A 60,948-nucleotide genomic window follows, 5' to 3' on the forward strand; every position below is an offset into this window, starting at 1 on the left:
AGGGTCCTACTTTGAAGCGAAGTGTGGTTAATACACCTAGTGAGACTCCATTGGAGAAAACTAATTTTCCTTTTCCAAGTGAGTATCTGTTACAGATAGCTTCTTGGTTGGGGTGATGTATACTATACAGAGAACCCATTCTATTTATCAGTTGATGGACATTGGGTTATTTCTACTATCTGGCTGTTCAGAATGAAGCATAAATATTCCTATACTAGTTTTGTATAGCATAAGAATGCTGCATAGGCCTGGTTGTCTTGGAACTCACTATGCAGACCAGGCTGGCCTCAAACTCACAGAAATCCCCCCTGCCTCTGCAGACCTCCAAGTGCTAGGATTAAAGATGAGCACCACCATGCCTGGCTTGAACTAAATTTATTAAAGATCAAATTTTTAGCATGGTATAATGGCACACAAGTGGATCTCTGTGAGTTTGAGACCAGCCTAGTCTACTTAGAGCAGTGGTTTATAACTTGTGGGTCATGACCACTGGCGGTCAAATAACCCTTTCACGGGGGTTACATATCAGATATTTACATTACAGTTTATAACAGTTGAAAAATTACAGTTATGAAGTAGCAACAAAAATAATTTTATAGTTGAGGTCACCACAACATGAGGAACTGTAGTAAAGGGTCATAACATTAGAAAGTTTGAGAACCATTGACCTAGAGAGTTCCAGGATGGTCAGGGATACATAGAGATACCCTGTATCAAATTGTTTTAATGTTTACATTCATTTCACTTTTTACTTAAAAATTTAAAAACACAGTAAGCCAGGCAGTGATGGCGCACACCTTTGATCCCAGCACTTGGGAGGCAGAGCCAGGTGGATCTCTGTGAGTTTCGGGCTAGCCTGGTCTAAAAAGTGAGTTCCAGGACAGGCCCCAAAGCTACACAGAGAAACCCTGCCTCGAAAAAACAACAGAAAAACAAACAAAATAAATAGAATAAAATAAAACACAGTACATGGGCACACACTGTTCACAGTACCTAGGTATCAAATAGCTTGAAGGAGTCAGGAAACAAACATGATGGTGGGGCTGTAGCTCAGTTGGTAGAGTGCCCGTATAGCATGCATGGCACCCTGAGTTTGACCCTGTCACCTCATAAACTGAATGTGGTGGTGCATATTTGGAATCTCAGGCCTTGGGGGTAAAGGCAGGTGATCACCATACTCTGAGTTTAAGCTAGCCTGTTTCAAAACAAGAACAAATAACAGAAACCAGAATGAGCCTGTGTCTTTTAGGACATAGTTTCAGTTAGTGCTGTGTTGTTCATAGCATAACTTGTTTTGCCAAAACCAAGGTCACAGGCTTGCACCTATGGGACTGTACTTCATAAAGATCCGTTGGTGATTGCCTTCCCTTACAGGTCAATATATAGAATTTATTGTATGGAGTCATTCCTTGTTTCTCCTTTCTGTGTTCTTGTCTACTTTATTTTCCTAGGAACTCTAGCCAGGAACCACGGCCTACACTGTCTAACACAATCCAGAGGTCACAGCTAGGTCCTACAACCAATTTATCCCTAGAGATGGGTACAGGGCAGCTGGCATCCAGGTAAGAAGTGGTGAAGTAATTATGTGTTGAGCAATCACTAGCCAGAATGTGGTGATGGACAGTCACATTTTTATTGTTGCTACATGTGGTTTATGTTTTTAAAGGCTTTTTCCCCAAATTCTTTGTTAACATCTTTTTCCCTGTTGCTTTCCACACTGACTTTTGACATTCAGGCAGCAGCAGCAGCAGCAGCCTCAGCAGCCAACAGAATTGGATATGGTACCAGGAAGAGATGGGCTGGCCAGCTATAACCCTTCCCAGGTGGGCGTGTGTCTTCTGTAAGAGGACAGTGAACAGTTCCTTATGATGTATCTTGGAGCTGGCAAGCTGACTTAGTGGTTGAGGGAGTACTGCTTTTGCAGAAGACCCAGTTCAATTCCTAGCACCCACAGTGGTTGCCTCACAACCACCTGTAACTTTAGTTCCAGGGCTGACCTCTGACCTCTGGAGGCACTGTATTCATGTATATATACATACACATAAGTAAAAATAAAGCTGGCCAGTGGTAGCACACACCTGTAATCCCAGCACTCGGGAGGCAGAGGCAGGCGGATCTCTGTGAGTTCAAGGCCAGCCTGGGCTACAGAGCGAGATTCAGGAAAGGCACAAAGCTACACAGAGAAACCCTGTCTCAAACAAACCGACCAACAAACAAACAAATCTTAAAAACTCCCAGTGCCAGTGAGAATGTGTTCTATATGCAATTGAATGTTATCGAATTGCCACATTAACCACTTACTGGTTGTTTTCATCATTTTACTCCCTAGGTTTCTGTCCAGGCTGTGGCAACTCCAGGAGCAGAGCACAGCAAGCCCCTAGAGAAGTCTGACGGTCTCTTTGCCCAGGACAGAGACCCAAGGTTTTCAGAGATGTACCCCACCGTCAGTGCAGGTAGAGCTTTCCCCTGCAGACGCCTCACAGTCTGACTTGATTGTCACTCATGGACGGCTGCCGCCCAGCCAGTAGTCGTCCAGCATCCTTCCACACCCATTGCATACTTCCTGAGTAAATGGGAATACCAAGCTCTGTACTACAGCCCCTTGATGGCCCTCCCCCCGACTCCTTTTGGTCCACAGATCAGAGTAAAGGCATCTCCTCCAGCACTGTCCCTGCCACCCAACAGCTATTCTCCCAGGGCAGCTCATTCCCTCCTAACCCCCGGCCGGCAGAGAACTTCAGGTGAGCCCTATGTGTGTGCTGCTTGACAGGGCTCTGCGGATTCAGTTGCTGAATCCACCTGCCGATCTTCCCTTGCTTTCTCTGGTCGTGTCAGACAAAGCAGTAGAACTTACGGACCTAGGGGGAGACAGAGAAGCTGCTTTTTCCTCCTGGTTTTGCACCTGTTCTATTGCCGTGTTGTAGGTTCCATCTCTGTGTGGTCAGTGTGTGACTGTCGGTGTTCCTTATGTTTTCAAATTGATCAGGTTTTCCTTAACTCCAAGGAAATCAAAGGGATCGAGGGATAGGATTTGGTTGTCCTTCGATGCAGAGCTTCTTTGATAGTCACCTTTTAACCCTTTACCTCTCTATTCCTTCCTCCTAGGAATAGTGGTCTGGCCCCTCCTGTAACCATTGTCCAGCCGCCATCATCGTCTGCAGGGCAGATGTTGGCCCAGATTTCTCGTCACTCCAACCCTCCCCAGGGATCAGCTCCTACTTGGACCCCTGGTTCCCGTCCAGGCTTCTCTGCCCAGGTGAGGCCTCCATCTGACCTGTGTGTTGTGTTTTGTGTGTTGGGGTCTTTTGCCCTACAGGTAAGTTTATTATTGTCATCTTAGATACCTTCTCTCCAATTCCTCTTCTCAATCTTACTAACAATTTTCATGTTTGTTGAGAGCAGCCAGATAATTAAAATACCAGAGATACTTACAAAAAAAATTCATTAGTATCTATGGTTTTCATATACTCACCTTAAGTTAGAATTGCTCATTCAGAACAGTTTGAATAGCTTTGATCTTAGGCTTATTTAGAGTAAATTCAGTGATTTTTTTTCTGTATAATACAATACCAAAGTAGAAAATCAGTAATTATATTCATTGACTGTTTTATTTGTGAAAAATCTTGTTATAGTATCCATGCATATAATATATAATAAATGTTAGACTTATTTCTGTTGTGTAAATAATATTTTAAAAAAGTAAAAAATGAAAACTCAAACCAGACTCCACAATTGTTATATATATATTTAATTGTGTAAAAATACACAGGCCATCCATCCATTTCTCCATTGGCCAGGATGAGCATTAATGTTGAAGACAGACACTAGCATAGTTTTCAGGGACTTGATATGATAAAGGATGCATATATTGTCTCCCTAGGAGTTACTTTAAAAATTGTGGTATTTATACATGTTTGCAGAAATTATGATTCCGTGCGGGTGGTGGTGGCACACACCTTTAATCACAGGAGGCAGAGGCAGGCAGATTTCTGTGAGTTCAAGGCCAGCTTGGTTTACAGAAGGAGTTCCAGGACAGCCAGGGCTACACAGAGAAGCCCTGTCTCGAAAAACCAGAGGAAAAAAATGAAATTATGATTCCATAAAAAATGTTGAGGCTGTGACTAGTTTCTTAGTCAATAAACAGTACAACTATGTGTGACAGTACTGAGCTTTATCCCAACACAGAAGAGGCTAAGGCAGAAGGGTACGGTGCATTCAAGACCTGCCTGGGCCACATAGTGAGAGAACTGTCTCAGACAGGAAGAACAGAATGAGAACTGAAAAAACCTCAGTGGAGACTAAAAGCAGGAAGACGTCGTCCAAGTGTTAGCCGTGAGTCTCTCCTGTGAGGTTAATAATGAGGCTTCATGTCTAGTTTCTTTTTTCTACTTTTTTTCTTTTCTTTTTGAAGCAGATCTAGAGTTTTTATTAAAAGACACTTTAAATACAGATTTAAACTGAAACTCAGGAGCAAAAGAGAAGCACTCAGAAAGACAAGGCTGAGCACGGTGTGAACTTCCCTGAGAGTTGTCGCCATGTTCTTCTGTAATACACAAACTTCCCAGTGAAGAGAAAAGTGGTTACTCCTTTAGGAAAGGAGTCTTGGAAGAGATGGAATGCAGCTGAGTAGAATGATGTAGTGGTTTTTCTTTTATAAAACTCCCTTTGAGACTGGGGAGAAGAGTCTGTTGGTAAAGTGCTTGTCACTCAAGCCTGATGACCTACATTTAATCCCCAAGACCCACATAGTGGAAAAAGAGAACTCACTCCTATGTGTCATCTTCTGACACCTGTGTTCACATGTGTGTGCATACCCAAGCACACTAAGTAAATGTTAAAAACCAATAAATAAATGGGGTGTGATAGAACAGACCTATCTTCCCAGCACTGGGAAAGTGGAGACAGATGGATCCCTAGAGCTTGCTAGCCAATTAGTCTAGCCAGATGGGTGAGCTCCAGGGTCAGTGAGAGACCCAGTCTCATAAAATAAGGAGGAAGCCTGGCAGTGGTGACACACATCTTTAATCCCAGCACTCGAGAGGCAGAGGCTGGCAGATCTCTGAGTTCTAGGCCAGCCTGTCTTCACAGAGGAACCCTGCCTCAAAACCAAAGCGAAAGATAAGGTAGAAAGTAATAAAACGTTGGCATCTGGCTTCTCTACATGAGTGTACGTGGCACCCTATTACCCACCAACGTGCACAGGGTGGAGAACAAAGAAGAAGGAAGAAGACACATTGATCTTTGGCTGCTACATTTGTGCACATGTACTTGCACGTACACATGCAATTTATAACATGCTGTCTGTTAATGCTCATAATGTTATGAGTTCGTTATAGATAAGAATAGCTTTGTTACAATGTTTTCATGTGTGTTTATAATGTATTTTGGCCAAAGCCTCTTGTTGTACTCTAGGCCCACTGATACCTCTTATCAGCCAGTCCCTGTTCTCCTCCTCCTCCTCCTCCTCCTCCTCCTCCTCCTCCTCCTCCTCCTCCTCCTCCTCCTTCTTCTCCTTCTCCTTCTTCTCCTTCTCCTCCTCCTCCTCTTCCTCCTCCTCCTTCTTCTTCTTTTTTAAGATTTATTTATTTATTATGTATACAGTGTTCAGTCTGTATGCATACCTGCAGGCCAGAAGAGGGCACCAGATCTCATTGCAGATGGTTGTGAGCCACCATGTGGTTGACTAGGAATTGAACTCAGGACCTCTGGAAGAGCAGCCAGTGCTCTTAACCGCTGAGCCATCTCCCCAGCCCCCCTGTTCTTCTTTAATGTCTTTTTTCCCCTGTTTCATGACCTAGTGAGCTTAATTAACTAATTATTATGATTTTTTATTAAACTGTACAGTTCTTTGCTTTTTGCACTTTTAGTTGCCTGAAAAATAGCTTTGGGAGGTAATGGGAGTCAGTCAGAAGTATAGTTAGGGACAGGTGATGAGCTGTGTTGAGAAGAATACACTGGTTGATGAATACTGACTCCTGGAAATGAAGCACACAATTCATATCTCTCTTACTCTGTGTCCCATTTTCTTTACCAGGTGCCCGCCCAGGCCACAGCCAAGACTCGTTCTTCCCAATTTGGTGTGAGCAGCTTCCAGACTTCCTCCTCCTTCAGCGCCATGTCTCTCCCGGGTGCTCCCACTGGGTCACAGGGAGCTGCTGCCTACCCTGCTCTCACCAGCCGTGGCTCCAGCTTCCGTAAGTTCAGATGAGAAGGCTAACAGGAACATCAAACTACTAAAGAAAGCGGATTTGGTAGCTAGATTGTTTCCCTGTGTCCTTTCTGTGCTCACCTAGTCATAAGGAAATGCAAGGTCCCAGTCTGTTTGAAATTAAAAGCTTTGCACAGGGGATGTTGAACTGGCTAGATACCTGAGTTCAGTCCCCAGAACCCATACAGGAGCGAGCTGACTGCACCAAGCTGTCTTCTGACCATCATGAGCCACAGCACATATGCTCACATGCACCATACACAAAACAGTAATCAGTTTTTAAAATCTTGATAAAAACTTGCTACGGGAAAATGGTCTCAACACCTGTAATAAAAACCACATAAATTATTGTAATATTTACAACAATAGTACTAAAAAACCACATATACTTAGTGAAATGCATATTTAAATGAACAAAGAATTCGTTAGAAATGCTATTTAGGGAATGAAACTTAATTTGAGACTGGTCTTTGAAATTGAGGCATTAGTTAGCAGGTAGAGGAGCAGAAGGTGTCATATGTAAAATGACTGACTTATATAGTTGTGTGTTGGTTTCTCCCCTCCATTGAAATTAATAGATTCAAGCTGTTTATCTTTACTGTATTTCTAGCTCCTGAGACTGGACAGACTGCAGGACAATTCCAGACCCGGACAGCAGAGGGTGTGAGTGTCTGGCCACAGTGGCAGGGCCAGCAGCCCCATCATAGGTCCAGTTCCAGTGAGCAACATGTTCAGCAGACGTCAGCACAACCACCTAGCCAGCCTGAGGTCTTTCAGGTGGGTACAAAAAGACTTCAGAAGGAGAGACAGAGGGAAGCACACGTGGTATTGCTTGGTGTGGTGTGAGATGGGACAACAGGGAAGACGGGACATGTAGGGGTGAATGTCAGTAATTGACATTATTAATTAGAAACACACCCGTTAACCAGACCAAAGTTACTGATGTGAAGTACCATGTAAAGATGTTGAAGAAAGTTATTTTAATTCATGTACAGAGATCCACATCTCAAAGTAGCTTTGGATTTAAATGGGATAATTTAAAAGTATGTAAAATAGAACATACTGATTATAGCTATAAATATCTGTTTTCCCCTGAGGGGACTGCAGGATTGAATGGGATATTCTTACACTGAATAAGCTAGTCAAAAACAGACTGAAAAGAAGGCAAAACAGGGTTTGGTTGGAGACAAATGCGATTAGATACATTTCAGATACGACCGTAGGGGTTAAATGAAATGTTGGCATGTGTATTTTCTTCCTTTGAAAATGTCAAGCAGGGCTGGAGAGATGACTCAGCCGTTAAGGGCACTGGCTGATTTTTCCAGAGGACCCAGGTTCAATTCCCAGCACCCACATAGCAGCTCACAGCTGTTGGTAACTCCAGCTCCAGGAGTTCCAGCACCGTCACACAGATACACATGCAGGCAGAAGACCAGTGCAGAGACTGTTGAAAATACCCCGGACTAGACACAAGGGAATAAGGAACTCCAGGAGGGAGCCGGAGAGGAGACTAGGCAAAGGAGGCTGTGGGAATGGCGGGAGGGTGCTGGGGACAGCACCGTGAGGGATGTGACCCAAATCTAACCTTTTTCTCTCCTTAGGAAATGCTGTCCATGCTGGGGGAGCAGAGCAACAGCTACAATGAAGAATTTCCTGATCTAACCATGTTTCCCCCCTTTTCAGAATAGAACTGTTGGGGTGAGGATAAGGGTGGGGAAAATCACTGTTTGTTTTTAAAAGCAAATCTTTTGTAAACAGAATAAAAGTTCCTCTCCCTTCCCTTCCCTCACCCCTGATATGTACCCCTGCATCCCTTGACTCTGAAGTAAGATATCTAGAAAGAAGAAATGAAATGAATTCCAGGCTTTTAGGGTCCTCTGAAAATCGGAGGACAGGTGAGGTTAGTGGTCCTGTCCTTGTGTCTTCTTCCTAGAAGTGGCACAGAAATGATCTGTGCTGGAGTCGAGGGGCAGGGTGGAAGCACCTGGCAGCCACTAGTGGCCGTGGATGCTGTGGCTGGTCTTGAGGAGAGGAGAGCAGGAATGTCCTCATAACTGAGGATCCTGAAATAGGACAGATATATGTGGAGCTTTAGGAAGTGAGCAGTTCCCTGGAAAGAAGCATGGAAGAGCATGAACGTTTGTGTGTGAGTGTGTGTGTGTGTGTGTGTGTGTGTGTGTGTGTGTGTGTGTGTGTGTGTGTGTTCCTCTGTTCTGTTCTTTCTCCCTATTAGGGAGTGTATGCAGAGTTTGTCCCAGATTTTCTTGTCTTTCTCCTTGCTCTTCAAAGAGTCCCAAGAAATCAATTTTTTCAGGTATTTTTGTATTTAGTGTTGCAGCCAAAGAGTATTTAAATTAAGTCTTTGCTGCACTTAGACCCATGCCAGCCAAAATGGAACTATAGACCAACAGACAATCTTCTGTTGATAGGGTTGGTCTCTTACGAAACACATTTGGTGATCAAGCTGGATTACTCCTGCTCTTTGGTGCTCTCAACTTATATGGAAGATCTGCAGATATTACCAAAATAGGCTGGCCAGATAAACACTGTCCGAAACCCCAGACTTGCCCATAGGATAATGCTGCATTTCCTGTCAGAGTCACACGTGTGTTCTGGAGAGGTTATTTCTGCATGGAAACTCAACTTGTTGGACTAGCTGTCTGAGTGAAAGACCTCACCACGAGGGTATAAACCAAATAGGAAGCCCATCTGCACTAGCCTCTCCATCCTGTTGTCAAAACAACATTTAGGTCTTCCTGAAGTCTGTCCTTGGCTCCCTCTCCAAACTTGGATTTTGCTTTGGAGCATAAATGTGAGTCTACGTGTTAGTTGGGTCCTGGACTCAAATCCCCACAGGGTCACTTGATAATCACAGCCTTAGAAATGCAGATAACAAGCTACTGCTTTCACCCTTCACCGTCCTCAGGTGCGTCTCATATTTCAGTAGTCTTTTTTTTTTTAACTGTCTCCTGTCCGTATCTGAGTGAAAGATTATACTAATGTGGAAAAGATCTATTAAGTGTAGTCATAAGGGATAAGGAGCCCAGATGGAGAGGCTGAGGGTATGTTATGTACTAAATTTCCCTCCATCTGCCTCCAGCCTGGTGCCAGGCAGTAGAGTGGAAAAGGAGGCTATTTTTTATTGTGTGTGCACATGTGCAGTATACATATATATTTATATCACAATTACAGAACCAAAAGGTTGAGTTTCCAATGAAATATTTGTTTTTTAATAATCAACTTGTTTTTAAATGTGATCGGAACTATAATGTACAGTTGTTACAGGGCTTTTAAAGGGGTGGGAGGGAGAAGCTACTCTGAGGGGTTTGTTCTGCTTTTCCTTCAGGGTTTTATTTTTGATTGTTTTTTCCTTGTTGCCCATCTGTGCTAAGCCTTACAGTGGCAAAAATAATGACATGTAGCAAAGATTTTTAAACAAAGTATTTTTTCTTTTATAAAGTTTATCGTGCTGTGTGATCTTGATTTGCGGCTTCCTCATCCTATTCCAGCCTATAAGTAACAGACATTCGCAACTCAAAGACTCCATGGTTGGGCTCCAAACACACAAGGGTAAAGCGTAGTTGAGTCTTGATTTTGGGAATTAGAGATCATAGGGCCCTGATCACTCAGCACCCTGTTCCTCACTTACCCTCCTGACCCTGACACATCTGAGTACAGTCAGTAGACACACCCTGGGAGTGGGGGTTGTCTAAGCTCTTACAAGTGGCTGGGAAGAGCTTGTGGATATTGAAGCCACTAGGGGAAATCTGGATGTCTTCCCCCAGTATATTTTCCCTATTAAAAGGAGACAGGGGGATTGTGAACTTTAACCTGTTCAGATGTGGCTCTGGGCTCCGTCCCCATGCATGGCTCACTGGTACCTCTTGAAATCCAAAGGCAAGCCTGGGCTCTAGGATTGGGGGTCTGTGAGGAAAACAGCTAGAAACTCATCTAGATTTGTGGTAATATCCTTTCTATTCCAGGATCCTTCGTTTTCTCATTCCTCACATCTGTTTATGGGAAGAAATGGAGTTTTTGGTTTTTGGTTTTTGGTTGGTGTTTTTTTTTTTTTTTTTGTGATTGTCTGAGCTAGAATCTTGTGATCTGCCACGTGCATGGATTTTGGGGAAGCATTTGGGGATGATCTTGTGACTGGAGCTCGTTGGGGATTTTAATGATTGAGATGCAATACTCATGATATCCTATCACCTGAGAGTTTAGCAGTGGGTCACATGTATATCCTTCAGCCCGTTAGTGTTGATTCATTGTTGGCAATTGTTGGTGCTATATGGGGTCACTTGCTTTCTGTCCTTCATGCTGTGTTGGGCATTGAGCCTTGGGCCTCATCACGTTAGGCAAGCACACCACCACCGAGTTATGTTCTCAATCCTCTTTTTTAGCTTTTTAGTTTTAGACAGGATCTCACTAAGTTACGTAGGCTAGGCTTGAACTTGTGAATCTACTCTTATTTAGAGACAGCATATCACTGTATAACCCTGGCTGGCTTCAGAGTCACTCTGTAGACTGGTCTGGCCTAGACCTCATGGAGAACCACCTGCCCCTGCTGCCCTGCACCAGGGGTGAAGGTGTGCCCACAGCCAGCTGTGATTTTCCTTTAGCTTCCTGAGTGCCTGCACCACCAAACGCCCTCAACTTTGTGGCCGTTTTTAAACCATTTCACCCTTCCTGACAGCCATGATGGGTTAGGACAGCTGTTCCTGCCCAGAAGCAGCAATACTAGCCAGTAGTCACAAAATTTTTTTAAATGTTTACATTGGAGCCCTAGATGCCATATATCATCACTCTTTTCTAGCCTTTGGTGCCCCCCACCCCACCCCCCACTCCCCACCATGTGCACACAGACCACACTGTGTCCCGTATCTTCTCAGAAGAGGATCTGACACAAAGTTGAAAATGGTTCAGGGTAAGGGGGTGGGCCATGACTGAAAGGATAAAAAAGATGGAGTTCTCCAATTAGACATTTTGAGAAAGGGTGGAGATGGCTAGGCCTGTGTCCTTTCATATCCTCACCAAAGCCTCCATTTGAATAAGGCGCTGTCTTATTTTTCACTCCAAAGACGAATCTAAACAACACCCAGCAGCTCCCAGGAACGTGGTGCAAATGTGCGTCCATCCCTCCACCCCAACCCCCTTATCCTATCCCTGCCTCCCTTCCTCATGCAAATTTTCCAGCCCCGGCTGCAGTGGACTTCCGCAATCCTGATGGAATAAATCTAGCACCCTTAGTCTTCCGCTCACAGTAGCCACACTTTCTGTCTGGAAGGAGCCTAGACATCAGATTCTCAACAGCAGGTAACGTCTTTAACTTGTGGATCTTTTAGCATCTCATTCCTAATAGTTACCTTATTTTAAGAAGAGAAAGGACATAGTTAGGGATTAAATAACTCAAGTTCCCTGAATAAAAACAGAATCTTTAGTTCATTTTCTGCCTAAATAAAGTCTGTCTAGAAATCTTAAAGATTCTGTGTATGATTGTGTATGTGAATGAGTATGTGGTTGTTGGTAAAAGCAAATGAGGATTCTGTGAGCCTGCCTCAGAAGTGGATTCTTTCTGGATTCTGCTTAACTCCCCCAGGGTTAACTGACTCCTGAGGAAGAGGACTAGTTAACGGCCACCTCCACGCCTGCAGCACTCAAGTTATTAAATGTCTGCTGGATATTTGTTGCTTTGTAAAAAGTACATAAAAGTGTAGTCATTGTTGCACAGGTCATATGATGTGCTGGAGACAGGAAATGGTTTTTAAACTTAAGAATTTGCAATTCAGCTAATGCAAGAAATGAATGAAACCAGAGCAAATTCCTGCAAAGCTGTGAACTGTGGACTTGGTCAGTACAGAATAGTGTCCTTCCGTCCTGCATTTTCCTCTTATGCATCTGACGCTTCTGGCCCGGGAAACAGCCACGTCAATGTTTGGGGGAGGGGAGGGGAGACACACGGCATCTGGTTAAGATTAGAGCCGTTTCCTGCCTAAAGAGGGGGAGGGGTGAGAAAGAAATGGATAAGGTAAACGAAGACACTGTGAACGTACCATGGATAAATACTGTCAGATTCGTCCTGTTCTCTCCTGGCAAGATCTGGGTGTAGGCAAAGAATGAAGGATGCCAGGAAGAAAGCATGAAGCATACTGTGGCTAGAATTCTAACCACATTCCTACTGTGCTCAGTGTGTGCGCCCTTACTGGGGATACTGGAGACCAGCCTTTCCCAGTTACCACTCTGGTTGTCTGCAGTGTGTGCAATGGTGGAACAGCCTTGAGTTGCAGTAATTGAAATCAGATGTTCCAGCCCCGCCCCCAGCTTCTGCCCATTATTGCTTTATGAAAATCGCCTGCAATTCCTTGTCCGCTTTCCACTCACAGCCAAGTTTGCTAGCCTCATAGTTCAAAAGAAGGGATTCTTGGGCTGGGCATAGTAGCTCATGCCTCTAATCCCAGCATGGGGTGCAAGGGGGAGGGGAGGGCACAGATCTTTGAATTCAAAGCCATTCTGGTCAACATAGTGAGCTCAAGGCTAGCCAAGACTTAAAGACTTACAAAGCAAGACCATGTCTCTAAAATCAAAGAAAGTAAGTGTGTGTATGTGTGTGTGTAGTTCTTTGGGGTTTATGGATGTCTTAGGATTAGTGCATGTGTGTGTGACTTTCTGGTAGAAGGAATTGATTTTTATAGTTCCTAAAAGGTTAGAAGCCACCTTCCTGGTGATGTGTCCACATCCAAGGGCTAACTTAGCCTGGGGACTTCCTGCTGTAGAAGTCTCCCTAATTATCACTTTCACAGGATGTGGGTGTTCAGGTTTCTGCTGCTACCCGCCTTGAGCTTTGCTCTCTACCCCGAGGAAATGCTGGATACCCAGTGGGAGCTCTGGAAGAAGACCCACAGGAAGCAGTATAACAGCAAGGTGCAAGGGTGGGGGGGGGGCGCAAGGGGACACACAGGAGGGGGGCTGGGACCGGAGGCCTCTGCTTTCGAGTCTAGATTCCCTTCAATCAAAACACAGTGCTCTACCCCGAGCAAGCAGATGCTGTCTCCTAGCTCTTATGCTTCAGTCCCTCTGCTTTAGAGATGCATTAGCTGGAATGGTAGCACAGGAATAGCATTGAGCCCAGTACTCAGCCATGGCTGTGCAGTGGAAATGCGGGAAAGCCCTTCTGGGGTTACTTTAGTAATGAACCATAGTAATGTTGTTCTGTGCTCTCTCTACAACTTTGCATATGTTTTTGTGTGTGCACTCTTAAGATTCCATAGCTAGATTGTAAACTTTTTCTGGTTATGGTACATCTTTTCTCCTAAAACCTACCTGTGTAACTGCACACAGTCTACGAATTTATTGACTATTCTATTTAGGTGGATGAAGTCTCACGGCGTTTAATTTGGGAAAAAAACTTGAAGCATATTTCCATCCATAATCTTGAGGCCTCTCTCGGTGTCCATACATATGAACTGGCCATGAATCACTTGGGAGACATGGTGAGTTGCCTCTCAGATCCAGGCCCACCCACTCTATCCTGGTCCCTGCTCATGCTTGGCCTCCTCTTTTGTCTCAGACCAGTGAAGAAGTGGTTCAGAAGATGACCGGACTCAGGTTACCACCCTCTCACTCCCACAGTAACGACACACTCTACATCCCAGAGTGGGAAGGCAGAGCCCCAGACTCCATCGACTATCGAAAGAAAGGATATGTTACTCCGGTCAAAAATCAGGTGCTTCCTTGTGTGTGTAGGTAGTCTGGCCTGAATGTGGTGTATCTCATACTGCAGGAATATAGCAGATTCTGTTCTTTAACTCCTCACTTATTTTGTACATTTAAGGTTTTTCTATTTTTAAAAACTTAACAGTGTTACAACAAACACCTTACTCATACATTTTTGTGCTCATGTAGAAACATTTGTGCAAAATAAATTATGAAATTGTGCCGGGCGGTGGTGGCGCATGCCTGTAATCCCAGCACTCGGGAGGCAGAGGCAGGTGGATCTCTGTGAGTTCGAGGCCAGACTGGTCTACAAAGTGAGTTCCAGGACAGCCTCCAAAAAGCTACAGAGAAACCCTGTTTGGGGGAAAAAAAATCTGAAATTGTAATTACTAGGACAGAGAATCCCACCCCCTTGCAAAGGTTTTTACAATATTAGATTATTATCTGCAGGAGAATCTCATTTTTTTCTAGGAACTTAACAGCATAGGGCTGTGTTGTCAGTAAGATGAACAACTGATGTAACATTAATTCAACAAACACCACCCCTCTCCTAAACTAAGCAATACCAACGCTAGCTAGCTAGCTACCTGGTAAAGATTCAAGACTTCCTCCTCAAGAAATTCTCATTCTTAAAAAATAGGAAATGTGGGAAAAAGAAAATTCTACAATCCAGGAGAGCAAACATTAATAATAGCTGACAATTTCTGAGAGGTTACTGTGCACGAGAAGTGTCCGCAATTTATATGTAAATGAAGTCCCAGTGCTCACAAGAGGCAGTCCATTGGCTACAGTATCACTCCTCACTCCCCTTCTCTGTTCCTGTTTGTTTGTTTTTGTTTTTTTCAAGACAGGGTTTCTCTGTGTAGTTTTGGTGCCTGTCCTGGATCTCGCTCTGTAGCCCAGGCTGGCCTCGAACTCACAGAGATCTGCCTGCCTCCTGAGTGCTGGGATTAAAGGTGTGCGCCACCACTGCCCAGCGTCCTTTTTCTGTTCTGTTGAGATGAGACAAGATCTCATGTTGCCCCGGCTGGCCTCCAACTCAGTATGTGGCTGAGATTGACCTTGAACTCCTGTTCCTCTTGCCTCTGCCTCTCAAGTGATGAACTTACAGGTATGTCCCAGCAACCCCAACTTACTCTCATTTTAAAGGTAAGGAAACAGGCACAGAGAAGTTCAGTAACAAATTCAGAACTGTCTCCAAAGCCATAAGGGTCTGTACTTGACTTCAGTGAAAGGTGACAGCGATTGCGGTTGTTATCCATGGGAATGACAGCAAGGCTTCACAACAAAGGCAGCACTGAGCTCATAAACTGCATGGGATGGTTCTAAACTGGTAGAAAGATGCCCCACCCCCGCGTGAACAGTGATGACTGACAGTTTTCTGTGTCTCTAAGGGTGAGTGTGGTTCCTGTTGGGCCTTTAGCTCTGCGGGTGCCCTGGAGGGCCAGCTCAAGAAGAAGACGGGCAAACTCCTGACTCTGAGTCCTCAGAATCTGGTGGATTGTGTGTCTGAGAATTATGGCTGTGGAGGCGGCTATATGACCACTGCCTTCCGATATGTGCAGACAAATGGGGGCATTGACTCTGAGGATGCTTATCCCTACGTGGGGCAGGTGAGACCATGCCCACCGCAGTGTGGGGCCCTGTACCAGCTCTCCTCAGCATCACTTTGTCTTCTGTTACTGTATCCTGCTTTCTTTTCTTTCCTTCTTCTTCTTTTCTCTTCTCTTCCTTCCCTTCCCTTCCTTTCTCTTCCCCTTCCTCCCTTCCACCTTCTCTCCCTCCCTTCCTTCCTTTCCCTCTCTCTTTCTTTCCTTTTTTTTTTTTAAATTTTGAGACAACATCTTACTGTGTAACCCAAGCTAGTCACAACTAGGTATCCTAGGCTGGCCCCCCTTTTTGTTGAGACAAGATCTCATGTAGTCCATGTTGGCCTTGAACTTACTATTGTAGTGAGGATGACCCTGAACTCCTGGCCTCTAGCTTCCAAGTGCTAGGATCACAGGCCTGGGTTCCACACATGGCTGTCCTGCTTTCTTAATAGAATTGCCATAGAAAGGCAACATTTCCATAATGTAGGAACACCAGAATGACAGGACAGAGAACAAACAGGTCTTGAAAAATTCGGGCAGTAAGTCACTGTGACCATAGACTAGCACACCAAATGCTGACAGCACTTTTGGTCTAAGATGTGTGTTCTTATAGACACAGCCTTAGGTGTTAAAGGGTTAGGATGTGGAAGAAATGTTGCCATAAAGAGCTTATCACCTTAACAAGACCTTGTATCGCTAGTGAGGCTTGCAAAATATGCTCATGTGTTAAAGGGTTAGGATGTGGGAGAAACGTTGCCATAAAGAGCTTATCACCTTAACAAGACCTTGTATCGCTAGTGAGGCTTGCAAAATATGCTTGCTCTTGTAAGTTCACAGGCTAAATTACGTATTATTTTATTTTCATGTTATGTTATGTACTTATTTCTGTCTCTGATGAAAACATAAGGTCCAGCTAAAACTCTACCTCTTACTAGCTTCCTTGAGTTGTGTACAGAGGGTCAAGGCCATCTTTTGAGCAGGGCTTGGTGTTGGCAAACTCCCCACAGAGCAGTTGGTACCAACCTACTCCCTGAAGCTTACATAAACTACACAGGCAGAAGGTAATTTGAATTTAAAAAAAACCCTCTTATTTGAAAAATCTTTCCATATCTTGCATTAGTAAAAACAGTCTCTCAAGTTGGGAGAGGTAGGACATGCTTGTATTCCCAACACATGGAACTAGAGGCCAGAAGGTCATTACCATATAGCTATGCAGAGAGTTCAAGGCCAGCCTAGGCTACAAGGTACACAGTCTCAATAATAATAAGAAGATGATGATAAGGGGCTGGAGAAATGGCTCAGGGGTTAAGGGAAACAGTCTTTTTCTTTTCAGAGTTGATTTTTGTGAGTGCTAGAAAGCAGGAAATCACTTGACCTCCCCGCCACCCGGAGGCTGGCCTTGAACTCATGGCAATCCTCCTACCTCAGCCTCTTGATTGCAGGGTTTACAAATGTGCAAAACCTGGCCTCTTTTCATAGTTTTCTAACATGGTAAGACCCAAAGACCGCCGCTCCATTACCACTAGTTGCTTGACTTTGTTACCCACGTATGCCAGTTGGTTAACTGCAGGCCTCTTCCATCCTTGGCTTTCCCCAGGATCAAAGTTGTATGTATAACCCAACAGCAAAGGCAGCTAAATGCAGAGGGTACAGAGAGATCCCTGTGGGGGACGAGAAGGCCCTGAAGAGAGCGGTGGCTCGCGTGGGCCCCATCTCCGTGTCAATCGACGCAAGCTTGCCGTCTTTCCAGTTTTACAGCAGAGGTGAGAACTTCGTCCTGTAGAGCCTCATCTCCTAGGGTGCGGGTGTGGCCCCAAGATGCTGTCAGACTCTGCAAATCTGGTTGCTCCCGTATCGCGGGGTGCCTCAGCTGTGCCTCCCTGACTGAGACAAGGGACCACACAGGGCCCCTCAGGTTGCAGAGGAGCTCATCCATAGTTTTTTTGTAGGCGTGTACTACGATGAAAATTGTGACCCTGATAATGTGAACCACGCAGTGTTGGTGGTGGGCTATGGCGTCCAGAAGGGAAGCAAGCACTGGATAATTAAAAACAGGTAACAGTGAGAGCTGTGTCTGCCATTTAATCCCCTTTGTGATCACAAGCCTCACCTCCAGCTTCCCAGTCTTTCTTTCAGGCTCAGAATTACAAAACTAACGTGATGGACGGACAAGAGCGTCCAAAGTATGTGCTGCTCAGCTGCTCCTTGTGCAAGCTGCTCAGCTGCACACCACAAACGGGCAAATGCTGTGTCCGTGACCTTGCAGCCCAGTCGGGAAGACTTAGTAGCAGAGACCAGCTCGATCCTAGCAGTCTCATTGATCTCACCGATTACTCCAAACCTCTCCTGCCACAGGAGAAAGCCACACACCCTTAGATTTCCAGTAGAGAGCGTTCAGTCTGATGTGCCCGTTTGCTTGGTTGATTGCTTTTGATTTCTTGAGATGGGGTCTCCTGTAGCTCAGGTTAGCCTTGAGCTCTGGACTTTTCAACCCTAACCCACCTCTCCAGATCCATCTCCCCCTTCAGTTTGTCTTACACCCTGGTTTTTAGCCACATTGTCATAACGAATCTCACTTTCCCATCTGTCGTCAGTTCCACACCCTTCTACCTTCTTCCCATTCCCACAGATGCAAGGACTGCTCATCTTCAGCTCCAGCCTCCAAAACCCCTCTTCACCTCTCCTCCTCTTCTGGAGACAGTGTCTTATTGCGTAGCACCTGCTGTGTAGACCAAGCTAGGATGGAACTCACAGAGATCCTCCTGCCTCTGCCCCTGCATCCAGCAATCTCTAGTATCTTTAAGACCCCTCAGTTTCTTCTGTTGCTGTGATAAAATATTCTGACAAAGTGACCCAAGGATGAAAAGGTTTATTTCACAGTTCCAGGCACCGTCCATCAGGGCAGGGGGTCTCAACAGCAGGACCTGGAAGCTGATGTCACATCACAGCCAGAGTCGGGAACAGAGAGATGAATATGATGAACGCATGCTAGTATTTGGCTCCATCTCTCATTTTTATATAGACCAGGACCTGTCCAGGGATAGTTCTCGCACATCAATTAACATAATCAAGATAATTCCCAGAGGTCCATCTCCCGACTGATTCAAGATTCTGTTGAGTTGACAGTTAACACTAACCTGGGTAGCATGCCCAACTTACTCATTTTATGTGTGTGTGTGTGTGTGTGTGTGTGTGTGTGTGTGTGTGTGTGTGTATGTATGTATGTATATTATCAGTGCCTAGTAAAATACAGTAAGTGTTTTAAGAGCTGTATAAATTATGATGCTGAGCATTTTTCTCACTTGGTTCTTCAGCTGGGGAGAAAGCTGGGGAAACAAAGGATATGTTCTCTTGGCTCGGAATAAGAACAATGCCTGTGGCATCACCAGCCTGGCCAGCTTTCCCAAGATGTGACACCAGCCAGCAGCCCACTCTGCTCTCCCAGGCCTTCTTCGATGGTGCCCTGTGGCAGTGTCCTTTGGAAGGGAGTTGCCAAAGCACTCCTGAAGTGGACGTGTTGACGCGAAGATTGTTTAGTTTCTCCTTATTGCTGTCCCAGTGGCACCTCTAACTTCCCTTCTCTCCGCCCCCGGCCCTTTTCTTTGCGGACACAAAAGGAAGTTCTCTGGGAGTTGTAAACTCCTAGGCTAAGACATCTGGTCACAGACTCACCTGGTGTCGCTGTTTGGGGGCTGGTACTGTGCACATAAACACTGGAGGTCTCCAGCAGGCTGGAGTGACCTTCCCAAGTCCCTGTCTTCCATATTCTCCAGTGCAGATTTCTGTTTTCCACCGAGATTCACAACCTGTTCATAACTCTGACAAATTTACACTCTATAAGAAGTGTGTGTTCTTTTCCTTCTTTGCATTTTAAATAAAGCATCTCATTTACGATTTCATAAACAACATTGCATCCACACTCATGTTGGGTATGGTGCTAGCCAGCATCTATTAAGTAACTTATATCATTAGATTAAGTGGACCTAAGAAGACCTCTCAATATTTAAAACTGCTGTGAAGCTAGGCAGGGGGATCACAGCAGTAAGTGACGTGCACACCTAAGCCTCCAAAGTCAGGTTTGCTGGTGTTATTTTGTTTTTGTTTTTTGTTTATTTGTTTGTTTGTTTTTTGGAGCTGAGGATCGAACCCAGGGCCTTGCGCTTGCTAGGCAAGTGCTCTACCACTGACTGAGCTAAATCTCCAAACCCTTGTTTTATTTTTGAGGCAGAGTCTCAACTAGACAAGGCTATGCTCAAACTTACTGTGAACCTAAGATTGACTATGATCTGAACTCCTGGTCAAAGTTTTTTTTTTTTTCTTTAAAAAAAAAAAAAAACAAACCAGTCTCGTGTAGCATATGCTGGCCTCAAACTCAAGATCGTGTCTCTCCTCCCAGAGATGAGATGATAGTCTTGTGCACCACCATGCCAGGCTAAAGACGCCTTGTAATAGTCTGCAGGCTGTATTGCCTCGTACAGCAGTGGTTCTCAGCCTTCCTGATGCTGTGACCTTTGATATGGTTCCCCATGTTGTAGTGACCCCCAACTATAAAATTACTTGGTTGCTACTTCATAACTGTAATTTTGCTGCTGTTGTAAAACATAATTAAATATGTGTGTTTTCCAATGGTCTTAGGTGACCCCTGTGAAAGGGTCTTTCAACCCCAAAGGGGTCACGACCCACAGGTTGAGAACCACTGTGCTAACATGCTTCCAATCCCACAAAGTACTATTACCATGAGTTCACAGTTCCTGAGTATTTGCTGTCACGCACTCTTGTTTAAAATATTTTAAAATTTAGCTAGTCGGCGGTGGTGGCGCACTCCTTTAATCCCAGCACTCAGGAGGCAGAGGCAGGTAGATCTCTGTGAGTTCGAGGCCAGCCTGGTTTATGTAGTAAGTTCCAGGACAGCCAGGCCTATGTAGAGAGAGAGCGTTTCAAAAAACTTAGAAAAGAAAGTTTGGAAACAGGAATGTAGTGGGACATTAATAAATAGAGATGGTGTAGTACAGCCAGTGATAAGAATGAGATGTTGCTCATACCAGCAGCAGAAGTCATTAATATGCTGGAGTTTAGATGGGGGCTTTAGTGACAGCTCAGAGAGGGTGTGGCAGGGTGAAAGGTCACATGAAGCTGTGTTCTGGGGGACTGTTACGGCTGCCATGACTCACATACAGTGCAGAGTACATAGTGGGGCTATGATGAGTTTAAAGGAGGTGACCCCTGGGAGCCTCATGCTCAGTGTGCACCCAGAAGTTCACTGGCAGTTAGTACGTATCGAACAGTTTGAGCAAAATAATCATGATCAGACCTGTACTTTCGTATTATTCTCTGTGTAAACAACAGATGAACAAAATAAAGAAGCAAGAGACGAGAGGAAGGTCTCAGTGTGGGACGCTGTTCCTGGGACATAGAGACATGCTCACCTCACACTGGGGACCTGCAACAGACACAAGAGCTGACACCAAGTCAGCTCGATGGGCCAGTGAGCTTTATCGGGGCTTCCTAGAGGAATACAGGTAACAGGTTACTTACAGGAACATTAATGACTCAGAGACAGCTGTACCACCAGATCCCACCCCAGAATGGGTGACAGCTCATAAAAGGTGACAACCCAGAGCTCACTGCACAGCAGGTTGGAGAGTGCTTTCCAGGCGGCTCAGTTTGACTGAACACCTCCCGTCGGGCTTTACTGCATATATGTGCTTTAAAAGTAAGGACCTAGTGAGTCTAGTCAGCTTCAGGGACTTCCCGAAACTGTTAAGCTGTCTACCTTCTGAGCCTGCAGGATGGGACGTTTCACCTCCCTTAGAACATCCTGAGTCTTAATAAGCTTCCCTCCAAAGGAGGAAAAAAGATTTTAATCTCAGAGTAAACTGCTACAGGAGCCTACATTTCATCGGTCCTTACATTTGCTCTGCTGTTCCTCAAAGCAGGGGAAATCCTTCACAGAAGAACAGATCCAAAACCTTTCCTAAGTTTAAGTTTAGTAGACAGGGAAGATACAAAATTGCTTTCTGGGGTTGGGGATTTAGCTCAGTGGTAGAGTGCTTGCCTAGCAAGCACAAGGCCCTGAGTTCGATCCTCAGCTCTGAAAAAAAAAAAAATAGAAAATTGCATCCTAAATGAAGCAAGTAACATCCCCAAGTGTGTAGGTGTGAGAGCATGCATATTTAATAATGTGCAAGGTTTTTGCAGTGTTGGGGATCAAACCTAGGGCCTCACTATGCAAGGTAAGTGTTCTCCTGGTGAGTGAGCTGTGTCCTCAAACCAGCACACACACACACACACACACACACACACACACACACACTGATAAAAGGACCAAGGACAAGCTAATAGAATGTCTGATTCCCTATTGTACAAATTTGTACAGACTTCTCTTGCTTTGTTGTAGAATTTACTTCCCCACTTTTGCCTAAAGAATATCCTTTAGATTTACTGTTTTTTAAATTATGTGTATGTCTGTATGTGACTCTGTTTCAGGAATCAAACTCAGGTCTTTTGACTTGATAGCAGGTGGTACTGGGCCATCTTGCAGACTTCTTGCTAGTTTCTTGATAAGTGTTTTTCAGGGAATTTTGTTTTTTATTATGTTTTGGTGGGTTAAAATGGGATTGTTTCCAAAACATCTTATAATTAGGTATATTTGTATATTTGAAAAATACAGATTTCTGTCTCATATTTAGCTACTTTATCTTGAACTTTTTTCTTTGAGTTTTTCAATTGATTCTCTTTAATTTTTTTGTGTATATAATACACAGACATAAATCTTACCTTTTTCTTTCCAATTTGCCTCAAGTTTCTGTCTTGGGTATTTGTGTTCCTCCAAGACCCAGAAACATAATTATTTGTGTAGGTGCAATGAATTCTACTGTGGAGATGTGCAGGGGCTGGTAAGGTGGCTTGGGGTAAGAGCTCGTGCCACCACGCCTGATGATTCAAGCCCCACATGGTGGACTGAGAGAACTGACTTCGGCAAGGTGTCTGACTCACACACACAATGAACAAGTAAGTGTGAAGAAATGAAGGATGCACGTATTTAATTAGCTCCCATTAAACAAATGTTACTTTCAGTGTTCTAGGTTATAAATAACATTGCAATTACTAGTTGGTATTTTGACAGAGACAGTTTAAAATGATGATTTGTCGGTCTTTTTCATGTTTTGTGGGAGTGCACACACGTTTGGATGTGCAGTCACTTGTGTATATGGAGGTCAGAGGTCAACCTTGGGTGTTATTCCTCAGATGCTGTCCTTCCTTTTACAGTCACTCACGGCCAGACACTCTCCAAGTAGGCGAGCCTGGCTGGCCAGTGGGCACCAGGGAATCTTCCATTCTGCTTCCTTAGCCCTGGAATGACAACCACTCATCACTCATGGCCCTAGCTATCTTTTTTAAACATTGTTTTATCTGGTTGGGTTTTTTTTCCCCATGTATGTATGTATGTATGTGCTCTACTTGAATGTTTGGTACCCAAGGAGGCCAGAAGAAGGCATTGGATCCTTTGGAACTGGAGTCAGACAGTTGTGAGCTGCCATATGGGTGCTGGGAACTGAATCCAGGTTCTCCACAGAGCTGCCAGTGCTCAGCCACTGAGCCATCTCTCCAGCCCTGACCCTGGTTTAAAAACAAAAGCACCAGAACTTTATTTGTATGTATGTTTGTGTATGTGTGCATGTTTGCAGAGTTCAGAAGATGTCTGATTCTCAGAGCTGGGGCTACAGGCAGCCGTGAGCCTCCTGTTGTGGGAGCTGGGAACTGAACGTAGGTCCTCTACAAAACAGTAAGGCTCTCAACTACTGAGCCATCCCTCCAGGCTTCACAATTGTTTGTTAACATCATTTACTGTTTAGTCCATGTCTAAACTTTTCTCCAGCTGCCTAAAGTACCTTTTCACTGTTAGTTACTTGTCATTACCAAGGCAGCTTTGCACACTGAACGCTATCGAGTCTTCTGCAGGGTCGGCACGATGGTTCAGCAAGTAGAGGAGTTTGCCGTCAAGCCTGAGTCCTTGAGTTCGATCCTTGGGACTTCCATAGTGGAAGGAGGGCACTGGCTCCTCCAGGCTGTCCTCTGACGTCCGCACACACATTGTGCTCTACATGCACCTGTGTACATACACACAATAAAAGCACGTACTATTTGAGAAGTCTGCTGCGATCTTTAACAGGTGCTCCTCCTACCTCCATCCTCCTCATAAACATACTGGTTTTCCTCTTCATTTGTTGGGAGCACAGAGGTCCTTGTCCTCATAGAGAAGCACTAAGGAAACCAGGAATGTTAGACATGTATGTATGTATGTGCTCTACTTGAATGTTTGGTACCCAGGGAGGCCAGAAGAAGGCATTGGATCCTTTGGAACTGGAGTCAGACAGTTGTGAGCTGCCATATGGGTGCTCTTCAACAGGAGGCATATATAACCTTTCTGTCCACCCAGAAGGCTGGGAATGGGGGTGGTTAATAACCTGGTGATCTTTGCTTTCTGTCACACCAGGTCACACAAACCCCCCATGAGCAGGACTGGAGATACTTAATAATCTAGGTGACATTTGCATTATCTGTATCTCCAGATTCCCATAGCAGGACCAGAGGTGGCTTCTACTCTTTGTGTATGAGGACCACACCAGGTCCACCCAAGGCCCTTTACACATGTAGCCTATCTCTAGAAGCCTGTCTCTTCCATCTTCAAGAAGAAGCGGCATGTACTTTGAGAAGTATGCCTCCCGTGCACAGGGGACTGTTACACCAAGACACTTTCCTAATGGCGCTTAAATATGCTTACTATAAACTGCTCAGGTCAGACTCTAGAAGTGTGTACGAACACCAGCTAACTAATGTGGTACTGGACATCCTTCCTGCCCCATATGGGTCATTACTCTGCAGCCCTGGTATCTTCAGTGACCACCCCCACATTCATTGATTTTAGTGGCCTAACGATATTATTGATCTAGTAAAGTGGTTGGATTACTTGCTTCCTCTCTGTGTTCAAGGTCCTGTAATCTATACTGTTTCTCACAATCCTTCACAGACATGGGGAGAAGGAAGGAATGATAGCCTGTTCTACGTTTGTTGGTTTGTTGGTTTGTTTGTTTGTTTGTTTTTTCAAGACAGGGTTTCCCTGTGTAGCTTTGGAGCCTGTCCTAGAACACACTCTGTAGCCCAAGCTAGCTTGAACTCACAGAGATCTGCCTGCCTCTGCCTCCTGAGTGCTGGGGTTAAAGGCGCGCACCACCACCTCCCGGCTGCCTTTTCTTCTTTAGTTACACGGCATTATTGAAACCATGAGTTGTACTGTGATACTTTCATGTTGTTTATCCATTTGACTGCAGTTTCCAATTCCTCTGCCATTGGAGAGTTCTTGAGTCATTAGCAGGCTTCGTGCTTACAGTCCGCTTGTCAGGGACTACAGCAATCCAGTCCTTCCCTTTGGTAGTTACAATCTTAAAGTCTTTATTTCCTGAGACTCTTAAAAGATCTGTTTTTATTTATTTTAGTGGGAGGGTAGTGGGGAAGTGCAGTGCCGTCAGAGGCCAGAAGAGGGCACCAGATCCCCTGGAGCTAGCATTAAGGGCATTTGTGAGCCACTGGATACTAGAAGCTGGGATCCAAACTCTGATAAGCAATAAGCCCTCCTGCTAAACCATCTCTCCAACCCTCTGAAGCAATTTCTATGGATAGATTTTTTTATTTTAACATAGGCTCTCACTCTAGCTCAGACCCGCCTGAACTTGCTTTATAATCCAGGCCAGCATCAAACTTGCAGTGATCCTCCTGCCTCAGCCTCCCCAGTGCTGTGATTATAGGCCTGCACCACTGTGTCTGGTCTGTGGATTTATAGAATAAAGTTGCTGGTGTGTGTGTGTGTGTGTGTGTGTGTGTGTGTGTGTGTAAGACCTATGTATGGGAAATTCATTGGAAAACAAGCAAAACTAATGAAATCGGCTTGACATAATTGCAGAACACAAAATCAAGATATAAAGCCAGCCAGGCATAGTGGAACACATCTTTAATCCCAGCACTTGGGATGTGGAGGCAGGAGGATCTCTGTGAGTTCCAGGCCAGAGCCTGGTCTACAAAACAAGTTCCAGGACAGCTAAGGCTGTCACAGAATCTCAATCTCTCTCTCTCTCTCTCTCTCTCTCTCTCTCTCTCTCTCTCTCTCTCTCACACACACACACACACACACACACACACACACACACACACACACACAGTTATTTCTTTATTAATTAACAAGCTGAAAATGGAATTAAGAAAGCTGTATTTAAAATAACATCCAAAAAATAATGAAAAAAACAAAAAGCTCAAAACTACAAAGTTCTGTTTTAAAAAGTTAAGAAAGCCTGGGTAGGATGGCACACACTTGCAATCTCAGCTCTCAAGATGTAGAGGCAGGAGGACCATGTAAGATGGAGGCCTGGTCTTTTTTTTTTTTTTTTTTTTTTTTTTGAGACAGGGTTTCTCTGTGTAGTTTTGGTGCCTGTCCTAGATCTCACTCTGTAGACCAGGCTGTAGATCCTCCGGTTCTGCCTCCCGAGTGTTAGGATTAAAGGCGTGTGCTGCCATTACCTAGCCTGGAGGCCTGATCTATATAGTGAGTTCTGGACCGGCCAGTGTTACATAGCAAGACTGTAAAAGTAAAATAAGAAAATAAATACAAACAAAAAGAAAACCTATATAAAATCTAGGTGTGGTGGTTCAAGTGTGTAGTCCCAGCACTTGGGAAGTTGAGGCAGGAGGATTGCTGCAAGTTCAAAGCCATCCAAAACTTAGTGAGTTCTAGGTCCACCTGGGCTAATAATGAGAACCTAGCATTCTCCAAGAAAAAAGGAAAACAATCAAGTGAAAAGGTGTGAAAAATGGTGCAGCTAGTGTAAAAAAGAGTTTGATAAGTCTTCAAAAAGTTAAACATTGAATTATCTGTGATCTGGCAATTTCATTCCAAGATACAGATCCAAACGAAAGCAAGAATTCAGAGTTGAACACCTGTATTTTAGAGGCATTTTTTAGAAAAGTAATAATCAGAAGTTGTAACACAAAGAGCCATCAGACAGATGAATGATAATAAATAGATGAACTACTATTGCAAACACTTACATCAATATCCAGTCATGGAACACGCTGAGCTAGGAAATCCCAGCCCTGGGGCCTGAGGTACTTCTTCAATTTCAAAGCTGGCCGGGACTCAATAGTGAGTTCCAGGCTAGCCTGAGCTATGTAGCAAGATCCTATCTCAAACAGAGATTATGCTGTGTTCTATCACGTGTCTGAACCTTGAAAACACGTACGGGAAGTGAGCCAAGTAAATGTTCACATGCTTCCGCACACAGTCTAATGCTGCTATGTCAGAGACAAGAGCGCAGGGATAGAGAGGCAGTGGTGCTCAAGGCTACTGCTAATAGGAATGTAGGGTGGGAAAATCACAAAGAGGAAGGAATGTTGCAGCGTGTTAGAATCCCTATCGCCCCACCCCAGCTACATGACTGCTACATGGGCTGTCCAGTAGCCAGGCAAGAGATTTCCCAGCTATGGTAGGAGCTTTTATTTCATTTGCTCCCCCATTCACCTGACCCTCCTCCTTTCCTCCTCCTCCTAGCCACCCAGCACACTAGCTCTAACATTGCATTTCCCTGCCAGCCCCAAAGTCTGGGACACCCAGAACTCTTCTTGCTAAGCACCATCCCCCTATTATTATCCAGTTGCAGGACCCTACCAGGTATATTACCTAAGCTCAGTACCCTATCAATCCAGAGCCTTAGGGGACTTAAGCCTGGCATTTCTGACCTCAGCAGAAAAACATGTTCCAGGTTTCTCTCTCTCTCTCTCTCTCTCTCTCTCTCTCTCTCTCTCTCTCCCACCCTCCCTCCCTTCCTCTCTCTAACACTAACCAATAAAATTGTGATAGCAGAGTACTAAACATTATAATATCATGGCTACCAGCTCAAGATTTTAAATTCTCTGTGGCTGATTCTTAATATGTTTAAAAATTCTCCCAAGCTCCAGAGCCCCAGAGCCAGCTTGAATCCACGTGGACAGGTCAGATCCACTTCAAATAAGTATAATTCAAACTTTCCCAGTCCCAGGACCCCCCTCCCTCACCCAGGGACCCCTCAGAGAATCCCCCAAGGTAAAACTTTTTCTAAACTTCCTCTTTTGCCTCACTAGCACCTTGTCAGACCCAAATAGTCACAGACAGAGCCCGAAGCAGTGGAAGGCAATGGACGATTCTCAAAGCAGCAGAGGACAATCCACTACCTCAGGATATCCAGCTACCCCCAAAACCCCCTTCCTTACCCCCAAAAGTTAACTGATACCCACCAAGTCAGCTGGAAGCAGTTTCGAGAGACACAGCACCCCCATTCCTGTTCAACTGGCTTTTTTTTTTTTTTTTAATAAAAACTAAGACTCTGGAATGTTAGAATTCCTAGCCACTCCCCCAGCTATATGTGCTATCCAGTAGCTAGGCAAGATGCTTAGTCATCTTAGGGCCTTACATCCTATATAATCCCTGTGCTGCAAGATCACATAATCTATGCACATGTGTGGTGTAGCTGTGAAAGCCCATATGCACATGTGCAGGGGCGGGGTACCTATAAAATCGGGTTCCACCTTTTCCTTCTCTTCCTGCACAGTCATTCCATAGGCCTATGCACACTCTCTCTCTTAATTAAACTCTTGTACTGGGTGTTGTTGTATGTACCTCATGGCTTTTCTCAAATGGTGAACAGCGCCACTTAATAACAGTGTAGAGGCAAGATGTTTATTTTAGCTCTACTTTTTTTTTTTCTTTTTATCTTATGTGCATTGGTGTTTTATCTGTATGAAACTGTCAGATCCCCTGGAACTGGAGTTACTGGTGGTTGTGAGCTGCCAAGTGGATGCTGGGAATTGAACCCAGGTCCTCTGGGAGAGCAGCCAGTGCTCTTAACCACTGAGCATCTCTCCAGCCCCCCAGACCCTGCCTCTTGATCTACCACCTCTTCATAGCGCCAGGCTGAGGACCAGTTCTCCAGACTCGGGCTGTAGCAGTGAGCTCCCAGCCTGCTGGTTTCTTTGAGCAGGTTAGGCACTGCTTTGTGATCAGATTTTTGTACCCTGACAGGCCTCTCCGCCAATGCAGCAATACAAACCGGACCAAATTAGGTCTGTTTAATGGGTAAAGCGTTCCTGAGAGATTCCCGGGCCCGCAGAGAGGAGACTGGAAGACCAGAAGAACCACCTTAACTCTACTTCCTACTCTTTTTTTTTTTTGAGGACATAAAACTCTAAAAATTGTCTACTTTTTAAAATGATCTGGAAATGGTAGATTTTTAGTTTTTTGAGATAGCTTTGGCTGGCCTCAGACTCAGAATTGCTGTGCTCTCAGCTTGGAATTTGGAGCACTCCACCATACCATTGGTTACCACATAATTTAATGTAACATTTATCAAAGAGACTCTCCCTCAACTAACTACATATTAAAATTACCCTTTCTATTTATTGTATTTACTCTGTGTGTGTTGCCAAATATTTGTTTACACTGTGAAGATGTGCCTTTGCTCTGGTGCCTTCTGACTGGTTTAATAAAGAGCCTAAAGGTCAATAGCCAGGCAGGAGGAGGTTAGATGGGACTTCCAGGGAGAGAGAGGACTCTGGGAAGAAGAAAGGCAGAGCCACCAGCCATACCCAGATGAATGAGGATGAGCAGTATGATGAGGTAATGAGCCTTGTGGGAGAATGTAGATTAAAAAATGTAGGTTAATTTAAGTTATAAGAACTAGTTAGGAACAAGCCTAAGCTAAGGCCAAGTTTTTATAATTAATAATAAGTCTCTGTGTTATTATCTGTGAACTGGTGGCCCAAAGAAAATCCAACAATATGTGTGTTTCATGCCTCTGATTGTAACATGTAGGTCGTGTGTCCATGCACACGCAGAGGATGACACCAAGTGACTTCCTCTAGCTTTATCTTCCATATGACTTTAGCACAGGTTATCTCATCGAACCAGAAGCCAGGCCAGCTGGCCAGCAAACTCTTGGGATCCACCTGTCCCCACCCTGAAATGCCAGGGTTACAAAGACACACAGACACCCCTGGGTTGACACCTGGGTGCTGGGATTGAGACTCCGGACCTCATTGTCAGAGAACAAGTGCTCTTCCCGGCTGTGCAGCTCCTGATCCCCCCCACACCATCCCCCCTCAGTCTTCCAGCCTGGTACACTTCCACCTCACGTCTAAGTGTGCCTGGGAGGAAGAGCAGTGAGTGAGCTATTTCACTACGAAAAGGCTGTCTGCTGTTAAATTCCAGCACAATCATGCAGATTAAGAGACAATTCAGAGCCTTTAAAATGAAGAAAGTTTAAAGTTGAGAAAGTTCCTCAGAAACCCTTGAAGCAGCTGTTTCCTACTCACGAAGCAGAAGGTGATGATTTCAAAAGTCAGAGAGGACAGGCCAGGGCTGAGCAGCTCTTCCCCATTCTGCTTTCATTTCTCCCTCCCAGTCACTTGGGGAGTTTTCCCCATCTGCAAGGCGCCAGTGTCCTGGCGGCCTGCCTCACTCTTTGCTTCATTCTGGCTAAATCAACATGGAGTGGCTGGTGTGCACCGTTTCAGGGGAGATCAATACAAGATCCAATTGGCTGCCTTGGAATGTTTCAGAACGATCCTCTTCCCTGCCCTTACCCATCACACACACCTTTTGGCCTCCAATTCCTGAGTGCAGGGATCATAGCTTTGTGCCACTATAACCACTGCAGATCTTGGTTTTGTTTGTTGTTTGTTGGGGGGTATTCAAGACAGGGTTTCTCTGTGAAACAGTCCTGGCTGTCCTGGAACTCACTCTGTAGTCCAGGCTGGCCTTGAACTCCCAGAGATCTGCCTGACTCTGCCTCCTGAGCTGGGATTAAAGGCGTGCGCCACCACTGCCTCCACCCAGCCCATCTTGTATTTCTTAAGTTATGTGATTGTGTGTGACACTATATGGAATGAAGTCCTAACTTTGCGCTACAGTTTGCAGGCTCAGAACGTCACAGCTGAGGAAAGGTGAGTGGGGTCACCAGGGAAGAGGCTCTCTGCAAGCTCTTGACGTGGCTCTTCTGGATGGAGATGAGGGAATGGAGGAAGTTACTGGGCAGGAAGAGGCCAGAATGGCTGCCCAGTGAGAGCATGACTACAGAAAAGATGGTTGACAGGAAAGCCTGCTCTCACTTGACTAAATTGCTCAAGAATGGGCTTTTTTGGGGGGGGGGGGTGGAGCCCTAAAAGCAGGAAGAGCATTTGCTACACTCATGAGGACCTGAGTTCAAATCATCAGCTCCCACGTGAAAACCCAGGCTGGGAATGTAACCCCAGAACAACGGAGGTAGAGACAGACGGATAGCAGGGACTTGCTGGCTCCCAGCCTAGCTCCAGATTCCGTGAGAGGCCCTGTCTTAAAAGAATAAGGTGGACGGCCAGGCAGTGGTGGCTCACGCCTGTAATCCCAGCACTCGGGAGGCAGAGGCAGGTGGATCTCTGTGAGTTCGAGGCCAGCCTGGTCTACAGAGTGAGTTTCAGGAAAGGTGCAAAGCTACAGAGAAACCCTGTCTCAAAAAACCAAAACCAAAACCAAAACCCAAAAATAAAAAAAATAATAATAATAAGGTGGACTTGGTGTCCTCCTCTGGCCTCCATAAGTACAACACACACACACACACACACACACACACAGTAGATTTATACCAGGCATGCCTGTAATCTCAACACTTGAAAGACTAAGACAGGAAGCCCAGGCTGGGATACAGAGTGAGACCCTGTCTCAAATAAGTAACAAATAAAAACAGATTTCCTGCCAGGGCTGGGAAGATGGCTGAGCAGTGAAAGGCCTTGATGTACATGTTGGAGGGTCAGAGTTTAGAGCCCAGACCCCGCACATGACAAATGAGCTGCAGAAGCCTGTGCCTTCAGCTCTCAGGGCCCCATGTCCTCTTCCGGCCTCCACACAGGCACAGGTATGCTGAGCATCTATCTGAACCACACTTAAAGAAAATAATTTTGATCATGGGGAAAGCCTGATCAAAATAACATACGAAAAAAAAATTTCCAGTGTTCTTTCTTTTCCTTCTTCAGCAGGGTCTCATGTGGCCCAAGCTGGTCTTGAACAAGAATGATCTTGAATTCCTAATCTTCCTGCCTCCACCTCCTAAGAGGTAAAGTTATACACACACACCTGTCACCAAAACCTAGTTTATATTTGTTTTTATCTTGGTAGTTTTTTGTTTTGTTTTGTTTTGTTTTGTTTGAGACAGGGTTTCTCTGTGTAGCCTTGGCTGTCCTGGAACTCACTCTGTAGACCAGGCTGGCCTGGAACTCACAGAGATCTGCCTGCCCCTGCTTCCCGAATGCTGGGAGTTACCACTGTCCAACAGGAATAATTTTTTTTATCCTTGTCTTATTTAGATTTTTGTCACCTGATGCAGGCTGGAGTCCTTCTGGAAGAGGAAACCTCAACTGAGAAAATGCCTCCACCAGATTGGCCTGTAGGCAAGTCTGTAGCGCATCCTTCTGATGGACAATTGATGTGGGAGGGTATAGGCCACTGTGGGCAGTGCCACCCCTGGGATGGTGGTCCCGAGAACTGTAAGAAGGCAGGCTGAGCAAGCCAGGAAGCAGTATTCCTCCATGGCCTTGCGTAGGCACCTGCTTCCAGACTCCTCCCATGGCATGCCTCAGTGATGGGCTGTGCTGGGGAACAAGCTGGAATAAACCCTCCCTTCCCAAGCTGCTTCTGCTCATCGTGTTTTATCACAGCAGCAGAAACCCCAAGGCAATGCTCCTTTCTCACTGAGGAACAGCCATATATGTTTGGGGGTGCAAGTACATTAGAGGGAATCAAACAGGTTTCCTGCCCCCCCCCAAAAAAGAGTGTGTGTGTGTGTGTGTGTGTGTGTGTGTGTGCGCGCGCGTGTGTGTAAAATCAGATATGTAGAGTCAGCTGGGGAAGTGCTCACCTCACGAGCACTAGGCACTGCGGGGGGGGGACCCCACAGAAGCCAAGTGCAGACCCCAGGCAAGGCCGCATGCCCAGGGAATCCGCTGCTGAGGGACAGAGACAGTAGCATTCCTGGCGCTCACTGGCCAGCATTTTAGCCTTATCGGTGAGGACGCGGGGATGAACTCAGAGGACAGTGTAGGAACACTGCCATTGGAGATTGTGCTTAGGTCTCCAGGCACACACACGTGCACCCTGGCACACCCACGAACACACAGCCATTAGAGCACAGCCATCAGACCTACAGAACAGAAGGCAGCGGTCTGTGGTTATTGTGGATCTCACCATTGTTCCTCCCCGTCCTTCCTGTTTGTAGCCTGGGAGCAGCTGTTCCCAATCTGCCTCTGGGGCCCAGGTCTTCTTTGCTGACGTCAACACGCCTGTGGATGTCATTACTGGATCTATCTACTGAGGGGACTACAGTTTCTTTTAAAATGGCAGAGAGTGTGCCGGGGGGATGAGTCAGCACTTACGAACACTGGCTGCTCTTCAGAGAACCGGGGTTCGATTCCCAGTATCCACGTGGCAGCTCACAGATGACTGTTACCCCAGTTCTAGGAGATCTGATGCCCTCTTCTGGCCTCTTCGGGCATTGCACATACATGTTCCACCTACACACCTGCACACAAAATACCCATATGCATAATATAAAATAAATAAAGCTTTATTTTTAAAAAATTGCAGGAGGCTTCCAGAATCTTTGAGAGTCCAGAGTCAGTCAAACATAGAGGATATTACGTAACTGAACTTGTCATCACACCGGGAAGGCTGCTTGAGCCGCGAGGTTGCCATGAACACTGGGATTTGCAGAGGGCGCTAGGAATCAAGGCCAGAACCCCAGCTGCTGCGACTCCACGCAGTCCTCACCAGACAGTGGCTTCCTGGGTCTAGTTCCTTACAGGCCGATTCTGAAAACGAAGTCTCTAACAGGGCAAAGCCTAGGTCATACATCTGAGCCTGAACTTCAGTGGAGGCTGAGACATAAGGGTTTTGACCTCAACATGGAGTGAAACCTGTGATATACTTCTCCAGATGGAGGCAGGAGGGCCAGGAATGCATGGCCAGACTGTGCTGCATAGCACGGTCAAGCAATCTAGGCTAGAGGAGATCTTGCTTTCAAGGGGCAGGGAAGATAGAGAGCAGAGGAGCATGTGCAGCCTCAAGTCAGTTTCCAGGACCCAAGTCAGGCATCTAAGAGCCACGGATAACTTCAGCTCCAGGGGATCTGATGCCCTCATCTGGTCTCCAAGGACATCTGGACTCATGTGAACATAACTCATATATATATTTAAAAGTAAAATAAATCCTTAAAAAAGAAAACCATATATTCATCTTTAAATGTGATGGTCAATTTAGATATCGTCATGGCTTGTGGCTGTATTTCTTTAACCTTATCTCTTTCAAAAATACTCACATGAGGGTACTCAAGATGGCTTTGCGGGCAAAGGCACTCACCACCAAGCCTAAATTCAGTCTCTAGAGCACACAATGGTTATAGGAGAGGATCTATCTTCAGGTTCTCCTCTGAACTCCACATGCACACTATGACACAGGTTCACCCACCACACACACACACACACACACACACACACTCTCAAAGGATAAACACTTGAAACATTTTCATATTATAAAGGAAACCATATGATACCCAGGAGTTATTTCAAAATAATCTGGGTAAAGAGAGTGTAAATGAAACAACTTGGTCAGTTACTGACAATTGTTGAAACAAGATAACAGTTGCAGAGGGGCTCATTATCTTACTACTTTCTTGTTTTACATCTTGAGGACAAGGTTTCATGTAACCCAGGCTGGCCTGATACTAGCAATGTAGTAAAGGCTAGCCTTGACTCCTTATAGGCTTGCCACACCACTTCTGACCATATCTCTCCTTTTACATATGTTTGCATCTTTTTAGATAAAAAAAACATTGTGGGTAAGTGTGTGTGTGTGTGCGCGCGTGTGTTGAGACGCTTTGAAACAAGGAAAAGGAATCACTGAGTGAGAATTAGGCACAATAGGTCGTAAATGCCTTGTGGTAAAGGAGTAAGACAGAGTTTCCTAGGAAATCATGAAAAGAGCTGAGATTTGAGGAGTCCAGTCCGGATATCTTTACAACTATTCCCTTTCAGAACCGACATTGTGAATTCAGTGGATCATGCAAATGATGTGGGGTTCAAGGGTAACCTTGTTCTTCTTCACTGGGGTCTATAGATGGCCTCCCCCTGGCCTTCTTCAGGCAGCTCACGTGTGGCTCTGAGGTGAGAAGGAAGAGCTGGAGGCCGCTGCTCACGTAAGCTGCACATGAAACCGAAATGAAAGTCCACTTCCTCATTGTGGATGCTTCGTGTGACAAGCTCCGGTTTCTTTTTAATTCAGTTCACCCAGCCTCCTGCTGCCTGGGACATCTTTGGAGTGAGTGCCACACTTCAGGGTGACCATGGGGACTCCTGCCCACGCCACCATGTATGTATTGTCTGCTTTTTTATTTGATTTGTTCATACATTCGGCCTTAAACATTCTCTATCTTTTCATCAGCCAGGCTGCCAGGTTTTTAAATCTTTGCTTTCAGGAAGTGAACTGAAAACAAAAATCATGTCGCACCATTCGCCTCCTGTTTTTCTGACTAGGAGTTTCCTGAGACCTGGGTGACTGTGGAGCATGACCCAAGGGCTCACACGGTTAAAATCCCATCTGTTCTGAATTAAAAAGATCCGGTTCCAGGTGACTGCTGAATTTGTGTCAAATATAGAAACATTGTGGGTGCTGGGCGTGGCGTTGTTTAGAGACAGGGTCGCCCCTCTTAGATTTGGCTGCCCTGGAACTCGACATGGAGATCAAGCTGGCCTCAAACGTGTGGTGCTGTCCATGCCTCTGCCTCTGGAGTCCAGGGGAGGGAGTCACAAGTGCAGGCCCCACCTGGTGGGAAAATGATGTTTGGGGGTACTTCCTTAGGAACGGATCTTTTATTTGTTGGAGAGAAAAGTGAAAAAGGAAAATAACCTAAGCGTGTCCGATCTAAAAACTGAGTTGTCTCTCAGCTGTCTCTAAAGGTGTCTGGACAGTAATTTTTTACTGGAAGCTTATCTGTTGGGTGTTTGTATTTACTTTGGTGTTCAGGGTCAGGCCAAGGACCTCACACCATCACCGGGCAAGCACTCTATGACAGAGCACTATTTGTTGATTTTGGAGATTTGATCTATCTATGTTGGCCAACAGGCCTTGAACACTCTTGCTGAGCAATCCCCCTACCTCAGCTTCTTCAGAAGCTGGGGCTGTAGCTGCCTGCCGCTGCACCTGGCTTGTTTTTTAAATTAAATATTAATGAGGTACTAAGTAGTGTTGCAATCCATGCACACACTAAGTTGTGGTGATTTAAATATTTAAATGGCCTCTTATGACAGAGGCATGTCCTCATATGGTTTCTTCGCTTTATTTTGTTGGTGTTTTTAGATACAGGGCTCCCCTGTGTAGCCCTGGCTGTCCTGGAACTCTCTCTGTAGACCAGGCTGGCCTCGAAACCACAGATCTGCCTGCCTTTCCCTCTGAGCTAAGGAAGAAAGAGAAAGGAGCCGGGCATTGGTGGCACACGCCTGTAATCCCAACACTCTGGAGCCAGAGGCAGGTAGGTCTCTGAGTTCAAGGCCAGCCTGGTCTACAGAGTGAGTTCCAGGACAGCCAGAGCTACAGAGAAACCCTGTCTCAAAAAACAAACAGGGCTGGAGAGATGGCTCAGAGGTTAAGAGCACTGACTGCTCTTCCAAAGGTGTTGAGTTCAATTCCCAGCACCCACATGGTGGCTCACAACCATCTGTAATGAGATCTGGTGCCCTCTTCTGGCCTGTAGGCATACATGCAGGCAGGACACTGTGTACATAATCAATCAATCAATCTTTAAAAAAAAAACCAAAAAGCAAACAAAGGAGGAACTTCCTTGGCTAGATTTGTAGGCAAATTCTAGAAACTCTTTGAGTTTAACTCTCTAAGTGTGTTTGTTTGGGAAAACTCTTTTTTTTTTTTTTTTTAAATTTTAGTTTATTTTATGTGTATGGGTATTTTGCCAGTATGTGTGTATGTGCACCAAGTGCATGCAGTACCCATGGAGACCAGAGGAGGGAGACCGGTCTCTCTGGAACTAGAGTCACAGAAGGCTGATTGCTGTGGTGCGGGTGCTGGGAATCAAACCCAGGTCCTCTGGAAGAGAGACCTCTTAACCACTGAGTATCTCTCCAGCCCACTTGGGGGATTTCTCAAGATATTTTCTTTTCCAGACAGAATCTATTTTCATAGCTCCAGCTGTCCTGGAACTCACTATGTAGACCAGGCTGGCCTCGAACTCACAGAGATTCACCTGCCTCTGCCTCCTGAGTTCTGGGATTAAAGGCATGTGCCACTGCCCAGCTGGAGGTCCCTTTTTAAAGCATTAAAAGTATTAATATAGTATTAAAAGTATTCAGAATAGTATTTGGGGCATAATTCCTTCTTCCTCCTGAACAGTCTAGTAAGTTACTTATATTACTCTATTTTACAGGAGTGTGTTCCTTTGCTAGATGCTGCATTGTTACTTTCTCTTTTGAAACTACATTGCCACATCCATGGTGGTGGTACATACCTGTACCTGGAATCTCAGCACTGGGGAGTCAGAGTCAGGCAGATTGCTACAAGTTCAAGTGTAGCCTGGGCTGCATAGTGAGGACAGCCTGGGCTATAGAGAAACCTATCTTTATAAATAAAAACAAACAAGCAAAAGGAAACTATATGATCAAATACAGGCATCTAACTGCTTCCTCTACTCTCTTCCCTTAAACAGAATGCGATGGCTGTTCTGTGTGCCCCTGGTGTGTTCCCTGGCAATGGAGCAACTGCAAAAAGACCCTACCCTGGACCACCACTGGCATCTCTGGAAGAAGATCCACGGCAAACAATACGAGGAGAAGGTAGATGGGTTGCTGCTCGAGCAGTGTGCTTTTGCACAGAGCATTTCTCCATCCCAAAAGATGTTCGGGCAAGCAGTGTTTCTGACCAGATACTGCTTTGGGTCGAAAGAAAGCACATTCTTGTTGCTATGGGACTCAAGTTACAGTGTGAGAAACAGGACACCAGTCAGTAAGCAGACACAGTGTCGATGGTGACAGGCAAAGAAAAGACACATAAAGCAAGGCAGGGAAGACAGGGGACCTAGGAGACAGCAGCGACACATCTTTGGGAACATGGTAGGAAGGGGAAGGCCCAACAGATAATGTGACGCTTGAGCAGAGGGCTGGTAGATGCAGGGCAACAGACAAAATGGGTGGAAAAGAGGGAAGCTTCTGAGCCAGGGTACAGGACTCGGAGGAAAGACCACATTTGGCACATTTGAGGAACAGAAAGTCTTGGCTTTGGAGACAGCTCAGTGGGTAAAATGCTTGTCATCCATATGAGGAACTGAGTTCAAACCTCTAGAGCCCAGATAAGATGGGGTACAGCAGTGTGTCCTAACCTGAGGTGGAGAAATCGCTTGTGAGCCACCAGCCTGGCACATGCAGGGGCAAACAAGAGACCAGTATCAAAGGGTACAAGTGGAAGACCTCTGACCTTCACATGAACACTGTGGCATGCTCACACCAGCATACACACACACACACACACACACACACACACACACACACACACACCCCATATACACAAGAGATAAAAATAAACGTTTGAAAAATTTATGTGGATGAGTGTTTTGCTGCATATCCGTCTGTAGTACCTTCGAAGGACAGAAGAGAGCGTCAGATCCTCTTACAGGCAGTTGAGAGGCCAAGAGGGTGCAGGGTATCAAAATGGATCCTCTGTAAGAGCAACCAGGACTCTTGACTTCTGAGCTATTCCTCCAGCCCGAATTTTTTTCTGATTTATTAATTTTGTTTGATGTGTCTGAGTGTTTTGCCTGCATGTGTGTATGTGCACCACATGTATGTATGTGCACTGCGTCGGATCCCTTAGAACTGAAGTTTTGGGTAGCTGTGCACTGCCTTGTAGGTGCTGGGAATCAACCCTGGGTTCTCTGCTAGAGCAGCAAAATGCTCTTAACCTCTGACCCATCTCTCACTTTCATAAGTAAAATTTTAAACTCCTCATTACAGACGCTAGCCCACAAAAGTGCTTCAGATACATTCTTTTTTCCTTTTCAGACAAGATCTTAACACGCAGCCCCAGCTGCCCTGGAACCAGTTATGTAGGTCAGCTTGGCCTCAAACTCACGGAGATTTGCCTCTGCCTTCCTAGGGTTGGGACTGAAGGCACACACCACTATGCCCAGCTAGGTGGGGATCCTGACTCTCGCTTCTCACTCTGTTCTCTGGCTTTTGTTTCAAAGTATACTTGTTGATTGTTCTTAAAGTGTTAACCACAGCTTCGAATAAGTAGGTCCTGTAACTCTACAATGTTTTGTGCAAATTAGCAAATTAAATTGAGGTACGCAGTAGTTTTGTGTGGACTTCCGTGCTGTACAGTAGACAGGTCATTACAGGACTCCTCCCGCCTGAGACCCCACCTGCCATCCTTGTCTTTCAATCACCCTTCCTCCAGCCTCAGCTACCCATCATTCTACTTCTTATGAATTTGGCTTTTCTATTTATTGGTGCTATGGATGGAATCTAGGGCCCCGAGCATGCAAGGCGAGTGCTCTGCCTGTGTGCTACACTCTGGGTGACTTAGATGTTTGCAGATCCCACATCAGTGAGATCCGCTGGTGAAGTGTCCTTCCGCGCCTGGCTTATCTAGCAAAGTGTGCTCAGATTCACCCGTCTTGCTGTGTGTGACAGGATCCCTCCCTTTAAAGGCTAAATAGCATTAGATTATGTATATGTACCACATTTTCTTTACCCCTTCATCTGTGGTAAGACTCTTAGGTTGATTCTGTGTCTCAGCCATTGTGAATGGGGCTGCAATAAACCCAGAGAGCAGATATCTCTCCAATGTCTTGATTTTGTTTCCTTTAGATATATATCCAGAAATGGGGTTGCTAAGCAAACGGTAGGTCCATTTTTAGTGGACTAAAATATTTAAGTTGTTTTCTTCTTATATACTTTTTAAAGATTTATTTTATTTGCATTTATGGTGTGTGTCAATGTTTGTGTAAGTATGCACAGCTGCAAGTCAGCACCAGAAGAAGCCAGGAGAGGGCGTTGCATCCCCTGCAGCTGGATTATAAGCAGCTGTCAGTGGCCAGTGCCAGCTGGGAACTGAACTGGGTCCTTTGCAAGGACAGTGAGTGCTCTTAACTGCTGGGCCACTTCTGAAGCCCAGTTTGGTTTGGTTTTGCTTGTTTAATTTTTTTTTTTTTTTCATTTTTTGTTTGCTTTCTTGGTGTTTTTGAGACAGGGTCTATCTACATAGCCCTGGGTGTCCTGGAACCCTCTCTGTGTAGACCAGACTGGCCTTGAGCATACAGAGATCTGTCTGCTTCCCAAGTGCTGGGATTAAAGGCATGTGCCGTTACACCTGGCTTGTTTTTACATTTTTATTGATTTATTTTCTGTGTGTTCTCTTATACATGTGTGCTATGGCTCCTCTGAGACACTCAGAAAACAACCCGGGAAGTTCTCGCCTTCCACAATGTGGGTTCCGGCTTGTCACGCTTGGCTGCAGATGCCTTGGTCCACTGAGCCATCTCACCAGCCCTGTTTTTAATTTTTGTTTTATTTTGTTTTGTTTTTCGAGACAGGGTTTCTCTGTGTAGTTATGGTGCTTATCCTGGAACTCGCTTTGTAGCTCAGGCTAACCTCAAACTCACAGAGATCCGCCTGCCTCTGCCTCCCGAGGGCTGGGGTTAAAGGTGTGTGCCCACCCCCGCCCGGTTGTTTTTCATTCTCTAATCAGTTGTGAGGAATTCTTGTACACCAGGTTAGGACCCAGTTTCATATTTCTGCGTGTGAAATGGATTCCCACACTGGTGGAGCCATGAGGTTGTCCTTTCCTTTTCTGTGGTTTTGGCATCTTTGCTGAATATGGACTGGCCATAAATGCGTCTGTTTGTTCCTGGGTTCTCTCGTGTGTTACACTTCTGCGTTTGTGCAGAATGTTATTGCAATTTTGACAGAGATTATAGAATCTAAATCATTTTGAATAGTTTGGATATTTCAATGACCTAATTCTTCCAATCACTCTGAATTTCTTTCGCCACAATTTTGCAGTTTTTAGCCTTCAGCTGCCTCTCCAGAGCTGCATGTTCTGTATTTATGGATTCAACAAGCTGTGGACTGAAAATATTCTTTTTAGCTGGGTACATTAGCACACACCTGTAATCCTAAGTACTAGGAGGTTGAGATAGGAGAATCAGGAGTTCCAAGTCATCCTTGGCTATGTAGTAAGTTTGGTGCCAGCCTAGGGGGCATCAGATCACCTAAAAGAAAGGGGGGGGACTAGCAATATAGTTCAGCAGGTGAAGGCGTTTACCACCGTGACTGACGATGTGAGCTAGATTACCAGATCTCATGGTGAAGGAGAAAATCAACTCCACAGAGTTGTCCTCTGACCTCACCACATGGGACGGACACACACACACACACACACACACACACACACACACACACACACCACTAAATGTTGAAGATTAAACAAAACAAACACATCTAACCTAAACACATGTAGACTTTAAAATTTTATGTCTACATGTGTCTGTGTATGGGTACGTGTATGTGAATGCAGATGTCGGAGGTGAGGAGAGGGCATCCAATTCCCTGGAGCTAGTTATAGATGTGTAGAGTTACAGACCCAACACAGGTGTGGGGACAGAACATGTGTCCACTTCAAGAGCAGCATGTGCTCTTAACCTCTGAGCTGTCTCTACAGCCCCATAGACTGTTTTTTTCTTAATCCCCTACACAATACAATATAGCAACTACATTATATTATATAAATAATATAAAGAGAATTTGAAGTGAATGTGTATTTATGCATGTAGTTAGGTAAATTATGAGAATAATTGACTTTTTGTTGATTTTTTTTGAGACAGAGTATCTGTATATTTTTGTGAATTATTTCATTTTGATTTTATGTGTATGGGTGTTTTGACTACATGGATGATTCTGTACAATGTGAATGTGGTGCCTACAGGTCAGAAGAGGGCATCAGATCCCTTGGAACTGGAGTTACAGATGGTTGTGAGTTGTCGTGTGGGTGACGGGAATAAAACCTGGGTCTCTGGAAGAATAAGAACCAGTGTCCTTAACCACGGAGCCATCTCTCCAGCCTCCTTACTGTATCTTAAGATGATCTGAGGGGTTGGGGATTTAGCTCAGCGGTAGAGGGTCCTAGGTTCGGTCCTCAGCTCTGGGGAAAAAAAAATGATGATCTGAAACTCACTGTGGAGTCCAGGCTGACTGTGAACTCTCAGATATTGGTGAAATTATTAAGGCCACTCCACGTAGTTTAAAGGGGGGTTTATTTTGTGGGGTAACTTACAAATGAGGGAATAGGTTGTAGGGTCTGGCAAAGGTATGGAACAGTACAGTGGTGTTCTCTGGAGAACTCTGCTCGGTCTACCTCCAGTGTCCAGGGTCCCGGAACCAAGAGCAGCCTCTCTTCTAGATCCTGGGTCTTCGGCTTCCTCCCTCAGCCCCACCTGGTGGGCGTGACCATTACGAAGCCTCAATGGGGGTTGGAACTTCCAGGCCAAGGCTGGGATGGCTATCCACTACACTTAGATATCTTCCTGTCTAGCCCTGAGTGTGAGCCATTGTACTGAGCTTACACTTAAGGGATTTGAGCGACTGAGGCTGTTTGCATTCTTGGGAAACCTGAAATTTCTTAAGTAATAAACTGAATTTATTCTTAAGTAATTTTTTTGCATGTGTGTGGGCACACATGTATGTACAGGTATGGATATTATACATGTGTATGTGTATAGAGGCTCAACCCGGACATTGAGAATCCTCCTCAATCACTCTCCACTGTTTTCATTGACTCATGGTCTCTCAGTTGCACCCAGAGTTGTCAGTACAGCTTGTCTAGATGGGGCACTAGTCTAGATGGGGCGCTTGTCTAGATGGGGCACTTATCTAGATGGGGCGCTAGTCTAGATGGGGCGCTAGTCTAGATGGGGCACTTATCTAGATGGGGCGCTAGTCTAGATGGGGCGCTTGTCTAGATGGGGCGCTTGTCTAGATGGGGCGCTTGTCTAGATGGGGCGCTAGTCTAGATGGGGCACTTATCTAGATGGGGCACTTATCTAGATGGGGCGCTTGTCTAGATGGGGCGCTTGTCTAGATGGGGCGCTTGTCTAGATGGGGCGCTAGTCTAGATGGGGCGCTAGTCTAGATGGGGCGCTAGTCTAGATGGGGCGCTAGTCTAGATGGGGCGCTAGTCTCAGGAACCCTCCTCTCTGCCTTCAGGGTATTGGAGTTACAGACAGACCAACATTCTTACCCAGCATTCACACGGGTATCGGACATCCGAACTCATGTCTGAACACTTGTAGGGCAAGCACTTTATCCACTGAGCCATCTGCTCAGTCCCCTAAGAATTTTTTTTTATATAATTATAGATAGGATTGTTTTCTTAATATCTTTTTTAAATTGTTTGTTGTTTAAAGATACAAAATGCTACCAATTTTTGCAGATTGGTTTTGTATCCTGAGACGTCTGAATCTGTTTATAAGTTGAACAGGTGTGTGTGTGTGTGTGTGTGTGTGTGTGTGTATACACAAGCCAGAGGTAGACATCAGATTTCTTCCTCAATCACTCTCCACCTATTTTTTGAGGTTCTCTCACTGAACCTGGAGCTCAACTTCTGGAAGCAAGCCCTAGGAATCCCCTTATTTCTACCTTCCCAGTGCTGTGATTACAGGCATGTGACTTTGTGTCTCCTCATGGATGCTATGTATAGAAAGCCAGGTCCTCATAATTCAGCACAAGCACTTTACTGGCTGAGCTATCTCCGCAGCTCATGAACACAACTTTTACGAGTATCCTACCTTAATATCTAATTTCTAAATTAACTTATTCTTTTTTCCTTTCCTACAATTTTTTAGATTTATTTTTACTTATTCTAATTTCCTCCTCTAGAGTCTGGATGTGTTCATCATCTGTGCCCTTATGTTTAGCACTAGGATTATTACAAAATTTGTATACAGAGAGAGGGGCTGTGGCCGGACTAAAGAGGGACAGACACTTCTGAGGGTTCCTCACTGAGGCTGAGGCTGGCTTTGTTGACCTTGAAGGGTTTCAGCTGTCAATGGAGACACTGTTGTAAAATATTATTTTAACTAGGCAAAGATGTGCACATTTGTTTATGCTGCGCTTGTTTAACTATGTAAATATGTGCTGCATTTGTCGCGCCTTGCCTGCCTGAGGCTCCTGATTGGTCTAATAAAGAGCTGAAAGGTCATTAGCTAGGCAGAGGAGGGATAGGCGGGGCTGACAGGCAGAGAGAATAAATAAGAGGAGAAATCTAGGAACGAGAGAAGAGAGAGGAGAGAACAAGGGAGAAAGAGGGGATACACCTGGGGTAAGAAGCCAGGCAGCCTCCAGGCAGCCAGACATGAGAAGCAGTAAAAGATATACAAAGGGAAAAAATAGGAGAAAGCCCCGAGGCAAAAGGTAGATAAAGAGAAACAGGTTAATTTAAGTTAAAAGAGCTATCGAGGAATGAGCCTAAAGTAGGCTGAACATTCAGAACTAATAAGAAGTCTCTGTGTCATGATTTAGAAGCTGGTTGGTGGTCCAAAAGAAAAAGCCTGTTCCGGCGGTGGTGGCGCATGCCTTTAATCCCAGCACTTGGGAGGCAAAGCCAGGTGGATGGATCTCTGTGAGTTCGAGGCCAGCCTGGGCTACCAAGTGAGTTCCAGGAAAGGCGCAAAGCTACACAGAGAAACCCTGTCTCAAAAAAACAAACAAACAAACAAAAAAAAAAGAAACAAATTCACAATAAGTAAAGAAGAAAAAGAGAAGGAAATTCATCATGTAGATCGTATATTAATAAACATCTAAAAATTAAAAGAATTGAAATGTGATTTTAGCAGTTGTTTTGGACCATATGCTTCTAGATATATCCACATTTAGTAGAATACTATTTGGGGCATTGGAAAGCAGTTAAGAGCCCTGATGTTCTTGCAGAGGACTCTGGTTTAGTTCCCAGCACCCACCTCAGGTGGCTCATGACCACCTGAAACTTCAGCTCCACAGAATCACTGGCCTCTGTGGATACCTGAACCCACATTCACACACACACACACACACACACACACACACACACACACATACACACACACACACTCAAACACACAGAATATTAAAATTAATAAAATAAATTCCACTTGCATCCATTTTCCTCCTGTTTCAGAATGAAGAAGAAGTACGACGTCTCATCTGGGAAAAGAATCTGAAATTTGTGATGCTTCACAATCTGGAACATTCTATGGGAATGCACTCATACGATCTGGGCATGAACCATCTGGGGGACATGGTAGGTAAATCACCAACAGTCCTTCTTTCATGACTGGGCAAGTCTGTTTTCCGTATCACCAAGAGTAATTTAAGGGACGCTGGGATGCTAACAACAAACCCAAAGGAGACTGTAAGGCAGTGGCACTGTGGCTGTGGTGTGGCTCGGTGGCAGAGCACCCTTCTCCATGCACTTGAAGCCCGAGGCTTCATCCCTAGCACCACCATAAGGAAAGAGAGGAGAGCCAGAAGGTGGTGGCACACTACTTTAATCCCAGCACTGGGGAGGCAGAGGCAGGAGGATCTCTGAGTTCGAGGCCAGCCTGGTCTACAGAGTGAGTTCCAGGACAGCCAGGATACACAGAGAAACTCTATCTTGAAAAACAAACAAACAAAAAAAAAAAAAAAAAAAAAAAAAAAGGAAGAAGGGGAGGGCTGGAGAGATGCTCAGGGCTGTTCTTCCAGAGGTCTTGAATTCAGTTCCCAGGACCCACATTACAACGCACACCATCCATGATTGTAGTCCCATGAGATCGAATGCCCTCTTCTGGTGTGAAGATGTACATGCAGACAAAACATCCTATACACAAATAAATAAATCTTTAAAAAAATGAAAAAGAAAAAGAAAGAAAAGATGGCGCCAGGGTAAAATCGCTCACCGCCAAACCTGAGTCTGACCCTGTGGTCTCATGTGATCCAAGAAGAGAACTGTCTTCTAGAGGTACCTTTAACCACCACGTGTGCTGTGTGTGAGCATGCCCACGTGTAAGAGAAATAAAGACATTGAAAAATTCTCACTTAGTCCTACATTTAAAAAAAAAAAAAAAAAACTTCCTCTCTGCTCCTTCCCTAGCTGACATGGTCTCATGTAGCTGAGGCTGGAACAGTCTATGTAACCGAGAATGGACTTTTTCTCCTGCCTTTACCTCCAGAATTCGGGGTTATAAGTCTGTGTCATCACACTCCACTTACTAAATCTCTCTCTCTCTCTTTTTTTTTTTTTTTTTGGTTTTTCGAGACAGGGTTTCTCTGTGTATCCTGGATCTTACTCTGTAGACCAGGCTGGCCTTGAACTCACAGAGATCCGCCTGCCTCTGCCTCCCGAGTGCTGGGATTAAAGGCATGCGCTACCACCGCCCTCCCCAAATCTCTTCTTTGCAGGAAATTTAAAACTTACAAAATACCAAGGCCAGCCTGGTCTACAGAGTGAGTTCCAGGGCAACATAGAGAAACCTTGTCTTGAAAAACAAAACAAAACAAAAAAACAGAAAACCAAACCAAACAAAAACACCAAAACCAAAAACACCGCCAGCAACAAAATCAAGAATCACAATACTTAAAAATAAAGACAAAAGCCAGGCGTGGGGCAATAGCTCAGTGGGTAAAGAGCTTTGTGCAGGGGTGTGGAGACAAGGATATCCTGGCATCTTGCTGGCAGCCAGTGTAGATAAAACAGAGTTCCAGATTGCGTGAGAAACCATGTCTCAAATAGTAAAATGGATAGTGATGGGACACTGAAGTCAGCGGCTGGCCTACACACACACACACACACACACATACATGAATACATACACACACACACACACACACACACACACACACACACACACACACACGCACGCTTTATACATTGCTTTGTAAGATCCTGCCTTCCTTTCTATCAAAAATCTGTAACTTCTAGTTTTTACCATTTTCTATTTCCCCTTCCTCCTCTTCAAACTGTTACTAATGAAAAGTGCAAGGTTAAAGAAACACACGGTTCACTTCAATCAGCTCCCACAGTCATCCCCACAGTCTCCCCACAGACATCCCCACAGTCATCCCCACAGTCATCCCCACAGTCTCCTCACAGACATCCCCACAGTCATCCCCACAGTCATCCCCACAGTCATCCCCACAGACATCCCCACAGTCTCCTCACAGTCATCCCCACAGTCATCCCCACAGTCATCCTCACAGTCATCCCCACAGTCTCCTCACAGTCATCCCCACAGTCATCCCCACAGTCATCCCCACAGTCATCCCCACAGTCATCCCCACAGTCATCCCCACAGTCATCCCCACAGTCATCCCCACAGTCATCCCCACAGTCATCCCCACAGTCTCCTCACAGACATCCCCACAGTCTCCTCACAGTCATCCCCACAGTCATCCCCACAGTCATCCCCACAGACATCCCCACAGACATCCCCACAGTCATCCCCACAGTCATCCCCACAGTCTCCTCACAGACATCCCCACAGTCATCCCCACAGTCTCCTCACAGTCATCCCCACAGTCTCCTCACAGTCATCCCCACAGTCATCCCCACAGTCATCCCCACAGACATCCCCACAGACATCCCCACAGTCTCCTCACAGTCATCCTCACAGTCATCCCCACAGTCATCCCCACAGTCATCCCCACAGTCATCCTCACAGTCATCCCCACAGTCATCCCCACAGTCATCCCCACAGACATCCCCACAGACATCCCCACAGACATCCCCACAGTCATCCCCACAGTCTCCTCACAGTCTCCTCACAGTCATCCCCACAGACATCCTCACAGTCATCCCCACAGTCTCCTCACAGTCATCCCCACAGTCATCCCCACAGTCATCCTCACAGTCATCCTCACAGTCATCCCCACAGTCATCCCCACAGTCATCCCCACAGTCATCCCCACAGACATCCCCACAGTCTCCTCACAGTCATCCCCACAGACATCCCCACAGTCTCCTCACAGTCATCCCCACAGACATCCCCACAGACATCCCCACAGTCATCCCCACAGACATCCCCACAGACATCCCCACAGTCTCCTCACAGTCATCCCCACAGACATCCCCACAGTCTCCTCACAGTCATCCCCACAGTCATCCCCACAGACATCCCCACAGTCTCCTCACAGTCATCCCCACAGTCATCCCCACAGACATCCCCACAGTCTCCTCACCGTCATCCCCACAGTCATCCCCACAGACATCCCCACAGACATCCCCACAGTCTCCTCACAGTCATCCCCACAGACATCCCCACAGTCTCCTCACCGTCATCCCCACAGTCATCCCCACAGACATCCCCACAGACATCCCCACAGTCTCCTCACAGTCATCCCCACAGTCATCCCCACAGTCATCCCCACAGTCATCCCCACAGTCATCCCCACAGACATCCCCACAGACATCCCCACAGACATCCCCACAGACATCCCCACAGACATCCCCACAGTCTCCTCACAGTCATCCTCACAGTCATCCCCACAGTCATCCCCACAGTCTCCCCACAGACATCCCCACAGTCTCCTCACAGTCATCCTCACAGTCATCCTCACAGACATCCCCACAGTCATCCCCACAGTCTCCTCACAGTCATCCCCACAGTCTCCTCACAGTCATCCCCACCGTCATCCCCACAGTCTCCTCACAGTCAAGCTATATCTACATGGGTGCCACTACCACTCATTTTTCTTAGTTTTAAAATACATTCACTTTTTTAAAAAAATACATTCACTTTTACAATTTTTAGTATTAAAAAAAAAAAAAAAAAGCCGGGCAGTGGTGGCGCACTCCTTTAATCCCAGCACTCAGGAGGCAGAGGCAGGAGGATCTCTGTGAGTTCAAGGCCAGCCTGGTCTACAGAGTGAGATCCAGGACAGGGTCCAAAGTTACACAGGGAAACCCTGTCTCGAAAAAAAAAACAAGACTGTCCCAGCCTGACAGCCTGAGTTCAGCCCTGGGGCCCCAGACGGTAGGAGGAGTGAACTGATTCCACACGTGAGCCACGGCACACGTGTCCACACGTGTCCACAGACATCTGCACGAGAAAGGAAGGAGGGAGGGAAAAGAACCACTCTAAGTGCACAGCGCTGTTACTCATTCCGTAGACCAGTGAGGAAGTCACAGCTCTGATGAGTTCCCTGAGAGTTCCCAGCCAGTGGCAGACAAATGGCACCTACAAGTCGAACCCTCACCAGAGACTGCCTGATTCTCTGGACTGGAGAGACAAAGGGTGTGTCACGGAAGTGAAATACCAGGTGAGTGTCACCAGCCCCTGCGCCCTGGCCTGAGTGCACCTTCCTGTGTCTTTGCTACTTCCTGTCTGCTTTTATTATTCCCGTCTTCCTCACTAAATTCTAAGGAGTTTGTCGTTGTTTGTTTTTTGTTATTTGGTTTTACTTATTTCTTTATTTTGGCTTATATACATAGCCCAGGCTGGCCTTGAACTCACAACATGACAAAACTAAGTCCCCTCCATATTTTGGATTTTAGCCCCTTATCAAATATGTAATTTGTATGCTCAGCCTGCAAAATATCTTTTAATGAGAAAAAATTCTTTTTTTTTTCAAGACCAGGTTTTTCTGTGTAGCCCTGGCTTGCCCTGTAGACCAGGCTGGCCTGGAACTCACAGAGATCTACCTGCCTCTGCCTCCTGAGTGCTGGGATTAAAGGTGTGAGCTACCGCTGCCCAGGTGAGCAAAAAAGTCTAAGCACAGAAGCTAGACAGTTGGTCCCCAGTTGAGAGCACTCACTGCTCTTCCAGAGGACTTAGGTTTGGTTCCCAACAGCTACAACAGGCAACCACAACTGCCTGTAACTCCAGCCTCAGGAGATCCAGCGCCCTCTTCTGGCCTCTGTGGGTAGCTGCACATACATATACATAAATAAATAATAAAACAAATCCTTTTTTTAGATTCTGTGATAATGTTTGAAAACAGTTACCCTAGGGTTAAAGCCCCACCCCCTTTTTTTTGAGCTGAGGATCGAACCCAGGGCCTTGCGCTTGCTAGGCAAGTGCTCTACCACTGAGCTAAATCCCCAACCCATTTTTTTTTTTAAAGATTTATTTATTTATTATGTATACAGAAGAGGGCACTAGATCTCATTACAGATGGTTGTGAGCCACCATGTGGGTGCTGGGAATTGAACTCAGGACCTCCAGAAGAGCAGTCGGTGCTCTTAACTTCTGAGCCATCTCTCCAGCCTGCCCCCTCCTTTTTTTGAGGCATCATTTTGTGACAGAACACTGGAGTTTGTGGATGCCTGACATCACAAATGTCAATGAGCAGAAACAGGAACTAAATTTTTATTTATTTATTTATTTTATGTATATACATGTTTTGCCTGTGTGTGTGTGTGTGTGTGTGTGTGTGTGTGTGTGTGCGTGCTTGTACCACATGCATGCATGCCTGCAGAGGTCAGAAGGCATCAGATCCCCTGGAACTGGCATTACAGAAGGTTGTGAGTCACCATGTGGATACTGAACACCAAAACCTGGTCCTCTGTAAGAGAATCGGGTACTCTAACCACTAAGCCATCTCTCCAGACTAAGGTACTGAATCTTTAGGCTACATTTCATTCTGAGAGTTGGTAGCCTGAGAAGGTAGCAGAAGAACCTTCTGGAAATCTGCCTTACATCTCATCTCCGGGCAGCAGGCTTTATAAGGAGTTATTCCAGAGCTGAGCCTTGGCCTCTGGTCAAGTGGTCTGCCTCGTCTGTGAGACTCTTGGTGTTAGTGCCCCGTCCCGATCACCTCCTGAGCAGTCACATCATCACCTCTCTGCGTGGCTGGCTTGTCTGCTTCCCAGGACCACTGAGCCTCAAGGTCCTCATGTGGTGTCACGGGGTAGTGCATTGACTCTGAACAGCAAATCATTCACTGTTCTGGCTGCACTGTTTACAGTGCATACTGACCGCTCCTTTCTTCAACACGAGGTGCAATGTGCCCTTAGAACACAGAACACAAGTGTGTTGTTCTAACTACAGCACAGCCACTGCGCCTTAGCCTACTGCTATTTCATCCAGCAATGACGTCTTTGCAGTTACCAGCCTGCTTCCCTAGCAGCGGCATGATGGGAATTTTGTCCCAGCAGGCACCAGGCCTGCCGCTGCCTCTAAAGGTAGCTTTAACTAAATCTCTATCGTTCTAGTTATAAATAAGACTCAAGAATCAAAGGCCAGGGTAAGAAATATTAGCTCCGAGAGGCTGAGTTGCAACTAGCTAACGTTCTCTCCTTGCTGGCATCTGCGAAAGATCCGTTTCCACTTCACCAAACCAGAAAAAACTGCACCACTCCACATCCCTGCCTGCTACTCTCTCTGTCTCCTCTCCTCTCTCTCTCCCCTCCCCCTTTCTCCCCACTCTGTTTCTCTCTCTCTCTTTCTCCCCTTACCCCATGCCCTCTGATGCTCTATGATTATTTTCTGTCAACTAGTTAGTTGCTGATGCAGCCTCCTGACCCCAGATTAATTTTTTTCTTCTTCTTTTTTTTTTTTTTTTTTTTTGGAGCTGAGGATCGAATCCAGGGCCTTGCACTTGCTAGGCAAACGCTCTACCACTGAGCTAAATCTCCAACCCCTAATTTTTTTTTAATTAACACAAATGCAGAGTCAGGGTTCAGTGTGATCGACTATCCCCCACTAAAGCGCCCCTCTGTCCCTCCTGCCCAGCTCAGTTGGACCGAGTTATTCTATGTCTCAAAATCACTTTCCTGTTGAGTGGGGGGTAAAGTTTAAGAAGGAAGGACATGATTGCTCCTAGGTATGGTGGAGGTTTGTTGTAGATAAAAGGAGAGCATAGCCAGAGGCAGGGACATCTGGGAGCCCAGAGTGAACAAGACCAGACTGAGCTGGACTGGTGAGGAGGCGGGAGGGGAGGAGAGTCAGGAGAGTAAAGGGTGTATGAAAGGCAGGATGATACCAGAGAAGGTGGGAAGAGCAGCCCAGTCCCTGAGCTGGAGAAGTTTAGGGGAGGCAATGGGGCATGCCAGCCCCTGTAACAGGCAGGGACTGAGGGATGCTGGGAGAACCTGGTGGCCAGATCTGGTGTGATGCGTTAAACAGGCACCTCAGCCACTTGTCCCGTTAGGTTTGAGGCCTACCTAACACCTGTGGCACCTGTTTTCTTTGGAGGGGAAGACAGTTGGGACGTTGCACATGTTTGGTGTGTACTGTCAGTGCATTCCAAACGCCCGCTGTGACCAAGCTCCCTCCATTGTCTGGACAGTGTCTTCCTTCACTAAGAGAGAAGGCGTCAGTGAAGGAGGGAGCCATGGCAGAGCTGGAGCCATCATTGGTGCTATGGAAGCTATCTTGACCGAGTCTGAGCCTGGCTTCTCTGTTTCAGGGTTCCTGTGGGTCCTGCTGGGCTTTCAGCGCCGTGGGGGCCCTCGAAGCGCAGCTGAAGCTGAAAACGGGGAAGCTGGTGTCTCTCAGCGCACAGAACCTGGTGGATTGCTCCACCGAAGCAAAATATGGGAATAAAGGCTGCCAGGGTGGCTTCATGACAGAGGCCTTCCAGTACATCATCGATAATGGCGGCATCGAGTCCGACGCTTCCTACCCCTACAAAGCCACGGTGCGTCACGTTTGTCCCCTGTGACTTCATTCCCCCCACTGACACCACCAACGCAACTGCTTGACCCCCTCCAAAACCCTATGAGCAGCCCCTCAATATCGGAGTTATCGTCGAATTGCAGTGACCTTCTTAATCAACCTGTGGGGTTTTGGGTCATTGTTACTGGGTCTCATGACACAGTCCAGGCTGTCTTCAGTTCACATCCTGGTTGAGGAGGCTCTGAATTTCTGTTCCTTCTGCCTGTACCTCCCAAATGTTGGATTATAGGGGTTTGCCACAAAGCCCCAGGCAGAAAATATTTTCAAACAGGAAGGTAGTATTCATATTTAAATACAGGCTTAAAGAAAATATTTTAAAAGCCTTCTATATATTATCTGATATTTAGCTTTTTATTCCTACAACCTGCAATGCTTAATGATATTCCCCGGTCATCATCAAGCTCATTCTCCACTCAAAAGGTGCAATAATGTTATCCTCTTAGCCTCAAGATTTTTGTTTTGTTTTGTTACAAATTCTGTTGGGTAATATACCCCTCCCGCCCAGACATAGAAAAGAAAAATTACCCCAACAGGGCTGGCAAGATGGCTCATTAGGTAAAGGCACATGTGGCCAAGCCTGACAACCTGAGACTGATCACTGGTCCCACATGATAGAAAGAGAGCCAAGTCCAGTAAGTCATCCTCTGACCTCCACACTGGCATAAATAAATACAATAAAAATCACACCTTAGGGATTGGAGAGACAGCTCGGTGGTTAAGAACTGCTCGTCCAAAAGACCTGGGTTCTGTTCCCGGCAACCACGTGACAATTCACTGTCTGTAACTACAACTCCAGGGGAATCTGACACCCTCACACAGACAAAACACCAATGCACATGAAATAAAATTAAACATTTTCTTTAAAAATCACATTTTAGCCAGACAGTGGTACCTTTATTCCCAGCACTTGAGAGGCAGAGTCAGGAAGATCTCTGATTTTGAGGCCATCCTGGTCTACAGAGCTAGTTCTAGGACAGCCAGGGCTACACAGAGAAACCCTGTCTCAAAAAAAGCAGAAACAAAAAAATCACATTTTAAAAAATTATTCCTTGAAAACTTCCTACCTCCAGTACTATTATTTTGGTTTATTTCTTTCAGCTGCTTTTTCTGTTATGATTTAGGGGGAAACACAGTCACATGTTCAACAAACATACATTTGTAACCTCCTGGGTTTTTTTGTTTTGTTTATTTTTTGCTTTTGAGACACAATCTCACTATATAACTGCGGCTGGCCCAGAACTCCTTGGCTCTGTAGACCAGTCTGGCCTTGAACTCGCAGACCCACCTGTGTACTGTCTCTTGAGGTTACGTTTGTTTTGTGCAGTCTCGTATAGCTGCAGCTGAGCTAGAGCTTGGCTGAGAAGCTTATGCTACCATGCCCAGCTTGAGACAGTGTTTAAACAAAGAAATGGAAAAACCCAGAACAAAACAATAAAGAGGGGGTGGGGGAGGGAAAGACGGGGAGAGGATCTTAGACGGTTGAAAGGGTAAAGTGTGTGGGTGGGGAAACATATTTGAAATCCAGGAAACTGAAGTAGACTATGCTTGTTTTTTTTCTTTTTTCTTTTTGGTAGGATGGAAAGTGTCACTATGACTCAAAAAACCGAGCTGCCACATGTTCCAGGTACATCCAGCTTCCCTTCGGCGATGAAGAGGCGCTCAAGGAAGCAGTGGCCACTAAAGGACCTGTATCTGTGGGCATCGATGCCAGCCACCCTTCCTTCTTCCTCTACAGAAGTGGTAAAACGGAGGCACTGGCCTCTTGTTATTCGCTTGGTGTGGGCTGGGCATCCGTACCTCATTCTAACTGGTGAATCTCACCAGTTAGAGCTGCTTAGCACCACTCCACTAAGTTCTTCATGGAGCCTCTATCCTCTCATCCATACGGTGACTCTAATGGACACACGAACACTCTTGGCAAGGCTAATCTGCCTCGGGGCGGGAGAGTGGGCTCAGTGGTTAAGAGTACTTCTTGTGGCAAGGGACCCAGATTTCATTCCTGGACCCCACCTCCTTGGGCACATCCAGACAAAATGCCCATACACATAAAATAATAAAAAATAAGCTGGGCGGTGGTGGCGCACGCCTTTAATCCCAGCACTCAGGAGGCAGAGGCAGGCGGATCTCTGTGAGTTCGAGGCCTGCCTGGTCTACAAAGTGAGTTCCAGGAAAGGTGCAAAGCTACACAGAGAAACCCTGTCTCGGAAAAAACAAAAACAAAAACAAACAAACAAACAAAAATCCACAAACAAGATTAAAGAAAAAGGGTTAGCTGGACTAAGCCACTCAGCCTGAAAGCATTAAAAACTATGCAGATGAAAACCTGTTACGGACTACACAATCCACACATAAAAATGAGTGGCCACCAAGTGTGGTGGCTGTATCCGTAATTCTAGCATTCAGGAGGCAGAGGCAGAGGGATGACAAGGTTGAGGCCTGGGCTACACAGTGAGACTCTATCAAAAAGGAAAAACAAAGCAAACAGAAAAATTAGTCTTTTTTTAATTCATCAACAGTGTATTATATGAACTAAAAATCAAGAAGGCACTTCCACAACAGGGGGCCTAATAATAATAATAAACATCTAGAGAGCAGAAGACACCATAGTGAGCATCAAAAGGATACACACACAGAGGCAAAAGACATATCCTCTGTTTATGAAATGCAGCCAAATATCAATAAAATTCTTCACAAAACTAGATAGAATAATCTTTAAGAATGTATGAAACCCTGAAACCACTTAATAGCCAAAGCTATTTTAACAATAGGAGCAAAGCAAGAGAGCACATTCTTTGGGGCTGGAGAGATAGCTCAGCAGTTAAGAGCATTGACTGCTCTTCCAGAGGTCCTGAGTTCAATTCCCAGCAACCACATGGTGGCTCACAACTGTCTGTAACTCCAGTTCCAGGGGATCTGACACACTCACATAAACACACATGCAGGCAAAATACCAATGCACATAAAGTAAAAATAAATAAATTTTTTAAAAAAAGAGCACATTCCTGAGTTACAGCAACCAAACAGCATGGTGCCAGCATGAGAACAGACCCCAGACCAACAGCAGAGAACAGCAGGACTCTGTCTCAAAAACTTAGCTAGGCATGTTGTCACATGCTTGTAATTCTAACACTTGGAAGTCGGAGGCAGGAGGTTTACTTCAAGTTTGAAGCCAGCCTGGCTGGCCTTGTTAGGCTTCTATCTCTGTGTTAAAACTGACCAAAAACAACTTGGGACAAAGTTTATCTGGCTTACATTCACAACGCATCACCTAGGGAATCCAAGGCAGGGACTGAAGCAGACACCATGGAAGAACGTCATGGCAGGCTTGCTCCCTCCCTTGGCCTTCTCAGTTTGCCTCCCCTCTGTGTAGAACTCCCTCTGTAGCCCAGGCTGGCCTCGAACTCACAGATCTGCCTGCCTCTACCTCCTGAGTGCTGGGATCAAAGGCGTGTGCCACCACCGCCCCGGCCTCAGTTTGCTTTTTATTCCATCTAGGAGTACCTAGAGGTGGCACCACCCACAGTAGGCTGGACCCTCCCACATCAATCATTTTTCAAGACAGTGATCTACACACTTGCCTGCAGGCCAATCTGATGGAAGTATTTTCTCAGTTGAGGTTTCTTTCCCCAAATAAGGTAGCTTGTGTCAATTCAACAAAAAGTTTACCAGGACACTGACTATATTCTGAGACCAGCCAGGCAAGACCACGTCTCAAACAAGCATATAGATAAAGATAACTGAATGCTGGTGACATGGAGAAAGGGACCTTTGCACACTGACTATAAGAATATCAATTGGGGTTGGGGATTTAGCTCAATGGTAGAGCGCTTGCCTAGCAAGTGCAAGGCCTGGGGTTTGATCCTCAGCTCCCGCCCCCCAAAAAAGAATATCAATTAGGACAGTGTTTAAGAGAAATGGTGTAGAAATTCCCCCAAAAGATAAAAAATAGAATTATCATTTGACCCAGCAGTTCCACTACAAAGAAATTAAATCAATATATTGAGAAGACATCTCTGGAGTTCATTACAGTACAGTTCTCAACAGCCTAAGTGACCATCGACCGATGAGTGGAAAGAGAACGGCACACATACAGCATGGAATACGATTCTGTTTTTAAAAAATAGGATGCAGGAATGGGGTGTGGCTCAGATATTAAAATGTTCTCTCACCATGCATGAAGCCGTGGGTTCAACCTCCAGCACACATACATACTGGGCATACTGGTACAAGCCTGTCATCTCAACTCTGGGGAAGTGGAGGCAGGAGGATCAGCAGTTCAGGGTCATCTTTGACTACTTATCAAAAGCCAGTTGGGGGCTCTGTGAGACCCCGGCTGTGATCTTAAGCACTATGGAAACTTAAAGGAGGGCACTTAACACTTCCCTAAGGTTGGCACTTAACACTTCCCTAAGGTTAACACTTAGAACTGTGTATGCCGTCTTACACAGCTCAATGACACAGTCCCTGAGCATCCACGGTATGCAGAACCCTGTATTATATGCAATCATTTTGTGCTATCTCCCGGAACCTTATACAAAGCAGCCGAATGTCCAAGTGTGTTTGTTATCCCGTAGCACTTGCCTCTTTCCCATCTGTGTTTTATCCCAGGTGTCTATGACGACCCCTCCTGTACTGGTAATGTCAATCATGGTGTCCTAGTGGTTGGCTATGGGAACCTCGATGGGAAAGACTACTGGCTTGTGAAAAACAGGTAATACATTTGCACATCAGTGTCAGGACTTGGGGGTGGGGGTGCGCATCAGCAAACGTGCCCTTGATGTTAGGATGCTGGTCACCATAGCAACAAGGATGAGCTTTTATATTCCCAAGAGGAACTACTCACTGCCTCACTCGGGTGGTTATTAATAAGAATGGCCCTCGGCGGTGGTGGCACAAGCCTTTAATCCCAGCACTTGGGAGGCAGAGCCAGGCGGATCTCTGTGAGTTCAAGGCCAGCCTGGGATACAGAGTGAGTTCCAGGAAAGGCACAAAGCTACACAAGAGAGACCCTGTCTTGAAAAACAAAACAAAACAAACAAACAAACAAAAAAGAATGGCCCTCATAGGCTTAGTCATCAGGGAGTGGCACTATTTGAGAAGGATTAAAATGATTAGGTGTGGCTTTGTTGGAGGAAATGCGTCACTGGGGGTAGGCTTTAAGCTTTCAAAAAGCCAAGCCAGGCCCAGTCCTTCTCCCTCCCCCTTTCTGTTCCCCTCCCCTCCCCCTTATGGATAAGCTCTTGGCTACTGTCCTAGCACCTTGCTGCAGCCATGCTCCCAGCCCTGGACTGGACCCTCTGAAACTGTAATCAAACTCCTAATTAAATGCTTTCCTATAGGAGCTGCTGTGGTCATGATATCTCTTCACAGAATAGGACAGTGACTAAGACACCACATTTATCTTTGTTTTCATGATTTGTCTTCTATAATTCTTTCCATTCTATTTTATATTACATTCTAATTTATATCATTTGGCGTTTTGAGATAGGGTCTTGCTATTACGCCTAGATGGCCTGGAACTTACTTTGTGTTTCAGGCTGGCCTTGAACTTACAGCCATCCTTTGTCTCTGACACCTGAGTGTTGGAATCCCAGATGCACATTGCTGATCTTGGTTTCTTTTCTATCATTCCTACTCTGCTCCTTTTATACTCTTACACTCAGTATTCATGGCTGCAGTTTTTATGTGGCAGTGTCAGGGCTAGCCTGAGAACGGGTGCTCTTCTTTACTCTTTCGATTGTCTTCTTTTTTCTTATAACTGCATGTGAAAGTGCACGGGGTGTGGGGGTGTGGGGGTGTTTCTTCAGTGACTGAAACAATCTTTTCTCTTGTAGCTTACTGAGTTTATAAAGGACTCTCCTAAGTAATATTCTAAATGGCCCCCATCCAAGCCTCTTCTCCCCTGTCCCTTTTTTTTTTTTTTTGAGACAGGCTCCCATGTAGCCCAGGCTGGCTTCAAGTTCATTATGTAGTCAAGGAGGATCAAGAATTCCTGATCCTCCTGCTTCTATCTCCGTGGTGTTGGGATTAGAAGTGTATGATGCTCTGTGCCCAGGCAAATGAGTTCTTAAATACACAGATGTGGTTTACACAGCAAGCCGGAAAGCTGTAGAACCAGGCAGCTCATCCCCTCACAAAGGAGAATGCTCTACTTCTGCATAGCTTTAAATAGGAAAGCGTCTCATCCATTTCTGGATCATTCACAACTGTATTATTTATCATGTGCTTTAGAATTCATTGCTGTATAACACTTTCATAATGGCTGCTCAAAAATACTCTTAGTATTTCTCTAGAGAAATGTGTTTGCTGGAAAGTCATTAGGTTACCCTTAAGCCAAACACTGTGACAGCTAATGCTTAGAGTCCTGCTCCTTAGGAGGTAGAGTCAGAGGATCGGGACTGTAAGGTCAGTCTCAGCTGCATAGTAAATTTAAGGCCAGCCAGGGATACATGAGACTCTAGTCTAACAATAACAACAACAACAAAAGCCATCATCTATGACCCTATTGTGCAAAGACATTAGAGATGAAGTGTTATAAATAATACACTCATTCCTTACAGAAGGCATGCTTAGAAAGCAGGAATGGATCTTATACTATTGTCCTTAAATGTAAGTCAATATGGAGCTAGTGCGTGTGGTGGCTCACACCTGTAATTCCAGTCCTGGAAAGTCAAGGCTGGAAAATTGCTGTGAGTCTGAGATTAGACTGTGTGTTTATGTTGTCTACAAACAACAAAAAACAAAACAAAACAAAAACTTAAAAACAAGCCAGGAATGATAGCACACACCTTTTTTTTTGTTGTTGTTGTTTGTTTTCCAAGACAGAGTTTCTCTGTAGCTTTGGAGGCTGTCCTGGACTAGCTCTGTAGACCAGGCTGGCCTCAAACTCACAGAGATCCACCTGCTTCTGCTTCTCAAGTGCTGGGATTACAGGCGTGTGCCACCACCGCCCGGCTGATAGCACACACCTTTAATCCCAGCACTCAGAACCAGAGACAGGTAGATCCCTGTGACACAGTCTGGTGCACATAGGAAGTTCTAGGCCATCCAGGACTACATAGTCAGACCCTGTATAAAAATATATATAAGTGTAGGGCTGGAGAGATGGCTCAGTGCTTAAGAGCACTGGCTGTTCTTCCAGTAGGGCCCGGGTTCAATTCCCAGCACCTATATGATAGCTCACAACTGTCTGTAACTCCAGTTCTAGGGGATCTGACACCCTCACACAAACATACATGCAGGCAAAACTGCAATGCACATAAAATACAATTAACTAATTAAAAATATGTATGGGTTTTAGGAGGAAGCAAAGAGATAAAAATATTGATAATATGGTTTTATTATATTAATTTATAAATTGTGTTATTTCTCTTTTTATAGCTGGGGCCTTTACTTCGGTGATCAAGGATATATTCGGATGGCAAGAAATAATAAAAATCATTGTGGGATTGCTTCTTATTGCTCTTACCCAGAAATCTAAATCATGTCTTCTTCTAACAAGTCATGAAAGTGAAATACACTCTAACTTTTTCACCTGTTCTGTCCAGAAGAAACAAATGTGTCATGATCAATGTCTGTTTAATGTATTCACTATGTTATAGTTTGTTTGCTTGATAACTTTATCTCTCTGAAAAGTCTGTAAACAAGTTAAGAATGTACTATAGATGGAACTCTGTCAGAGTCTGTCCCCAGGACATTCATATTTGCTCTTTCTATATCTTACACCCTGTCATCTTTATAACATATCCCTAAAGAGCTTAATAAATCTATAATTTCAAATGTCTATTTTTGTCCCATACCATATTTTCAAACCATTCTTAGTTAACCTTTATACCCTCTCATGAGCATGGCTATGTTAGTGATGAGCTATAACCACAGTGATGAAGAAATGTTATAAAAACTAAAAAAAAAAAAAAAAAAAAGCTAGGTATAGTGGCACAGGACTTTACTCCCAGCGCTTGGGAGGCAGAGGCAGGTGGATCTCTGATTTTGAGGCTAGTCTTGTCTATAGAGTGAGTTCCAGGGTTACACAGGGAAAGCCTGTCTTGAAAACAATTACAATATCAAAAACCCTGCAAAATGATGTTCAATTATAAAATGTCCAGAAGACTAAGTTGTATTTTGATTCATAAAATTATTCAATAAATGTCTTAAAATTGAAACACATAAAGTCAGGTGGTGATGGCGCATGCCTTTGATCCCAGTACTTGGGAGGCAGGTGGATCTCTGTGAGTTGGAGGCCAGCCTGGGCTACAGAGTGAGATCCAGGATAGGCTCCAAAGCTAAACAGAGAAACGCTGTCTCAAAAAAACAAAACAAACAAACAAACAAAAAATGAAGCACATAAATGATTAAAAGCAAAGCTGTTTGTTTGTTTGTTTGTTTGTTTCAGGGAAAAGAGGGGAAGATGGCTCAGTGGTTGAGAGCACTTTGTACCTCTTGTAGGGAACATGGGTTCATTTTCCAGAACCCACATGGAGGCTCTCAGCTATCCACCATCCAGTTCCAGGGTGGTCCACTACCTTCTTTTTTCTAGTCCCAGTGAGCACCACACACACACACACACACACACACATACACACACACCACACATACACACACACCACACATCACACACCACATACACGCACACCACACACATACA

The 60,948-nt window shown here is 45.3% G+C and overlaps 3 protein-coding genes across 5 annotated transcripts in view; all 3 read left to right on the forward strand.

The window, feature by feature from the left end:
* Positions 1-9,672, forward strand: part of Arnt (aryl hydrocarbon receptor nuclear translocator) — an 85,265-nt gene extending 75,593 nt beyond the window's left edge. For all 3 annotated transcript variants that reach the window (XM_036189928.1, XM_036189929.1, XM_036189930.1), the window contains 8 exons: positions 1,452-1,562; positions 1,736-1,823; positions 2,330-2,453; positions 2,639-2,741; positions 3,106-3,256; positions 6,035-6,194; positions 6,819-6,985; positions 7,810-9,672. In XM_036189928.1, the coding sequence (XP_036045821.1) occupies positions 1,452-1,562; positions 1,736-1,823; positions 2,330-2,453; positions 2,639-2,741; positions 3,106-3,256; positions 6,035-6,194; positions 6,819-6,985; positions 7,810-7,896 (991 nt within the window). In that variant the 3' untranslated portion in view covers positions 7,897-9,672. The remainder of the gene's footprint in view (positions 1-1,451; positions 1,563-1,735; positions 1,824-2,329; positions 2,454-2,638; positions 2,742-3,105; positions 3,257-6,034; positions 6,195-6,818; positions 6,986-7,809) is intronic.
* A 1,400-nt stretch (positions 9,673-11,072) lies between these two features.
* Ctsk (cathepsin K) lies at positions 11,073-19,416 on the forward strand. The gene is made up of 8 exons (XM_036190873.1): positions 11,073-11,521; positions 13,006-13,126; positions 13,573-13,695; positions 13,773-13,928; positions 15,313-15,531; positions 17,108-17,273; positions 17,460-17,565; positions 18,825-19,416. The coding sequence occupies exons 2-8, from the start codon at positions 13,007-13,009 to the stop codon at positions 18,922-18,924; spliced, it is 990 nt and encodes a 329-aa protein (XP_036046766.1). The 5' UTR covers positions 11,073-11,521; position 13,006; the 3' UTR covers positions 18,925-19,416.
* A 15,451-nt stretch (positions 19,417-34,867) lies between these two features.
* On the forward strand, positions 34,868-60,087 carry Ctss (cathepsin S). The gene is made up of 8 exons (XM_036190872.1): positions 34,868-34,984; positions 37,329-37,455; positions 44,828-44,950; positions 48,796-48,945; positions 52,036-52,266; positions 53,879-54,044; positions 56,913-57,015; positions 59,685-60,087. Exons 1-8 carry the CDS (start codon positions 34,959-34,961, stop codon positions 59,782-59,784), a joined length of 1,026 nt encoding a protein of 341 aa, XP_036046765.1. The 5' UTR covers positions 34,868-34,958; the 3' UTR covers positions 59,785-60,087.
* Positions 60,088-60,948: the final 861 nt, after the last annotated feature.

This window comes from Onychomys torridus, chromosome 6 (genome assembly GCF_903995425.1).
Source record: "Onychomys torridus chromosome 6, mOncTor1.1, whole genome shotgun sequence".
NCBI classification, from domain to species: domain Eukaryota; kingdom Metazoa; phylum Chordata; class Mammalia; order Rodentia; family Cricetidae; genus Onychomys; species Onychomys torridus.

What these genes read in the sequence shown, in the direction of transcription:
- Ctss (XM_036190872.1), top strand. Translation starts at nt 34,959, where the DNA reads ATGGGGACTCCTGCCCACGCCACCAT. An exon ending in CTTCTTCCTCTACAGAAGTG is followed by an intron (nt 54,045 to 56,912) that starts GTAAAACGGAGG and finishes GTTTTATCCCAG; the next exon opens with GTGTCTATGACGACCCCTCC. An exon ending in TACTGGCTTGTGAAAAACAG is followed by an intron (nt 57,016 to 59,684) that starts GTAATACATTTG and finishes CTCTTTTTATAG; the next exon opens with CTGGGGCCTTTACTTCGGTG.
- Ctsk (XM_036190873.1), top strand. Translation starts at nt 13,007, where the DNA reads ATGTGGGTGTTCAGGTTTCTGCTGCTACCCGCCTTGAGCTTTGCTCTC. An exon ending in TTACTCCGGTCAAAAATCAG is followed by an intron (nt 13,929 to 15,312) that starts GTGCTTCCTTGT and finishes TGTGTCTCTAAG; the next exon opens with GGTGAGTGTGGTTCCTGTTG. An exon ending in CACTGGATAATTAAAAACAG is followed by an intron (nt 17,566 to 18,824) that starts GTAACAGTGAGA and finishes TTGGTTCTTCAG; the next exon opens with CTGGGGAGAAAGCTGGGGAA.